Source organism: Corvus hawaiiensis, chromosome 1 (assembly GCF_020740725.1).
Source record: "Corvus hawaiiensis isolate bCorHaw1 chromosome 1, bCorHaw1.pri.cur, whole genome shotgun sequence".
NCBI lineage: Eukaryota > Metazoa > Chordata > Aves > Passeriformes > Corvidae > Corvus > Corvus hawaiiensis.
In genome coordinates this window covers 12997484-13058431 of record NC_063213.1, presented here as the reverse complement: position 1 = coordinate 13058431, position 60948 = coordinate 12997484, and the positions used below count along the sequence as shown (strand labels likewise).

The 60948-nt window shown below is 38.0% G+C and overlaps 1 long non-coding RNA gene across 1 annotated transcript; it reads left to right on the top strand.

Annotated features, from left to right (window-relative positions):
* The first annotated feature begins 291 nt into the window (after nt 1-291).
* Nucleotides 292-14486, top strand: LOC125335010. Its single transcript, XR_007207294.1, has 3 exons — nt 292-1565; nt 6679-6772; nt 12941-14486. It is a non-coding gene; the product is annotated as an uncharacterized LOC125335010 (long non-coding RNA).
* The last annotated feature ends 46462 nt before the right edge of the window (nt 14487-60948 follow it).

Below are 60948 nucleotides of genomic sequence, written 5' to 3'. Positions count from 1 at the left end.
TTCTTAATTGTGATTTAATGCAGAAATTGAACTAAGGTGTTTATATATCTATTAAGATAAGTGGAAATGCTATCAGGGCAGATTATTATTATTTTTTTCTTAGCATAAGAGACAAAATAATAGTACCATGGCAGTACTACAGTAGATACCTAGTTACAGTAGATATGGATGTGTTTATTTAGTATAGTTCTTTTAACATTTGTCTTGTATCTGCTCTTTCAATGAAATTTTAGTCATAAATCTAATAAACTTATAAATGATTTGTTGTAACAGCTTTTGTTACTTGATTTTTTAATAACACAATTACATATGCAACTGAAAATCTCAGGTCTCTAATTACTTGAGCTTCTTATGGGACAGTGTCATCAAACTGAAGAAGTGTTATGGGGTTTAGCTGTTGTGTGTGAGACATCTGAGCCCTCCTGGCTGCCAGAGCCACCCTGCCCTGGCTGCTTCCCTCTTCCTCTCTCTGGCCACATTACCTCTGCACCCCTGACCAGCTGCAGCTGCTTGGTAAATTGGACGGAGGAGTTGATCCTTTAGAGAAATAGGTGGTGTTAGCACTTGTGCAGCCTGGGGTGGTGTGGAGGTGGAAATAAATTCCAAGGAGGGGAAAAAAAAAAGTCATGGTTTAGTCCAAGCTGGCAACAAAGTATGATGCAGATGTTCAATTTTCACCCCATGGCCCCATTGGCATGAGGAGGAGAATCAGAAAAAAAGATAAAACCTGTGGGTTATGATGAGTAGTTTAATAACTGAAATAAAATGTAATAACAGCAACAACAATAATGAAAAGGAAGACAACAAAAATAGAGAAATAAAACTCAGGAGAGACACGTGATGCACAGTGCAACTTCTTACCACCCACTGACTAGAGCCCAGACTGTCCCGGAAGAGCAATCAGCCCCTCCCAGCCAACTCCTCTCAATTTATGTACTGCAAGATGTTCTATGGTATAGACTATACCTTTGGCCAGTTCAGATCAGCTGTCCTGGCCATGCTCCCTCCTGGCTTCCTGTTCCCTTCCTCACTGGCAGGGCAAGGGAAACTGAAAGGTCCTTGATTTAAAGTAAGCACTACGAGCAACAACTAAACCACTGCTTTGTTGTCAACATTCTTCTCATACTAAAACCAAACCCAAAGGACTAGGAAGAAAATTAACTCTATCCCAGCTGGAAACAGGACAAGAAGCAGGGTCTAATTTTTTTTAGATAACCATGTCATCTCAGTACTGTCAATCTGCAGCCTCAGAAGAGAAAAAATAATGGGCTCGTTGCATTTAAGGGGAGATAAATGGTTTCATTTGAGTAAACTAGGCATTGATGCTACAGTTGTAAGGAACAATTGTCTATATTTATGAAACAACTACAGTTCAGTCTTGCAAATCCTTTTTCAGTCACAAGGGTGACCGTTCTGCTAACAAAATGTCCTTATCTTTTTACTGAGGTGAAAAATATTATGATTGGGAGACAGATGGATTTTGCTGTGTGCTGTCCTGGGGAAAGATGTGACTGCTGATCGCCATCACCTTGGGGGAGGCTGGTACGATATCTGATCACCTGCTGGTAAAGCTTGAGAGATTCTTTCCTTCCTTAGCCTAAAGTTGTGTAGCTGATATTGCTGTGTCTCTGCAGGGGAATTGAATATGACACATGGCATGGCTGGGGACAAGTATGGCTCCAGCAATCTGTTTTGGAAGAGTCAGAAGGTTTTTTATAACACTTTTAAACAGAAGAGTGCTGTCGTGTATTTATTCAACACTTCAAATCTGCAAAATGATTCTCATATAACTTTCTCATGACGAATCTCGCTGCCTCTTGATGTTCTCTTTCAAAACTAACAGCTTTTTCCTCTTTCAGTGCCAAATTGTCCTGACCTCTAGGGTTTTCTGTAAATACCTCACTTAGGCTACAAAGAGCCAGAATATGAAATTAAAATAAATTTAAAAATTGCTTAACATTTTCTTTCTTATTTGTTTTCCTATCCTGTTTCTAAGCTACCTCCTTTAAATTTCTTTTCCTTTTAAGTAGTTCCTTTGTTATGAGCCCTGTCCAATTTAGAAAAGTCTAAAAAATATGCTGTTTTCTTATCCTACAGTTTCAACATGTTTTGATATAGATAGCTATGCAGCAAATCTGTCAGGTCTGAAAGACTGAGCAGAACCCCACCCTGTATTTACCAATATTATGAGTAGCCCACTTTCCTCTCTCCCTGTAGCAAGTGCCACTCACCATTAGTTGCTGGATAAAAGCTCTGAGGAGAGTTTCACTCTTTGGTATTTTCCAACTGTTTCATAACTAAGTGCATTTATTTCGTCTCTAGAAACCATAGTTGTCTCTGGAGTTTACCTCTATTTTCTTCTATAAAACCAGCTATAGTTTCATCTTGATTTATATTTGTTGAGTGAGAGATTCAGATCTGTCTGTCAGTTCAGTCAAACTCTTTCAAGACATCTACCATGTGAAAGGCTTTGATGGAAAAGAGTACATTTAAAAATGTTTTTTCACTATCATTTCATAGAGATTAATTTTCCTGGCTGGTATTACTTGTAGCCAGTGGTGCCTGGATCAGGAGTCATTTAGTTTTAAATGACTCCTGATATAAAGGTCTTTAGGACTCTTATACAAAAAGTATACTACTATTTCCTTGTCCTTTATTTCAACCAAAGGCTTGTAATGTACTTTTATTGTTTTGATTTTTTGTGACATTGATTTTGAAGGATTTATAATAATAGAAATAAAAATAAATATACAATATAAATAATATATAATTACAAAACAATATTTTATATAACATATAAAGAAAATATTATACTCATTCAGAACATGAAAAACTTATACCATAAATGTTTGTTCATACACATGTCCTTTCATGTGGCATATAGATATTTGACTCTATCTAACAATGGAGATGGTCTGTATGACTATATTTGATGTATGGTATTAAGTCACTGGTAGTTATAAACTTTATGCAATACTTTTTAACTTTCTTAAGTCTGTTTTCTTAATCTGTCTTCATGGTTTCAGAATGTGGGACAGAATTTAAGGTTGATTTTTACCTGGAAGAATGAATATCTCCATTGCCTAAGACAAAAGCAGCTAAATTTAATCTGTGAGGGTTTTGCAGGAATTTGGGATGCCAAAATACTGCAAGCATTCATAAATCGGGAAATTTCACTCAGTCATTTCCTCCTAGCCTCTGACTTTCCTAAAAGTGATTTTACGTGGAGCATGTTTAGATACTATGGTTTTGTAGGAAATTAATGTCAGGTAACAAATTGCTAGGAATGAATTATCAATGTGCTAACAGAATTGTTTAGATCCAGGTACTCCTCAGGCACTGCCAGCATAAACAGAGCTGAAACACTAATTCCTGAGTGTTGCCTGCTATTGCAGATTTAGTGTCCTGCTTTACATAGTTCGCACGGAAGGAGCTAGAAAAAGACAGTCTGGCAGCTGACTCCTTTGGGAATCCCTGCTAAAATGAAATGTATATTTCATTAGGCCATCCCAGGGAACAAAATTTTAAGTAAACATACATTTTAAGTGAGTAAGCATTTGTCTACTGGGAAGCTGTGTATGGAGCTTTATTTTTAGATATATATACTCCTCTTTCAGATTGGGGAATTACACACATAATCCACAAATAGAGAACATGCTAGTTAATTCTTAATATCTCTCTAAACACAGCCTTGCAAGCTAAATTAGTAAACGCTATAGCAAGGATTTTCTCCGCATAAGGCTCAATTTCGCTGCAGTCAATTCAAAGCTCTTCCGTCATAAGAGTGTTTCATTGATATATAAAATTTGCAATGGGTCTGGTTCAGTACTCCCAGAGAACACATTTTAACTGGAATTGCCTGCAGTGACTTGAAGGTAACAGGATATTTAGAACAGTCTTGAATATTTTTATGCATTTGTCTGACACTTTTTCTGTAGCCATAATTCAAATTGTGTACGTTGGTTTATCAGAGACTGGCCACAGCAGATTTTTAGTCTATCATGACTTTAAACATCTGTGGGGTACATATCCATACCTGAGATAGTTATTCAGGCTCTCCTTATTTCTGTTGAGAGAAATAGATACTTTTGTAGTGTATTCAGATGGTTTTAGATCTCTGCTTAGGATGAGACCTCTAGTCCTTGGACTGTGGACTAAAGGCACAGAGACAGGGATGGCTGCCTCAGATCTGCAAGCCTGTCTCTAGCTTGAAGTCACAGAAACTACCAATGCTGACTAGCAAGACTGTTTTTGTGTGAAATCCTGTAGTTACATCTTTAATATTAATAATTTTTTAGAATTCAGTTTTTTTAAATATGTTTATGTGGAAAAATTGGACCTGCATGATAAAGAAAGAAAATTTGATGAATTATTCAGTGCTTTTCTCTTTCTTCACTTCTGTAGTTCAACAGAGCTATAAATAAAGGCATTTATGTATGTAGGTATGTATGTATATATGTATATATGTATATTTGGAAAAAGTCTTTAGTACAAGGCAGAAACAGTGACTGTTGCTTTTTTGCACTGCAGTTCAAGCTTACTGCTATGATACCTTTTCTGAATGGATTGCATCAGTCTAAAAGAATAGATTGTCGATTATGCCAAAGAAAAAAAACAAAAATAAAGTAAAAAACAATGTCTTCTGATCTGGACCCTTCATTATTCTAAATTCTGTTGTATTTTTCAGAAAGCACTCAGATCTTACTGCTGTCTACCAAAAATAGCCACATTAAAATTAGCAGCACTCAAAGACAAGTTAGAGGGCCATTCCAAAGATTTTAGGGTACACAGCACACCCTGTAATCATAGAATCACATAATCATAGAATGGCTTGTGTTGGAAGGGACCTTAGAGATCATCCAGTTCCAATCCTCCTGCCATGGGCAGGGGCACCTTCCACTAGACCAGGCTGCTCAGAGCTCCATCCAACCTGGCTTTGAACACTTCCAAGGATGGGTATATATAAAACTGATTAGCCGGTCACAGTAGACTGATTCTTTGTTAATAAGACTTAACAATTGTACCTCTTTTTTACATATATATGAGCTCTTATTATCAATAAGAGGCATACGTGGTTTCAAATGTATTAATTCCCCTTTGTCCTTACTCTGTGAGTAGGAAAACAGGCCACTTGGGAATGAGATGCAGCATGGTTTGACAGGGCTACATTTAGTCCATCTTTCAACCAGGAAGAGTCACTGGGAAAACGTTCCTCTGCTGTGTGCCATGTATCTGTTGCGTGACCACACCACTGCCTCCTTTGTGAGGACTTGGTGTAACAGGTCCCTGAGCCATTTCATGAGGGATTGAAAGCAAAGCTGCGGAACTACAGGAAAAACACACAGAAGAGATAAAGACTTCATGGTGCCTTTTCTTCCCCTGTCCCATTTACTTTTTACATTGCTTATATCAATATCCAAAATTGCATCAATATTCAAGAAAGGATTAATCCCAAATTCAGCAAGCCACTATAAAATTGGAAGATCCTATATAAACTAGATGTCATTTTTTTTCTGTCTTGTGACAGGAGAAGGAAGTCAGTATTTAAAATGTGCGTAAATGGACCAAAGGTCAGTCTATGCAGTTAAAACTGGTTAAAACCCAGCCCCTGGCTCAGTGTAAGATTGGATGATGGACTGTTCATATTTGGGCATGCAAACATAGAAGCTGTGAAGGTAGAAGACTGATGGTACAGGACTGACTGAGCACAAGCAAGAGGAAAAAACCTGCTTCTTGTACAGTTCCTATTTTCCTGATACTTGGTTTATTTTTCATTTTTTCTTTCTTTCCCTTTGCAATATGCCAGCTGCAGCTTAATGGGATACTCAGGTGGACAAAGGATGCAGGTCATACAGTTCACTGGACTTAATAGTTTTCAGTTAAAAATGAAAGGAGATCACTATTGCACACATATTGCAATTTGCTATTGCAACTCTTTTACTGTTTACGGTTGTTGACATATTTTTCCAAGCACTTGTGTAATAGTGTATTAGAGACATGTGAAGGGTAGATATAGGTAAGCATAGACACATTAGTTCAGACCATTATGTATAGTGTAAAATTTGTATTGAAGTTGATGTATAAAATACACTTTCCGTATTCTAATCTATTTATTTTTTTTCCTGATACAGAAACTACCTAAATTTAGCATTTTTAACATTAGAGAACCCATGGAGGTCATGAGATATTAGATCTCCTTCCTTCCTTTGCAGTGTCCTTCATTTCTGGGCAACATGGCAGTAACATGAGATCTCAAGAGCCTTTATAAAATTTGTGCTTTAGCAAACAAAAAAAGATTATTAATTTTCTGATCAATGCTCTTAGAGATTATTTTTTTTTGCATTGATATTGTATTACAAATGATAGATTACAACTTAATAAAGGCATGTCTGCTAACTTCCAGCTGATGGTGTCAAAAATAACTTTCAGTGGCAGCATTCTGAATTGTTAATGGTACTATTGTTCTATGCTGAAATCCTTGACCTAAATATTTATGATTAATTCTGTTCTACAGTACACAACATTAGTGCCCTGCAATAGGACCATGTAAGCAAGAGTAACATGATTATTCACATGCTCCCAGAGACAGTGGTAATGCTGGGGAGTGGGAAGTCTGAGCCCTTGGATCCTGGAGGTTTCTCACTTGATCATTTTCTGTGTCTCATTCTCTCTCTGCAGATCAAACATTCCCTGAAGTGTGGTAGAAGGCAGGAAGAATGATGCTTGCTAATTTGAATTTCAGAAAGCACCTAAACTTCATTCTGATCTCCAGGTAAGCATCTGTGAACCACTTGGCTTTGACACTTGTTAAAACTTAATCACATTTTTTTTGGTGCCAAGCTACCTTATACAGACCAAAGAGAGAAGCATGCGTGAGCATGTGCTGGTGTTTGTGGGGGAGGGAATACTTATTTGTTTGTACAGATGATGTGAAGTGAAAAAAACATTACTCTGGAAAAGATGAGATCAGTTTATGAAAAAGGAGGAGAGATTACGTGACAAACTGAAAACCTTAAACTACAGGTGATCTGATACAGTTGCTCTATGCAAGATCTCAAGGAGGAAACATCTGGGAACACGTAAATTACTAATTTAGATCAGGCTTTATTTTCATGTATTCATTCTCTTCCTCTTTCCCCAAACTGCTTTTTAAAAATATCCTCAGGCATGTAATGGGCTATATCAAAGTTTGTTCTTAAACTGTAGCTGTCAAAAATAAAGGAGAAGTAAAACAATTAACATATTCTAAATGTCAGTGCTAGCTAGATAGGTTCTCTCTCTGAAGATCTGGATAGCTACAGAGAAGTTTGCAACATGTTATCTATACTGTGAAACTCAATATTAACCACCTAAAAGGTGTGTGTGTACAATGACCAGTGACTCAAAATGAAGACTTCTGCTTTAGATGCCTCATCATCACTGTTAGACTGAAGACTGCAAAATATTTTCTGTGCTTTCACGTACATTAGGGAAAGAGTTAGTTTCAGTCAGGACTGGGCTGCCTCTTTTGGGAGTATTTGAGCCATTGGGTTTTGCCAGCCTGGATGCTTGTGGGAGGTCTGTTGCATGATTTTATGCAAATATTGCATATGCCTGAAGTCCTGTGCGGAGATAACCACCCATGTTGGTGCTGATGCAAGAATGACTCACTGTCCACTTTAGATATCAGACTAAGATATGATTTGGTGCACCAAAACTTAGGAGCCTGTGTTCCTCATAGTCACCGGAAAGAGGTGGGCACCTCTGAACGATGACTTGTGCAAACTGTCAAGGAGGATGGTATGAATATATCTCATTGTGACTGCTAGCAGACTAAATGCATTGGACAAACAGTATGTCACTTTTGTGGTGTGTTTAGTAACAGCAAAGTCAGCTTGCCTGTTTCATGCTTGGTAAGAATGGCTTAATGAATGAAAGGGAAAAAATTCCCAGGCTTCCTGGCAGGGGTACTACATGGAGTGTTTGGCACAGTTGCAGTCAGCACTGTGCATGTGATTGGTGAAGTGGGAAAACAAACCATTAAATTCTGTGCCATCCAATCCAGGTGCTGGAGATCCTGTGTGACACTGAGGAATAGAGCAGAGGCATGTGATACTTTAAACATATTTTCCATCAAATGATTACATGCAGCAGCCCTGCTGCATCCTGTGTACTTTCTGGAACAGGATGGTATATGAGCACTTAACAGTTTTGAACAGTGTAAAATATTGTTAGCAGGCATAGTGACCATGTCTAGGATGTTCAAAAGCAAAGTGAGGAGGGTGCAAACAAAGATAGTTTGCTCTCCATATTCTTGGTTGACAGGAAAGAAAAATGTGCTTAAGCTGTAGCAGAGAAGACTCCAGTGAGACAAAAGCCTTTCTGAGCAGCACTGAAAGAGGCTGCATACAGGTTGTGAAATTGTTGTCCTCAAGAATCTCTAACTTGGGAAAATACATCTGTTGTGTCTGCCATGTGGGGCTGAGCACTGCTGAGCATGTGGTGAGGGCTGGCAGGGAGATGGTGGTATCAACAGCTGAGATTTGAGCTGCAGTGAACACCCAGGCCATACCCGGGAGATGGTTTGATAAAAAGTGCAGCTTTGGCTGGGTTTTTCTAAGGCTGACACCAAGACTCTATTTCTGTATCAGTGGTCTCAGCCTTCCCTGACATGCAGCCTTGCTTTATTAGCAGGGAGGAGTGAGGCTGATTCTGTCAGCAGAGCGAACCAGGAGTTGTGCTCACTGCCAGATATTCAGAGAGCCATCAGGAAGGGTTTGTTTACCAGAACACTTTTCTTCAGCAATTTTCCACCTTGGAATGGAGAGTGATACTTTTCACATTTGTTGTGAGCACTGTTTATAGCTGAGCAGCAAGAACTGAGTTTGCAGCAGAACTGACACAGTCAGCATGCAATGTTGATGCAATGTATGATTTCTCCCCAACCCCAGACATAATAGAACATAATCTGCAGTATACATTTTATCTATAAGCACAGTTAATCACAGTGATTAATTCTCATGATCTCTTGGCCTGTTAATAAGATGAAGAAATATTGCTTGACAGATAATGGATTGAGGAAGAACGTTTCTGAATCACTGTTTTACTTACTGTGGACACATCACTTTGCTTCTTTGTGCTTGGTGAAATCCCCAGGGATTATTCCATCTTTCTGAAAAAGCTGAATACAGATAGATTCAGGTCAGGATATTCTGGAGATAAGAATGTGATGCATACTGTGCAATATCACTGTCTTTTCATAATGGTTCCTAAATTTTTGAGAAGATGTTTGTTACTATTTTTCAATCTATCAATGCATACGTAGCATTTTCTGTTATTCTTAAAAAGCACAGGCTTGTTCTTAATGTAAAAACTGGACTTTAAGGAACTTATGGTGTAAATGTGTCTTGTCACTGGAGAAAGGCTGTGCTTGTGAACTGCAAACTGGCAGTGGATGGTGTGGAGCTACTTGGATGGAGCTTGGTAAAGATGTAATAACTCCCCTTTGATCTGCTGGATATGTGTCCAGTGTCCAAATAAAGGAGAATGCAGGCCTATTCCCTATCTCCATAGGTTACCAGTCACATCACATTGTGATCCATGGATCAAAACTGAGGCCAAGAAGGTAGGAAGACAGGTTAGACCCTCTCCTTCCTTTGCCCTGCTTATCCAGGTTTCTTTCTCCCCTGTGGCACATGGTGCCTGTACCCTGGTGGGCAGCAATGTTTTGACAGGGCACTATGCAGGGACAACAGGAGCAGGAGGAGGAAGAGGAAGCCCAGCAACCTTCTTGCAGCATACCATGCAAGCACTGACTGCAGCTCTGCCCTCAAGGATCTCATTCTTGCTGACAAGCCCTTATTTGTACAGGATGTTGTAATAGTGGTTTACATACAGGGTGATTGAGATTGTTGGTGTGATAGCTGGTCTTCAAGGCCCAGTGTCTTGTGGCTCTGTTGAAGGTGTCATCAAGACAAACTGCCCTGTCTGCCCACCCTCCCACACCTTGCAGCAGCCTCTGAGGGGCACTGAGAATCCCCAGTGAGGGGAGGCTGCACCTCTGGCTGTGTCTCAGGTGTGCCCTGTAGGAGCAAGGGCTGTACACAGGGCTGCACCCACCTTCAGGCTTGCAGACCCTCGGTAGCTGAGCTGGCCATGGTGGCATCTCCACAGTTTGCCTAATAAGGGGCCCTTGTCCTTATGAGCATCTCTGTGCCCTCTTATCCTTACTCCATGCACAGGCACAGCCTCTATTTGCAAGTTCAGACGATGTCAACACTTGGGAAACCATGAGGAGGGCTGACACTGTGGGGCCTGCACCTGGCTGTGACCCTGGTTTCCTCCTCTCTTTCCCAGCCATTTTCTGAGACCCTGTGTCTTGTGTAGGGTTGCATGGAAGGCTCATAACATCTACACAGTTTGGAAAAACGGGAGGATGAGTAATGGATGACTTACTGCACACCACAGACCCGGCGCCCCAGGATTTTCTCTGTGCTTACCCGTAGGAGGTACAGCTATGGATGCTGGGAATGACTCAAACACCTTTAGTGTGCAGGCACACAGGGTATTCTGGACACTCTCAGGAGCTTTCTGTCTGAGTGGTGTAGACACAAGGAACCCCTGAAATGTAAGAGTTCTGTTTTTATCTCAGTGGCAGAATACAAAATTCAAATCAAATCCAACTCTGTCCTTAAGCTGCTTCCAGACAGCAGACTAAACTTTCCTGACTCGAACAGGACACATGAGATAGAAGACCAAGTCTGAGTTTTCCAAACTGAAGCAGGATCTAGTCAGGAAAAACCCCAACATTGTAACAGGAAATAGGTACTTGACTAAGGGGGTGTGGTATGTATTTGTGAAGGCTTCAGACTGTGTGCAGGCTGTGTTTCAGCAGGAAGGCTCCAGGTATGCATATTTCATGTCAGCAGGCGTGTTCCTAAATCCATCTGCCCCCCTGTGCAAAGCCTGCAGTCTCAGCCTGAAGGTCCTCTGTACACACCTTACGTGTTGCAGGATGTATGTAGGGTTTGAGTGGAACGTTGTCCATGAATGGATAAAAACCAGACAAATTATGGAAAAGAAATTTTGAAAGGAAAGGGAATGGCCTTCTGGAGGATGAGGAAGACAAACAACACAGGGACAGTCCAACAGTGTGACAGATCCAGAGGGAGCTCTAAAGCTCCAACACAATTATTCCTGGACCTTGTCATCTCAGCTGCTTTGGCATGTCATCCAATAACTGAGAACAGGGAATAATGATCAGAACAGCAGTAGGTTTTGGTTTTGTATAGCTCACCATAAGCTTTCTCTTTCCTGTCCTGTGTATTTGTTTTTAAAAATAACTTTAAAACCTCTCTCAAACATTATTTTTGATGACATTGATTTTTGAGAATTCCTGCTGATGAAGTAAAGAAACTTTCTGAAATAATCTTTTCTCTTAGTGCTATATTTTATGAGGAGTCCCTAGTAACTCACTTTTATTAGAAAATATGTACATACATGGATTTGTTCTAAGTACAAGGATCCATAATGGGAAGTGTGATCTTGTGAACACTTTTTCTAGAATATAATTACAATTTTGAGTAAAGTTGTGTGAAAGACTTGTGAGTTTTATGAGTGCACAGCAACAGGGACAGGTAAAACATTGCTTTTAGCAGCAGCTGTTCTTTGCTATTCCCTGTTATTTTTTAAGACTAGGAAATGTGCTTTATGAAAGAGAAGGACTTTCAGATGTAGTGAGGGTAAGCTCAGCACATTGCCTTCTCACTGTTCTTGGACTTGGTCCTCCCCAGCTTTGTGTGCAGAATTTATCTTGGCCTCAGTCATACTTTTCCACCCAGATGGAGGTGGAAGGTCTGTTTAACAGTGCACGTGTGCTATTAAAGAACTATAGAGAGCTGGAAACGGAAGACATCACAGGCTTAATTAAACATTCATATGCCATTTCTCTCAGAAATATTAAGGTAAGAAATGACAAAGGCATAGAGGCTACAACAAAGTAGAGACTATTTGAATCTAGTTATGTCAGAGAGGATGGGGACCTCCTTTCCTCTTAATGGCCCAAGGTGTAATTTTCACTATTTCATCTGTCTGAGAAATTTAGAGGAGTGTCATCCAGACTGCTTAAAGGATTTACCTCTGAATGGTATGCTGATACATGTATCAAACCTATAGGTTAGTTGATAATCATGCTTGTATGATTTAAATACCATCCACAGTATTACATAACTAATGACCTAGTGAAAAGTTCAAGAGTGGGAAAGAGTGATAAGAATTGATATTTCTGAAATAATGGACATGGCAGACCTACAGGATAGAGAATATGATTTTATTTTATATACTTTTCATTATGAAGAAACAGAAAACTGTTGAGCATGCAGTAACCTTAGAAGCCAATGCAATATGGACTACTCACAAAGGCATTCACTTTCTGCAGATATAATTAATAATACAACTAATTTTTTGGATCAATTAAATATTTGGACAGAAAGCAGTGGTCTGCTGTGAAAAATCTGTGAGAAACCTGTATATGTCCAGTTTCCATTCCTCTACTGTAGTCATTAGCACACTGACTAGTTGAAGAGATTGATTCCTTGTTTAAGGCATTCATTTTACTTTCACTTTTCGTATTCAGCTTACAGTATAATGTTCTTAATAGAGATAGATATTTAGTACCACAGTGTATACAATACAGCAAGGGTAGAAAGTTGCATACTGTTTGATAATAATACTTTTTGTGCCATATTTATGAGATCCACTAAATCAAAAGTATGCTCCGAAAGAGGATTAATACTGAAAACCAGTCCTCACTGTTGTTTGGTTTATTCCTCCTTAAAATTTCCAGCAATCAGGAAAACTCCCTGTAGGTCTATTACTCATTGCTTATTTGGCCTTTCACACTGTATTATTTCTCTCACCTCTAACCTAATTCTCCCTTATTGCAATCTTTTCTATTTTTCAGAGATTATGGAAAACAATTAATTGCCTGCTTTCACAAAAAATGTCTCTGAAAATTGGAGAACTGCTGTCAAGCCTCCTCCTAGTCTTTCCTCTCCTGGATTCAGCTTTGCAAGCTCAGTTCTTGCAGTCTTATGCTAGAAAACTTTTTTTAAAGTTCATACTTATTTTGGATTTTGGGACTTTCTCCAGCTGGTTGATGTATTGTATTGACATGTGATAACCTGCAGTGGTCACAGGGATCCAGGTAAAGAATTACCAGCTCTGAGTAGAAAGAAAGGAACGTTTTGTGTGTTTAACATAAAATGTACTAATTTTATCTAACCCAGCATGATTGCTTCTTAGCCAGTTGTACAGTTTTATTGTTTGTTTGTGATCCATTCTAATTGCCAGATTCTTTTTTGCACTGTGTTTGTCTGATTAGTCATTCTCCCTTTTATATTTGTGCAGGTAATTTTACTTGTACAGGAACATGTGAATTCACTTAATTGCTTAGCTGGATTCAGATTTCTGCTGTGCACCAAGATCATTTAAAATATACATTCTGCACTCTGATGGGTTTGAAGTCTTTTTAGCTTAGTGTAATTTTCAAACGCAAAAAGCATCTTAATCACCTACCAGTTCAACAGTGAACATGTCATGCAGATTCTTGCAGAACCTGACCTGATGCATCTTCCTCATTTAAAAATGAATCACTAATAACTATTGGTAACTAATTCTGTGAATAGGATTTCCCAAATAACTACCTACCTCAAATCTGCTTGTCTATGCAAGTGTCCTGTGAGATGTCAAAAGCCAAAATCCAGATGCATGACAGTGTTTTTTCTCTTCTGTCCATAAATCTTGTTATCTACTGTAGACAGAAAGAAATTTGCTCTTACACGATTTATTTATTAGAAATTCTTTTGTCTCTTACACCATGTTTATATTCAAAATTCTTACAAATAGACCTTTTCATTATTTGTTCTGATATTTTTCTGGTAATTGAAGTTAAGCTCTTCTCCTTTTTGACATTTTAAAAGTAAGTGTTTGCCCTTTCTAGTCTTCTGGAATTCTTGTCCCTCAAGTTGTTAAATACAATTGTTAATGGCTAATAAAATGTTTTCAGTGTTCTCAGAACTGAATTACATCAGACCTAGCCAACCTGAAAACAACTACATTATCTACGTAGATTCTACCCTTATTTTTTCTTTTTTTTTTGCCTGATTTTCACTCTTCTATTTATGATTTTAATGGGGTTGGCTATGACATTAAAACTGATCTTTTAAGCAAAGGCTAAAGCCAAAAGATCATTGAACACTTTCAAGATAAAGTAATAATGCTGTAAGTATGATAGCCTAAGAGTATAAGCAAGGAAAGGTAGTGGAGAAAAAGCAATCTCTCCCATTAAACCAATTGATGTAGCTGGAAAATAGACAAGCATCTGCCTCTGTAATGGGGTTTGTGTTCCTGAAGACTTTTTTGTTTTTTTACTACTAAATTAGTCAGTTTAATAAAAGGTATAACTTTGCTCCCCTGCTCCTGAATCAACACTTTAGCCTATTTGCCAGTAATTAACTGTATTTTGTTGTTAACTATTATTTTAATTTTTTCTCTTCTTAATAAAGCACTTAAAAGTGTCTTCTTATTATGTTTTTTTCCCTTTAAAATTCTTTCACAGACATGCTCCTGACCCCATAGGAATATTTCTCCTGTAAGTTTCTGCCATCCTTTTATACTGGCCTTTAGTAATTTGTGCTATGTCCATAGTTAATTTGATCATGCATCTTTTTATGTGTCTTTCCTGGATATTGGATCATCGAGGAATGCATGATCAGGCCAGACCAACGTCCTAGAACACAGTGTACATTTCCTTTAGACAGAGATAATAGGGGTTGTACAGCTGCTATACCTAGTGTAGGAGGATCTCAACTAAAGCAAAAGGGAAGAAGGCAAGAAGTGCTTGCAGTTTAAAAAGTAAATGAGACATGAGGGCTGATATCGTGTAATGAGAAATAAGAAGCCTGCTGATGGTTTATCTTTTAATGTATTTACTTTTGGTTCCCTGTAAAGTAATACTAAAACAATAGAGAAAAATATTTCTGAGTACCTGGAGTTGTCTATAGGCAACTTACTGATTCCATAGGTTGTTTTTGGTTTTCTTTCACTTCTATATAAAACATGAAGGACTAAAAAAATTGGCCTCAACATGTTAATAGCATTAAATACATATGTGGACTTTGAGACATACATGCAGATGACACAGATTTTTTTTGTCTATAGAATTATGAATTTTGTGATCATGGGGAAAAAAAAGTGTGTTACAACAATGGATCATTTGATAGCTGTGTGTTGTAAAATCCTCCTCTATGCACAAGTTGAAATATGTTTAGTTAAAGGTTCCATAAATGCAGAGTTAGATGGCCTCATAACCAAGTGAAGAGAACAGCATTTGGAGACAGAATTCTTCTGAGCAGCTGTCAAGGTTCATTGCTGAAATGGATGTATTCAGCTGTATGTGAGAGATAGAGAGCTGCATTTCAAAGTAACATTTTATTACACACTTGCTTTCCCAAGGGCATCTGAACACAGGTATTTTGGGCTAGTTTCAAACCCTCATTTCATTTTTATCAGGGCTAATTGTGATGATATTCTAAATACTCATATATAATGCAGAAGCCTGCTGAAGCCTCAACTCTCCACAAAGTATTTTGTAAAAAAGATGATACATATCTGTACATCTGAATATGGAATTTTAAATGTGCATGTAAGCATAGAATCGATAGAAATTCTCTTAAAGCCAGTGAAATATAGGAATCAAAGTGCAAAGTCTGTTTAAACAGTTATAATTATTTATGAAACCTTGGAGACATGTTACCAGTGATCTCTCTGTTCATTGTGTTGGTCTCTCTTGCTACCTCTCCAAACCTGGCCATCTTTCCTTACTTTTATAGGTGAATGGAGAAAGAGACAAAGGGTTGTATTTCCATTAGTTTGTGTGTCTGGCTCTGCTCCTCCTTTCCTGTTTCTCTTTCCAAGTTTAGCCTCAATTTCTTTTCTTGTGCTCAGTCAGTGATGATTTCTTGGAGAAGCATTGGGCATCAAGATTGCACATTATACATATAAAGGATTATATAAAGTTTAATACACTTAAATGTTTATTGTAACACACTAAACCAATGTATTCCTTGAGCTGAGGCTCAGGATAGAATGATGTGTAACTGCTTGGAAAATGTTAACATGCTCACTGGGCTTTACAATGTAATTTCTCATGAGATTGGCTCTAAAGAAGAGTCATACTTTGCCCATAACTTAACTTGTTCATCCTTGACTTCACACTTGATAAACAAGAAATAAAATATATATTAGGAACAAGAGCATTTTTCAATCTACTGCAAACATAGATCACTAAATCATAAATCAGCCAACTATGTTTTTCTCCTCCTGCTTCCTCTCCAAGCTCAATTAAGACTCAACATGTTTTTCTTCTCCCTAGTTTCCTTTTATCTGTTCTCCTTCTCATGTTTCCATGTCCTTCCCCCCATACTCTTTATCTGATGAGGCTAGTGCTGTGAGATAATGAGGTAATTCCTGGTAGTGTTGGAAGTCCAAGACACCTGGATGATATATTTTTTTTCTATCCCAGACTGGGTCAGATAAGACCTTGGATATTTCAGTGCTATATGTTCAGGTTAAGTCAGTCCTTATGGGACCCAATAAAATTTCTGTGTACTGAAAAATATGCAAATGTCCATCTTCGGATATGGTGGTTTTGCTCTGGAAAACTTGATTTACATGAGTGGCTAGGAAATAGCCTAGATGTGTAATGAACTGAAGTGTTTTACCTTTGTTTTCATCCCATCCAACACTTTATAGATGTCTAACCCCTGGCTCTCTTCCCTTGGCATGGATCCAGTTCTGATTTGGCACTGACTTGCTCTCCATATGCAGTGGATGCTCCCAATCTAGTGAATTTTTAAACACAACTGCTTTGCATACACTGTGTAAATGAAATATTAACCCTTCTCATCCTTGCAACTAAATGTTACCCCCCAAAAACTACGCAAAAAATACCATTTCAAAGACTACTTTTTTCGACAGAGCCTAATCGAAATTAGTTCTCAAAGTAGTTTCCATATTTTTAATTTTATGTAGTCATTAGAATTGCATGATTATTCCTTAAAAATTGGATTAATTTAGATTCAATAAAGCAATTATAACCAGCAAAGGGATTAACAATTAAGAGACCTCCAAAAAGGCTAATTACAGGGCCAGTAATTTAGCTGACTGTGTGATGATTCAACTCAGATTCCTATTTCTTAAGCTTTTGTGTACTCACTCTTCTCCCTGGTGCTTTAATAGCAAGCTTGCATGCAAACACTTGCTTCTCTGTGACTGAGGCCTGTGCTGCTTTGGGCCAAAATTGATTGCTGAAGTTACGTGACTGAAGTGCCTCAGGTTAAAAAAAAAAAAAATCACTAAAAGTCAAACATCCAGTAGACAGCTATGTAAAGTGTGCAGCCTGACAGTCACTAATGCTCACAGGATGGAAGAAGTTCTGCAAATAAGGTCAATAGAATTAACACTCACCCCTTAAATATCAAAGATGTACTGCTGACAACATTTGGGGGTGATCCTAATTGCAAACCACCTGCTACATGAGCATATGTGGTCAGATGCTTTTTCTTCCTTACAGTAACAGCTCTTCAGGTGATATTATGAGCTCACTCAGTCATATTTCACACCATTTAAGAGCATGGATGGCCACGACTGTGTAAAGTCCTGTCTCCTTTATTGTTCAGATCTCTCTGCTGACATTAACCCTCACTGCTCCACAGGAGCTGTATCTGTTTATTCCAGTTGAGGTCACACACATTTATGCAGCCAATCAATAAACATGGACACAATGATAATATTTGTTTGCTGATTAAATAAGTAGTTTAAATTTGTTTAAAGTAAGCCAAGATAGATACTGCCACTCTCATTTCTGTAAAACAGTGAGGTTTAGGTTCTGACATGTTGAAATCAAGGAAGTTTTCACTTAACCTCGGGGGGGAGCTTTGGGTCAGAACCACAGTCCAACTGTTGGGAACTACAGTTTATTTCTAGCCTTTTGTAGAATGTATTCCAGAAGTATTTTCCCTTATTTAGACCCTAATTCTGTTTGTCTTCTCATATTTTCTCTTTGAAGAAAAAAAAGCCAAACAAGAGAAAGCAGAATTACAAATGTCTCTGAAGGGGATGTCACACAATCATTCAGTCATCATTTATTAGCTCAGCAGTACAAAAACTGACTAATGTCTCACTTTTTCAGTTTTCATTGTCCTTTCCCCACCCTAGACCTTGCTATCAGCCCCAGCAAGTAACTAGTATTAAAGACCTCCTCTTGCTTTTCAAAAATGGAAGAAAAAAATTAGCTTTTTATTTTTTTTTCTGATTGTCCCAGTTTAGTCCCTGAGTCTCAATGGGGTCGTGCAATCTGAAATTTGACCTTATCAAATTGGGTTTGAAGAATGAAATAACAGCAGAAAACCCTTTTTTCACATTTTTGTTCATATGCTTTGTGGCTTGCAATCCTACAGTATCCGAGAGTTCAATTAGGCAGTGTGTGATTGGCAGGTTCCTGAGTTAAATAGCTGGGATGGGATCATATACTTAAAATAGCTTTAAAAGAAAACCTGTAGACAGACAATCAGTCAGACAATCTTTTCAGGCGCTTGGAAAGCCCCTACTTTCCTAAGCACTTGCCCTGTAAACGATCTGGAAGTCTTGCACATAAAGTAGTTTAATATAAAAGATTGCTTGGAGGCAGTTAACATGCAAACATATCCCTTGATGTAATATCTAGGAGGCATTTTTTGAAGTTGTTTTTTTCAGAAGCATTGTTGTTGCTCATTATGAGTGTGACATCACTTCCCCTGACCTAGTGATATGTGTACTCCCTGTGCTCTGACTTTTAACCTTTTTAAGATCAAAGCTTCAGTTCTGAATTCAAGCCCACCTTTCCTTTTGCTCTGTTCATTTCCAATATCTAGAGGAAAAATTTATCAACAAAGCAAGGGGAAAAGAAAGGCCAAAAAAAATGTCCTGTCTTTCCCTGCTGCTAGATTCTACAATTTGTTGGACAAAATTTCCCTACTTTTGTGCTGCTACATTGGGTTAGAAATTTCAATTCTGAAGACTATGTATGGCAGGAAAAATAGGAAAGAATGTCTTGCTTTTCTGTTCTTGAAACAGTGTCACTGCATAGTGTAAAATTGTCTATTTTTATTCATACAAATTTACAAAAATTAATCTTTTACATGGAGAATTTTAAGAGTAAAGAATAACTTCTGATGTTCCCACTCTTTTAAAAAAGCTGGAAAGTATAAACACTCTTTTCCCTTTGTATAGCAGCTCACAAGTTGGAGTTTTTGACCAGCATGCAGAAAACCTCAGTTTAGTTCCTGAATTCTGTGAATTTAACTCCCGCTTTGTTCCCTTTCAAGAGTGCCCTGTTAATCCTCTAGGCACTCTCTAGCTCTTCCTTTAAAGCTTACAAAAAACTTACAAAATACCCTCCAGAACCCACTGAGGAGGGTTGTCTGTTTTTCACACCAGTCCAGGTGTCACTTGGGAGGAGTGGGTGAACCTGTAGGTTCACCCTTGTGGGTGCTCCTATGGAGCCGAGAAGGATGGCTTGGAATCATCGACAGCAGAAAGGGATAAATTTGACCAGAGTGAGTCCAATTTATCCAGTGAGTACTCTGTATACAATACAGTATTTTATATATGATGCCATGGAGTGATCCTCATGAAAAGCATTTTTTTACTCCTGATATGGAGCTTGTGAAATCTCAGAGAAGGTTGGGATTTAGTGGTTGCATCTCCTTGCTCTGAGCATTTCCTACCAGCTAGCTCCAAGCAGATCCTCTTCAGAGTGCTGGTTTTGTGATGATTTCATGCTGTCAGAGAGGAAGCAGACACCAGAAGATCAGAACACAGAGATACGGGGTTTTTTTTGTAAATCAGGGATGAAGTCACATATTAAACACTGCCAACAGTTTTGATATTCCCTCTGAAAAAACCATATAAACCAGCAAGAATATTTAGGCAAAAGAGCAAGAAGTATGGCAATAAATATGAAGCAGATCTCTATGTGAACATATACTAAATGGATTAAGACCTTTTATTTCAGAGCAGAGACATTCAATTCAAGACAGTAGGAATGTGAGAGAGGGCTAGAAAATCACAGAGACGAGGAGGGGGAATAATTTTCTACCATTTTTTACAATACAAGAGCTGAAAATCACCATGTAGCAAGAAGCTGGCAAATAAATACATGGATGCTTTTGACACAAAGTGTTATGGAGACCAAATATATGAGTGGATTTTGAGTTTTTTAAGCATATATATGTGTGCACACACAGACACACACACAGACACCCAAGAGGACCAGGAATATAGGATGAGTCTTTATAGTCTTTATTTTATATGTCTTTATACTTCTCAATTTTTAGTTTAATATGATATTATGATATTAACAGCTTCAAGCCTATGACAACTTTCTGTATGGTATAGAATGAGTTAGGAAGATCCCAGACATTACCAGGAGAACTACAGCAGCTTATGAAATATAACAGGCAAAACTTCCCAGAAAATCAATACAAGTTTCCCTACTCTTCCTTTTTCAATGAACCCACTCTTAAGATAGTACTAATTTCCAGTAGACTTGCAGGAAAATAAGCATGTGGCTTCTTCTGTAACCTGAAGACTGGCATAATCTTAATGAGAAATTATTCCAATTTTGTTAGAGGGTTACTTCCGGAGCCCTTAGTGAATGGGAAGTTCTCACCTGTCAACACAACAATGTGCAGTTTCAGGGAGGTTAGAGAATAAATATTACACTCTTCCTTAACAGAAAGGGATGAAACACAGGTAATAAGGAAGCAGGGAGGTGGGGCAGTAGTGCAGGGTATGATCTGCAACAAGGAGGAGATTCAAAACTAGTATTAAGAAGTGATGAACAGAATAATTGTCTGGAGACCAAGCGAGGTACGTTTAATGTAATGAAGGAAGTCACTGAAACTTGATGGCTTGGAAATCAAGACTGTCAAAAAAACCCCCTCAGTAAAACAAAACACACTACAAAAGCATCCCCTTCAAACTCTCCCTGTGAAGGAGTGAAATAGCTTCCAAAGCTTTTGCTTTACTTATCTCACCCAGCAAACCTGAGTAATCTCCATTTAAATAATATCATTATAATTTGTCGTTGTGGGAATAAGTCAAGCTTAAGGTTAGAGACTGGACCCCTGTTGTTATCTTCTAGCAAGTTCCATTCCAAGGCAAAGGGTGAGGAGTTCCATAGCAAATACTAACACCTTGATAGCCAATTTATCAGCATTGCTATAACGTCAACTTTTCTACTGAAAGCTTTGTTCCATAATCATTTACAAGATTTTCATAGTTCTCATGTCCCTACTATGAGGCAAAGTTCTGGTTGTATCTTGCTTTTATATGTGCTGAAGGTTAAGTACATTTCAGCTGTATAATCTGCAGGTAGGGCAGGAAGTTTTGTGGTGCGCCATATTATGGACAGGTACTGTATACAATAGGTTCTGAAATTTCTGACTGTGTTTTAAAGCTTGAATGAATTCTGTAAAACATAAGGTCATTTCTGAACTCCCTAGAAACCTGAGCAGGGCTAGAGCAAAAGTCAGCTGTAGAGCAGGTGATCCGAAATGGCAGAGACCTCTGGATGAAAAGGATGCTCAGAGCTGTCAGTGAGGGAGGAAGAAGAAAAGCTTTCATGGGGCAGGTCAGAGGACTGGTTCACTGGGAGAGGAGTGAGATCACTGGGTGCCTTGGTGCAAATCTCACTTTTGTTCAGATACAGATACATGTTTATACTCATCTTCAGTTACCGTTCTTCAATAAGTGAGTGGTTAAAACTCAGGAGCATAGCCAGCCCCTGAGAAACATTATTGCTGAAACTCAGTTCACAGTCTATGTGTCTGCCTTTTGCTCATTCTTGTCTCATTAGAGCCGCTTGATTCCCCACCAGGCTGAATGGAACAGGAATCGGAGAACAGATTATTTTATGTGGAAAACTATTGCACAGTAGACCATACAGCTACACTTTCATACTTTCACACAAGTCTATCCCCAGCTCTCATGATTTTACAAAGGTTCCCCTATGTTCCTCTCCCAAATGATGTAAAGCAAAGTTTTGAGAGAAGAAAAGACCATTTAACAGAAGACTTTCCTTGCAGTGAGGGTTGGCCAGTGCTTTAGTGGAGGCAATTTAATTTCTTCTGGACTGGCTGCGTGCTGACTGATGCAAGCCCCTGCTTTGTGCTCTCCTGTGGCTGCTGACCTCCCCAGCACTGGGCTGCTGCTGCTCCTGCGTGGCCGCGTGGAGCTGCCGTCTGCATTTAGGAACATTCAGCAGAGATGAAGAGCTGCCATGCAGGACTGCTGGGGAAAGAAGTGACTTTTTCTTAGTGCTTTTTTCGAAAGAGGTAGCACTGCTGGGCTTCTTCCATTGTACACACTAGAGCACGTAGCAACTGCTCAGGCTACTGATCAAATGAAGAAATGCTGTCAGCGCCTTGAAGTCAGAACTATTAAAAGAGATACATATGGTAGGAGAATACAAGCCCAGCCATGCACATCTCAACAAGTCAGAGGGAGGCTCTTCCAACTCCATAGACTTTTTGAATTAATTTAACTTTTAGACATCAAAAGGTAGACAAAAAATATAAACAGCCAGAATATATGAAAAAAGTAATTGAATTATAAGAATGCATCATATTACAGTATTTCAATCACATTCCTGCCACACAGGGAGCCAGTCAGAAAATTCCCTATGTTTTATAACCCATTATGCATATTTTGAACTTCAAACTATTCTATGAAACAACAGGTATCCTGAAAAATGTTCCAAAAATGAGATCAGGAAGTGAGCTTATTTAGTGGGCTTTGGAGCTCAGCAATGGGAAGAGGTTTGTTGGTATTGCTGCACCTCAGGTCAAATTTTTAGGAGTGTCAAAAATGGTTCCAGGATGTGTATTATTTGTCTACAATTTTTATGTGATTTTTGTCCATTGCCTCTCTTCTGTCCTACAGTCTCCATGTACATATTCCCAGCAGTTTTTGGACCACATTACACAAATCAGCTCCTTTTCCATTGTACCTGCTGCTATTTCTCAGCTCCACTGAAGCTTGCTGTCCTCTTGTTGGGCTTTTACTTCTCTTGTCTATCATCTCCCAGATCTCAGCCACTGGGATATGCAGACATCTGGGTTGCTACCATTTTATCTGTACTATGGAGTGATCTCACATCACACCTTTTCCTCAGCCATCAACTGTATTTTGGGGGACTAGTTTATATTAAAAATTCTCTCGTCTTTTGCTGGTCCCTATAGGCCACTACCATAATGAAATTCCTTCCTGTCAATTTACTATAAACATTTTTAATTTGCTATGATAATCTGTTGCCTTGTAGCTCCTGCTATCTAAAAGGAAAAGCATTTTCAGCTCCTTGTCACACATAAAAACCTGTTTTCTTTTCTATCTATAATTTTTGCTATCAACAAATTAAATAACTTTACTATTCAAGTTGGTACATCACTCAGGGATATATTTTGCATGAAAGACACAAATCAGAATTCATTTACAAAGTCCAATATTCTCATCTTGAGGTTGGACTCTTTCAGAGACAGTAACATACACCAAAGCCTCTCATGTTATCTTGTTTCTATGGAAACAGTGATGCAGAACAGTTATGGGTGGAGATCTGTGACATACGAAAGCACAGTATAAAACTGATATACTCCACAGCCTGCATTTTTATTCATCCTTAGTGCTATATAATAGCATAGCATAATAGTTGTGATAGTTATCTTGCTCCTGTGTATGGGTAAGTAATATCATGTAGAAGAGGAAATAATAAAAAAAGGAAAGTTTGAGACTGAACAGGGAATAAGGAATCAGACCTTCTGCCACTGATTTATTGTATGTCTTTGGAAAATACTTTTGAGCAAATCAGTGTCTCAGTTCCCCAGCTGTAACATGCCCTCTTTTTCATTCTCCTCTTGTTTTCTTTATTTAGGTAACAAAGCTTTTAATGTAAAAATGCTTCCCACTGTGGTTTTAGAGTGCATGGCACAATTTTGGGAAGGGTTTAGTTAGGCAACAGCAGTACAGAAAAAAGACATATCTACTGTAATAGAGCTATAAAAAGACTTTGGGCTGGTAGAAGAAAAGCCTAGTCTTTAAACAAAATTTTTTACATAGTAGATGGCATTTATTCTAGGGAGCTGGAATGGTCAATGGAATAAATATTTATGCCCTGCAGACGTAACTAAGAGGAAGAGAAGGTGATAATCCAACATGATATGTAACCACAAAAAATAACACTGCATTCTGAAGAGAAGTTTGTTGCAGGAAAACTCATTTGTCTCATGGCAGAACATCATTTTCCCCTACACAATTTGCCATGCTTCTCTCTGTAGACCATTCTTATTTCACTACCACAACTGACTTTTAACATGGCAATGATGTTTCTACTTTTTTGTGTTGCAAGCACAGATTTTGTCAATTGAAGCCTCCTGTTGGAGCTGGTTGCTGAATGTCCTTTTTACTAAGTAAAGTAAATGAAAGTGTTTGTTTATTAGTATTACTTTTTAGTCTTTCTCATATATTTTGTATTTCTAATGAAGTCCCTAGCTAGCAGATATAGAAAATATTTTTAGTAAGCGAGATTAATAGAAAGAATATCCCCTCAATGAATGATTATGTTTACTGTTTACACATTTGTATTGTAATGCCTGGAAAGCGTAACCACAGGCCAAGCTGCATTTTGCTAGATGCAAGAGACCAGCTACTGTGTTCCAGTGATTCAAACTTAGAAATTACAATATCAAAGCAGGGTGGAATGGAACAGAAAAAGGGCATTTGAACTTCAGCCTCTCACTTGTCTTGCTACTGTTAGTTTACCTGACATGTGTGCCAGATTTGTGTTTTCCATGCTGATAAGCCTTCATCTCCAATTTCTGGCAGCAATTCTGAAATGACAGTCTTTGAAATACTTAGTTGCTTTGGCAATTTCATAGTCTGCTATGGCAACATAGTCATTCATAGTCTGCTATGGCAACTATGAATGAACTGATGACTGATGGTTAAGAGGATTGTTGCCTACATAAAGGTGCTTTGTTACCTTGAATTCAGGGGATACCTTACTATCTATACTAATTTCTTTATTTAGACTGCTTGTTCTCATGGTGTAGAGTGTTCCCCAACTAGCAGATTGTTGGCCAAGCCCAGATTCTTCATTCCTGGAAGAGAGTCTGAGGTCTTCCTGTCCTCACATCCCCCGTTCCATTTCCTCTTCTGGTGAAACTTATGTTTTAAAAATATGTAAAATTTTCTGACAATCAATGTAAAAATGGGCAGCTGTGTTGTTTTGTTTTAAGTGGCTGTCCTACCTGTTAATTATTATGACTATTTGTCTCAATACCAGCATCCAAAATTCTTGGAGGAAGTCCAGCTCAGCCTTCTAAGTATCAGAAATCTATAGATTTCTGATGTAACACACAAGAATAAATCCTAAATGAGAGACACTGATAAGGTCAGTGTGGTGAGGCTTGGATGAAGGTGTGATATGAAGAAGTAATTTTAGTTAAGAAAAGTTCTCATGTTTGGGGTATGGGATCAGTCTATTACTGAAAGTCTGCTGCTGCCCTGCACACCTACAAACTGTCCTTTGCACTGTGCCTTAGATGTAGATAAATATTAATTTCTAAATTTCATACTGTAGCTTATTTGTCACAGGAGAAGGAATTGGCACACTGGAGTGCTGTACATGATCTGTCATATAAATTACTTCACTAAGTGAAGGACAATATATTCTTCTCTTACAAATTTGTTTTGTTACCCATGGTCAGGGAACCTAATTCTCCAAGAATAACAGGCAGTATTATATATCTTCTGAAGTTTGTAACAAAAGTTAGTTCATACAGGTGGTCCTAGCCCTTCCACACTGTCCCAAATCCTTTGTCTTGGTCTGCCACACAGCAGTGGGTCTTCATCTTCTCTAATTTCTGGTATTTTAATGTTAGACATCTAGATTGAGCTTCATTACACTTGCCTAGACACCTATGATAGGATGACATGTGCTTTCTTTTGAACTATCTTAGTTTCAGAGTCTGTGTTTTTAAGTGGATGAGATGAATTCCCACATCATTCTCCATTACAAAAATATTTATGTTCTATGCTTGCTTTGTATGTATATTTACAGGTATCTGAAGTGTAAGGGAAACCAAATGAAACATATTCTTTGATCATTCTGCTAAAATTTGTTAAATGATACCCTGGGATAATGCAGAGACATGATTCTGATATTGTTAGAAATTATTTTTAAATACAAAATCTTGGATGGATATGGTTTTGCTTAATGGCTCGTATTATGATCCTGAAAAAGGCCATGAACTCTAGGCAATTCTACTGTCCTGAAAGTAAGTAAAATATAATGCCTGGAGAGATAGGAGAATGTCTTGATTTAGAAAATGCTGAGAGGCAGGGATTGCTGTGTTTATGCACTATGTGTTCAGCACGTGACATACTTGCTGATGTTTTAATATGAAACCTCACCATATACTCTTCATTTTCTCTCTTCTTTATTGCTGGGAGATAAATTTCCAATAAAAGGTTAGGGAATGCATTTTTGCTACTGAGCTCCCAACTGCTGTGTTAGTAATACAATCTGCTTGGCATTGATTCTGCTTTCAGCTGCAGTAATTGTAATTGAAAGAAAAATAGAGTAACTATGGTGGATTCAGAACAAAATTGCCATGACTGTGCTCCTGCGTCAGGGCCTACTCTGCAAGCAGTCAAGCTCTGTCTCAGTTTCAAAGTATCCGCCCTGCAAGAGGTGAGCTGGTCTGTTAGGTGGTGGATGATTTCCTGCACTTGATCCATCTTCACGAGTAAGAGCTTGGACCAACACCACTTTGCAGAGGAGTCGCTGACTCTTCCTCTCCAGAGAGCTGTGGAGCTTGAGCAGAGCAAGTCTCTCAGCAGAGCATTAAGAGACTGACTGCTGTAACAGTCTTGGATTGAGTCTCAAGAGTCAGAGGAGACATATGCTGAATGTTTCTGCAGGACGTTTCAGTTGGACTCAGGAAATGCCATATTTATGCATTTATGTGCTTTCCCCATCCTCTTGTTTTAGCTTAAGGCCAAAGACATCTGTCCATCCTATCTCCCAAAAGTGTTGTCTTATTTTAGAGTGGCAAAATGCAAAAAACTGTTGAGATAAAATAGCACATAATTAATTTAGCCACCTGAATGATAACATAAACATCATAATTGTTCCTTTAGAACATGATAAAAGTTATGACAGGCTTGGAGAGGGGGAGGATGACAATAGAGTAATGAGTAACCTGTATTTGAATCTAAGCCTCTGTGAGAGATCAGGCTGATGCCAGTATTTGAGAACAGTTTGTTTCACCAAGCCTGTGGTAAAGGGCAACCCAAGATCCATGCAGTTCTAGATTTCAAGTGCAACTGCAGAGATGACTCTTTGGGGCAGGCCAAGAATGAACCCCAGCGTTTTGAGACTTAGCTAACTTCACTAATAACTGCTCCAGAGGAAGGCTGGACTGACAGTGCTGCTGTGCTGATTTTCCCATGCTGAGCACTCACCTCATTTTTCTTTCAGGTAATAGATGTAATGCCTTTTGAGCTTTTGCAAATCCATAGCACTTCATTACCAGACTAGGGCTTTGGTGATTAATTTGTTGCGGCAATGAGGTGCTGCCTGAAAAAGGACTTCTGAGGAACAAAGCAGCCCAAGCAAGCAGCACTTGACTGTGGAAGTTTTCTTTTGTCTCTGTGGTATTCTATCCATGTAGCTGGTCTGACAGGAAATTAAGAGAAATCCAGTGATAAACATGAAAGACAGAAAAACTAACAGTCTTGAAAATAAATAAGTGACTGTTCTTTATAGCATCTTGAAAACTTTGGGACCTATGTTTTTATGGACATAAACAGATTCTTAAGACTTGAAATTTTAGCTCAGTGAGTTGGGAGAGGTGAGTCTTACATAGTGGTACTTTCAATGTCTCTTCAAAGAGCATTGCTTTACCTTGTCATATTGTCTTTGCGATTCCTGTACACAAAATTATGTCAATTTTGAGGCAATAAAACTTTGCAAGGCACTAAGATCAGTAATATTCAGATCATCATACAATAGCTATAGCTCAGCAAAGTACAGAGGAAATGAAAAGCTGAGGTGGCTCCTGGACACTGACTTGTGCAAATGGATTGTGTTAAATTCCTTTGTTGAAGTAGGAAACAATATGGAACAATAAGAGTTTTGGCTACTAAAGAGATTATAACTATTTCTGAATTTACAAAAAATTATTCTGTTTCTTTAGGATACAGAAAATTTCACGTGTTTCACAGTGTGTCTGAGAGCAGCAACAAAGAAAGGACCAATTTAACTAAGAGGGAATTTATGTTTTATTTCAGTAGAGTTGTAAAACAAATTTCACTGACCTTATACAAGAGCAGTCTTTGAAGGGAAAACTTTGTTCTTCTCCCTCCCTGTGCTAACCTCTTGAAGAAGCCATTAAATATTCATCCCAGCGGTTATTTTTTTTCCAGTTTAGACTGTTTTGCCTTCTTGCAGGTGAGCATTCTAGTACCAAGAGTAAACTTTTTATTGTTTGTGTGTATGGCACTTCCACTGAATAGTAATGAATGGAGACCACTGAATGGCAAGCTAAAATTTATTCTGGATCCCAGATTCCTGGGCCTTCAATTATTCTTTACTGTAATCATGTCCTGCAGTAATTTTCATGCTATGGCTTCATTTGTGTGCCACAGAAGCTGTGACTCAAAAGACCCCTGTTACTACCAAACAAAATTATAATCAGGCAATAAATAGAAAAGATGTGTTGCAGACCTGCTTTAAAATGTAGATTTTCATGTACGGCTGTGTGCCTTGGTTTCCCCTGGATCTGGGGATTTACCAGCATGGGGTGAGAAAAACCTGGTGTAATCTAAAATCAAATGTAAAGAAAGAGAAAAACTTCTTACGAGGTTCTCAGTCAACCTTTTAAGTCTTAATATGTAAGTTAATACTTAAAGGCTTTCATGTACCAAACATTGAATATTTCTTAGTTGATGTTGAGTGATCATACAGAGAATTGGACCAAAACTCTAGTCTGTACATCACCTGGCATATTTACTGATTATGATCTCTTTCAGACAGTAAGCAGAAATATTCTCCCTGTGATGATGGTAAATGGACTTTGGAAAGGATTCTCCATTATAAAAGAAAAACATTCATTTTTTTATTATGTCACTTCTCAGGTAATGAATACTGAGAAACAGGGTCTACTCTTCGGAAGGGTGGCTTTATGTCCTTATTTTAGACTTATAGAGCCAAAGATAGAAGGAAAAGAGTCACATCACCATAACAGTTCAAATTTTGTGTTATAAAAGCCAGCCCCTATCTCTGTTGATAGCTTCTACAAGTACCTAGCAAATCAGGCCAAATGTACTCCCTCTTCATGAGAGAGTCCTGCAGAAGATGACCCCAAACCTAGAGCAGCGAGGTGGTTCCATATTTCTGAAGAAAAGGAAGGTATTGTATCCTCTTTTGGACACTGGTGGAAGTCCAAGAACACTTATGCTTCAGTGTTTTTAAAGAAAAGGCAAAAGAAAAGGTGAGACTGTCTTTCTGCTAACTTTTTTTCCAAGGAGAGGTGATGGCAGAACACCACAAACACCTTTGAGGAGCGTCTCAAAATCATAGTGAGGGTGCGAACAACACAGACATGCCTTATAATAGAGCCACTCCTGAGATTTATCATAAATGCTGGATGTGACCTAAGTCTTTCATAATGTGGGCTGCATCTCAATACAGATCATGCCCCCTCCCATCCATGGACACATAGCCTTCTTCCTTTCCTCCCAGAGATCAAATAGTGTCTGTATGGCAAGCTCAGCAGTTCTTGGCATGGAAAAGCACTGTGTAATAAATAAGTAATAAATTAATATTTAATTAAAGCTTCTTTTAATGAAAGTTAGCACCTGAAAGGAGGTGGAGAGACAGACCTATGTGACCAGGAAGCTCTCTATAGAACTGCAGCAGCTACTTTGCAGAGGCTTATGTAAAAAGAAGAAGCTTACATTATAAAAAAGAGCTATTCTATCTCTTACCAGATTTACATGGTCAATGCAGGACTAACACTACTTGGAATGTAATTATGTGGTCTGAAATCCTTGTGTGATAGTGCAGACTGCAGTCCTGTGGTCCACTGGCCAAAGGTGCAACTCTGAAATGACTATTTGACTTCACTCTTTCTTAGAACTAGTGTGCAGTTTTTGTTAAATACAGGTCAGGAGATCATTATATGAATGATTGCCTGTTGGGACTGTTCCTGACTTTTCTTTAGGCAGATTTTTTTTTTTGCTACAGTTGGTTTCTGTCTATTTATGTTTCTGTAACATAAAGGCAGGTATGCTAAGGTAAGGGCAGCTGCAAGCTGTTCAGTTTTTCGTGACTACTCTCTGGTTTCTGAAAAGTTACTGGAACAAAAATCAGCTATGTAAAGGTTGTATGCTCCTTGCTTATTATTATCTAGTTTTTTATCAGGTATTCAGTGGATGGAAGAAGTATGTAGATTTTTGGTAGGAAATATGAAGGTATAACTGGTTAAATTAATTCACGATCTTCCTTTCTGCTGATTTGCCTTGCTCCGTGCAGAGAGGGAGTTTAGTGCACTAATAATGGTTATACTTTTGAATAGGTGATTGAAAGAATATATCCAAGTGACTGAAAGTTCACCTTTGCACATTCAACCCAGTTCAGCCCATGTATTAATATTCCTTGCATTTTCTTGTGCATCTCCTCAGAGAGCAGATTAAAATTAAAATTCTGCCAAGGTTAGGTAGCAGAAAGGATTAGTGAGCTAGGTCTTCACCTCTAGAGAGAAAGGTGACATGAAAATGATTGGACTGGACACATCCTTATTCTGGAAACTATTTGTATGGATAAAAAATTCTCCATGCAACTGACAGCTTGTGCTGAAGAGATATCCAGGACCAAAACAGCAAAAAGGCTGAAGGTCAGGATGGAAGTACAGCACACTGAGAGGGTTATACAGACTTTGTGTGTTTATCTCAAGCTATTAGCATTTCATTTTCAAGATCAACTCTTCACTGGAAAAACTTTAAAAATTATTGCGCCCAATCCTCCCATATAAACATCTTTTCAAAAGCTCTGAAGTAGGAAAAAACCCCCAAACCCAAATCCAAAACATTGGCCAATGAAATAAAAATGTCCCCTTTCTCATATCTCATGAATTCTTTGTAATTGAAAGGCTAAATGTAATATCTCATTTTTGAGGAAGAACTTCAATGGGATTTTCTCTTAAAAGAGGAGAGAACTATCTGAGCAATAAAAAATGAGCACTGCACTACTCAATTTCATGCCTGTGTCAGTTTTAGGAATTGAACATTTGGCCTAAATTGTAAGGATGAAGATAACTATTGTAAGTACAGAAAGGGGACCAGTGAATGTAATTGAAGGAATGTCCTTGACTGCATAACTCACCTTGCAAATCTTTCACAATAACCAGCAGAAAAGTAGCTTTCAGAACTTGCCCTTGCTTTTTGTTGCCATATTGTTATTGTATGGAAAAACCGGGGCATTCACACACGTTATATACACAGTCCATTGAATGTGTGTCTACATAAATATATAAAAATGATACACAAACATAGCTCCAGATCATCATCATCACCCTTAAATACAGTATCTCCCCTGTTTGATTGCTATTAGCAGGAAAACCCTACCAAGAGTGCAGTAATCTGTGCTTCTGAAAAATGTAAATGTCAATTTTTGGTCTTTAAAAATTATTAAGCCTAGTAAAAGATAGCAATTTCCAGTGTTTGCTTGCTTGGTAAGATGCAGGAGAGTGAGCATTACTCCTGAGAGCTGCCATTGGTTAGCTGGAGGGAAAATGGATATCAATTATACATAATCTAAGAAGCCTCTGCATAATAATCAGGCCCAGTAGGGGCTTTGGGGCAGCTTCGTTATTCTCTTGTAAACACAAGAGCCCAGATAGACATGTCAGTCAGGAGTAGCGGCTGCAATTCTTCCTTTTTAACACCTTCACATTCTATTGCTTCAATATGCAAACAAGGCTGTTTAGCTGAGGGTTGAGGCTGTGCTAATGAGCTCCCTGCACTAACCCTGAAGTAAAAAGGTTCTGTTTCACAGCTGCTCAGAGACTAGCTCCTCTGGGCATGCTCAGGTATTGGAAAATAATTCCTTTTAAACAGAGAAATGCCAATCAGGATTTCTTGCATTCTCTTCTCTTTTCTCAGCATGCTAATGCAATTACCTCCTAACTTGTGAACTTTTTATGGTGGTGGAAAAGTGTTTTGTCTTTGAATTATGTATTTTTGTCACCAAAAAGAAGAGAGGACTTGGAAAATTTAGCAGATGTAAAAATCATATCCTCCTTTTTTTCCTGGAGGACCGTAACTAAGGGTAATTTTCACATTTCCTTCCTAAAGGTGGATGGTCCTCTTATCCCCCTCACCTCCATGCATTTCTCCACTTCCAGCATCATTTCCATTTCCTTTTAGCTGGTCCATGTAATAGTGACAGAGCAGGCTCCTAGGGCAATGCTGCCAACTTCATTCCTGCTTGTCACTGAAAAGGCCAACTCCTGTTGGTTTAGGACCTTGACTCTGTCCTAAAGCTAGGTTTCAGGGCATTGCTGAACTTAAGCAACTGCATAATTGCCTTGGTAAAGAGGAGCAGACCCCATGATAATCCTTTACGGATGAGCCAACATTTACGACTCATGGCACAAAACATGACGATCTCTTGAATATCCAATTATTCTTATGAATAAAGTAGTTTTCTGTCTGGGAACAGTCAGAAATCCCTGCTGGGTTAATTTAGTATCTGATAGAAACCATTTGGGTTTTCTGTTTAAAATAGGGCAGTGTATGATATCTGATGCAACTCTGTGAGATGCTCCCTGTCTTCCTTCATTCATCCACTCACTCTTCCTCAGGACTGTGCCTTCTAGCAACATGACACCTGAGAGAAGACCTATAGGCAGAGCCACAAAAATTCCTGTCAAGTGGAAGTTACAACTATCTCAAACCATAACATGCTCCTATGAGGAGAGACAGCACATTTGTAATATTTAGCAGTCAAATATTGTGATCTACTTTTTTACCCTTTGTTTTCGGTTGGATTTCTAATGGCTGTCTCCATGTGTAACAATCCACATTACTGAGTCACTGGGAAAGTCTTGGCTTTGTAATGTTTCAACACTTAAATTATTTATTATGTTAGCTTTATGGCATATTAAAACCCTGGTTAGACAGGTAGAGCCAACTCCCTTCTGCCTTGCTGAAGCTCATTAAATGGCCATCATAACTGGACAGACTTACTTGTGGTATATCCAAATAATTTTGTCATTAGGATTCAAATCCAAGGCAAATGGCCTACCTAGAAATCCCACTTATTTGACTGTGACTGGCAAATGATTAAAGTATGCTGCAAGGAGTTACTTACGGCATATTGGTGAAAATTTACAAGTAAAATTAAGAAACTGAAGTAAGATGAGACTTTGTTTGTTTCAGAGTGTTTTTAAATTATACCATCCCATTCTAGTACTAGTATCCTCAGACAGCAGAAAATTCATTTATTCGTCCTTTTTTAAGGTATTGAAAAAATAACAATTGCCAGTGGTTACATTTAACTGTAGTTTAGAATTCAAATTTTGCAGCTCAGAGAATAAGTGATTGAAAAAAATATCTGCTTTCCATTCAGGTCACCCTTCCAACTGTCAGTTTACAACTCTTCAGTTCACTTTGCATGGTCTAAATGATGAGCTTTTAAACACTGTTATTATGTAATTATTCTATTACCTTATAGCTCCTGCTAAGGAAGAATGTTGATGTAATTAACCCACTTTTCTGGGACTTGGAGGACCCCCCCCTTCTGAAAAGTGTCGGTGTCAATTTAGACAAGTCACTTGACACAAAAGTTTTACAAAACACATTTAGGGATTTAGATACTTTTGCAAAAACTCTCTTTTTATGGTTCTTCCTTTTTATGCAGTCATTATCCCTTACAGCTGGCTTACAGGTGTCACAAGGGTCTGTGAGTCAGAGGAATGCCCAGCTCCAGCAAGTGTGGAAAGGTTTGACACTGAAAACATAATTTTTCTTTCCTTCATTCCGTATTTTGCTTTGTCTAATTATACTTCAAGCAATTAGGGCTAGAATGCTTTATGCTCTGACTATGTGGTAAAAAAGTCCCTGAGGAGTAAAAATACCATTCCAACTACTAATTTTCTGCCATCTGTACTACCAAGGACACCAATACACAATAGTTTGCTTCCCACAGAAATGAGATTAATCTCATATAAATATATTAAAAAAGCGATGAAATCCTTTCACAGCATTCATAAACAATTTACCATTGACATTTTTGGTCCTACAAGAGATAACAACAGGGTTATGACACCAAACTGAGCAAAAGCCCATTAAAAATAGCAAGTGAATTGTAGTTTATGATTAGGGGAATTGTGCAGTGGTTCTATATTTGGTTTTGATAGCTAAAAGAAGGAAAGATTAAGTCATGCAAAGGTGCACCTGTAATACCAACTCATTCATTGTCACCACAGAATCAATACTTATTACCTCATTCTATTAAAAAACATCTTGCACTGTGGTTCAAGGAAATGATTTTAAACCAACTGACTTAAGAGTCCCCAAACCCAGATAGTTTATATCAGTTCACCGCATAATTTCCTAATTCACTAGGATTTTGTAGAAGGTTTGAAAGGTCTCATCATACAAACTGCTTGTTTGAAAGGTTAAACAAAAAAAATAAAGGTTGATAGTGTACACTTAATCACTCTTGGGATACTTTTCCCTTCTTTTTAATCACTTTTAAAAACCTTTTTGTGTTTATTCCTTTGACTTTATGCATGTAGGTGTCACACAGTATAGGCAATTATGACTAGCTGGATACTGATTTTTGATATTTAATTTATTCTTGTGTGTATAAATATTTTTCCAAAAATTGTGCACAATTATTGCTATAGAAAATACCCTGCTTCCAATGCAGCTGGGCTATTGCAGGCAAGGCATTTAAACTAGGGGGTCAAGGAGCCTGCTGAGAAACAGCAGAGTCTGTTTTACAATTATGGGCTGTGGGACTGACGCTTAACTTGATACAACTTTGACTCAGAGGGCACAGATTGTCACAAGTCAGGGCTATCAGACATGGTCTGACTTGGGAGGTGGGTGTATATATAAGAAGAGGATATTTTTCTTTTCTCTTAAATATACCTGAAATAATTGATTCTGTTTGGTCACACAAAGGACTGTCCACCCTGGCTTTGGAAATTGGATGGACCTGTGTTGTGCATTTGAAAACAAAATATTCTGATGGTGGAATCATCCACTTTCCCTAGGAAAATAAGCAGAAGTCCCATCAGTAAGACTGCAACAAGGAAAACAGAATAGTGAAATAGAGTTTGAGGCAAATCCTGTGGCTTCCTGCAGTTGGTGTGGGGATGGACACGGACTTGGCCACGATACACTCCAGTGTGAATCGCCATTTCATAGGTGGGAGGCAGACAGTGCCGTCCTTTAGCCTTTCCCTGGGATCCTGGTGAGTCTAACTTTGTTATAATACATATGTTAAGATCACTTATTTATTAATATTGTTTTCCTTCCATTGAAAGGAAAGCAATTTGGTTTCTAATTAGCTTCATTAAATATTTTTAGTGTGTTAATGTTTTCAAATTAAGCACTGACTCCATAAAATCATTCCAGGTACTGTTTTTGCTGCAGGACATTAATTCTATTTTTTAAAGTATTAATACAGATAAAGGAACTTTGTTCTTTGTCTGTCTACCAAAGTGCCTGAAGTGAACTTCTTTCCCTCTACTCCTGCTAAATTACTAATTAGCCCAATGTACCTCAGAGATGACAGCCTTTGAGATTGGCAAAACTTGGGTTTTGAACAAAAGTTTTTAAGATGGTAGTTGGTGCTCTTGATGACAGATTTGAGGAGAAAATGGTATTCCTTTTTTTTTTTCCTAAGCAATATCACAGAGCGAAGCAGTTGATTAACACTGACACAGTGTAATCAAAATTGTGCAATAGTCTAATAGGAAAACATTGTTTATCTTCTCATGGGGAAGTGTTATTGACATGTGCTCTTTCAACTCCTACTGGAAAGTTTTAGGTTCAGAATGGAGCTGTCGCTGTTGGTGCCAAACCTGGGACAGGTGAAGCTCTTTTGGAAATGTACACCCCACCACTTTGGCCCCTTCCGTGCACAGAGAGGAGAAACAGGAAAGCCGGGACTGAAGCAGTTGGATTGGACTTAATAGTATTGGAGTGCTGGAGCTCAGCCTGTCTATCCTGGGGTAGATTTGCTGAGGAATTAAAGCTATGGTTCACAGTGCACACCTTAAAAGCAGAAATGCTTATTCATACATTTGAAAAGGTGAAAGGTGGGAATATTAGAAATAAACTTTCCTACTTCCTTTGTGCTTAATTTCAAAAGTATTGTGGAGACTGAGCTGATATTAAGGGTATTTGAATGTGCAGATACAGACTGTGAGATACACTTGTGATGTAAGTTGCTCACTAGAGTGCAGTGATTACAGCATTATTAGCCATGGAGAAGGTGGCATAGAGGCAATTAGGGATAACATACTCCTTTAAAAAAGTTTCAGGTGCTGAATACTTACTAACATGATAGAGTGACACCAAAGAGCTGTGAACTAAAGAGCCAGACAAACTAATCAGACTTATGAGCATTAATGTACACAGTATCTCTTTAAGCATGTACTTTTCTTTGGGCTGAAAACATTAATGCAATATTTCATAACTTCACAATAGAATTTCAATTGGTACTTAAAATTGGGAATAGCAAATAGCTACACAGCAACAAAACAACAAAAGCAACACAGCAACAAAAGAGCAAGTTGTTGTTGTTGGCTTTTATTGAGACAAATGTTACAATATATTTGCCTACAAGATTTTTTTCCTGAATTTTATTTTTCTTCATGCATAGTAATTCCTGACAAAGTAAAAAAACCCAAAACCTTACATAAATTTAGAATGTAAAGTATTTTGTACAGTGATGACTGAATATTTACATATTGAAACATAGAACACCAGGAACACATAGAAACAGACAATAATAGGTACTGGTACTCTCCCTCTGTCACATATAAGGAACTCTAACCAAGAAATTGAGCAATTCATTTAATACTATTTGGTAAGTCATCATATGTATTGAAGAAGGGCTGAAAGCCAAGGGAGGAAATTCTGTCTGAATATCAGAGATCTGTCAGTGATTTCAGCCTTTACCTGTAAAGACTATTGCACAGTTGTATTTTTATATGGTCTGTCTTCTTCTGGCAGTCTTCCTTGTTTAGCTTAGTTTTTTTCAATTATTTCCTTAGTAAGCCCAGGGAATTGGGAAGGAAAGATAGTAGACACTAAGGAAACTGTTTACTCTGTGAGCACAGGCTGTATTTCAGATATCAAAACCTTCTCCTTGCATGCACTCACCATTGTTCTGAACACACTGAGGAAGGAAACAATAGCTGTGTTGGAGAGTGCTTGAAGCCCTCCATGAACCTGAATTTTCACACATAGAACAATAACTTGTATTCCCCAATGGCTGTACTCACTTTAGAAAAAATGTTGCTTTTGGGCAATATAACAGGTATCCCTTTGGTATTGATGTCTTTTGTGACTAATTTATTTAAATAAGAAAACTGAAGGCCTTTCCTTAGTGGTCCTTTCATACTAGTGCTTTTAAAAATGGGGACATGCTGAGTTACAGAGCTCTCTCAGCTTTTATTATTCAAAATTATTTTATTTTTGCTGATCTGCCTCCAGAACTGCTCCTAGACACTAGGAGACCTTATATTAACATCTTCCAGGGCCTCCAAGGGAATGTCTTGAGAATTCTTTTAATTTTTTGCAATTCTTACTCCCCCTCCTTCCTTGCTTTGCCTGCTTTCAAGCCAGTGACAGGTTGCATCACAAAGTCAGATTGTTCTGTATCTCTCCTGGGGATTAATGGTGGAAAAGAAAATAAACAGAAGATGGTGGTTTTTCATATTATTTCACAATTCTCATCCACATTGGAATTATTTTTTATTATCTTTTCAGTGGTTTGACTGCATATAGAAAGAAAATGATAGGGAAGCAATGAGAAGTGGGAAAAGAGAAAGGCCATGGCTGCAGCTTCCTGAGACCCTATAAACTGCAGAATGTTCTCCTAGACACTCATTCCTATCTACCTCCTAAAATCCCATTGTTTTGGTTCAGAGGCTTCCAACAGAAATATCACTGCTTCTCTGAGGTCCTTCCTAGCAGAATCCAGTTTACTGACAGTGGAAAATTAAATTTGCCTGCAAGGCTGGATTGCTTTTAGCTAAGTCTAGGTTGTCTCTAAAATCATTGTCGCAGTCAGAAAACTTGTATGAGGTCCCAAAATGGTCCAAGACTAGGTCTGAAGATCCAGGATACGATCCAAGACAGCTGTATCTTCAATATTCCTCTTACCCAGTGCCATGAGCTATTCAGGACTGACAATTCTGCAATTAACTAGGTTCGAAATTGAAAAGAAATTTGGGATTTTGTTTCTTACAAATTTCTTCGAGTAGATTACTGACATTAGATCATTCAAGTGAGATAATTTGAACTCTCCAGCCTTCATTTTACCTTTCAAAATTATACCCTATAGAGGCTTAATTTTTCTATGCATAGGCATTTGGATACAGCATAAGAGGGGAAACATTTACCTCCATGTGTCAGAAGGGAGGGCGTTGGAAAATTGATAAACTGTGGAATTGAATTGAGAATCACATTTTCACTCTATATAGTGGGTGACTGCAGTGAGGGGATGGAAGAACATTCTCCAGACCACCCTACAGACAAGGGGCACCAGGGCTCAGTGATAATGGCTTTTTATCTCTGATGCTCCCCAAAATTTGCTAGACTCACCAAGACAATACTTTCCACCTGCAGGGAGTCAGCCTGTTTGCTGAGACAGAATATCTAGCATGAGTTTTTCAGGGAACTTCTTCTTTTGTTTGGTGCTGTACACTGAGATCCTGGACAGAAGGATAAAATAGGGTGCCAGGTTGTCTAAACTCAAATGGTTTTGAAAAAGCCAGCCACATACTTTATACAAACTGAGCTGTTTCCTCAAAGCAGCAGTGGACCTGGAGTGATGCCTTTTCCTGGTCTTAAAATCAAGAATCAAACATGGTCAGATGGGAAAAAGGGATTTTACCTTGGTATTTATTTTAAGGATCCCAAGGTGCACCACATCCAGGTGGAGTGCACCTCAATGCACACCGCAATGCACACCCTCAAAAGATCTGGTATAATATTATAGGTTTTACTAATTAGCATATCTATCAAAGATTCCCCAATGAGAGGCTCGAGTGAGCCCCCCTCCCCAAGGAGCCTTCTCCTGGATGGTTCTATCTTAGTTTATAAAATGTATTCTGTAGAGGACCTTGGTGTCTGGGGCATTCTGATCCCTAACTACAAAGCTTCTAAGATGTTTAGTCTCTTAGCTAGACAAATAAGTCTAAGAATGTAGGCAAAAACCCACTGAGAATACAAAAGTTATAAAAGGTATATAAAAGGGGTATAAAAGAAAAGGCAAAAAATCATCATGGCATCAGGAGAACATGACTGTCTGAGATCATAGGAAAACCAGGTAAGTGGAAGAAAAAAAGTGAGACCTCTCTGCTTGTGGTTGAGCTTATTTGAAAATTAAAATCTATTTATAAATTGTGCTGTTTCTGTTAAAGTAGACACAGAGATTTTGTAAACACAGCTTTTTCAACGATGCAGAAAGTATTTAGATCTTTTGTATATAGAATATCAGTCACTTCATAAATCCTTTTCACAGATTCATGTAATTTTTCACACCTGACACTCACTTCTTCAGCCAGTGAGAAAAAAACTCTTGAAAATAGAGGAGCTATGTTGGGAGGGTGAAGGTAGCCTTGTTTTTACTGATACTTTTGTTAAGGACAGCCTGTTCCTGGCAGGACCCTTTCATTCCCTTACTCTTGTGTTTCCTATACAAAGGTCAAGTGTAATAACAGAACACAGTGAGAAGTCTTAGGAGGCTCAAAAGGCTTAGAAGAAGTTAAAAACATGGTGACTGGGCTACTGCATCCAAATGGGAGATCTGGGTTAGGCAAAGACTGTGTCTGAATGAAGTGTTTTCCTCCAAACAGAAAACGTTGCTCTTGTGAGGTAGAGCTCCTACAGTCCCTGAAACAGAAGATGCTAAAAAGTTTGTAGTGTGCTTAAATGATCCCTGAAAAAGAACCAGGAGAGGAGTTACCTTCCAGTAACTCAGAACTTCAGTAACTCCAGCAGTGATGAGAATTTTTACCTGGGTCTCCAACTACTCAGAGAAGTAGTCTGGAGTAGTCTACAGCACTCTCGTGAGGGCATGCTCTGCTGAGGACTGTCAAAAAAACAGATCTCAAATCCCAGAAGTAAAGGCAAGAACAGTAGTTTGGAGATTATAGGATGTGCCCTAGTGACTAAGTTAGTGGATAAACCAGTGAAGCTTATCTAGAAGCATATTAATGGACATAATCCTTCATTTCTTTGGTCTTTCGTGACAAGTGCCTTTAGGTGTTTCATGCTGTCTGCAAGGGAACATCATATACAAATGGAAAATGATGTATTTTTCTCTTGGTTTTGGTATGGAAAAGAATTGAAAGTATTTTTAATTCCACATTTTTTTTTTTTTTTTCTTTCTGTTCTGTTGTTTCCATGTGGATTTGGGTGGGAAGGGGAAAGAATGGGTTCAGCAGTCAAATGTAGGATTTAACTGTGTACAGAGCCATACTCTCAACTCACATAAGCCCTTTTGAAATACCATGCTTTGTCCTTACTAAAAGGAAAAGCTGTTCCTTCATGTGTTAGTTAACAAAGGTTAAGTAAAGCATATTACAATCTGAATTATAGAGGGCTGTTGCAGCTTGCTTAAGTGTTAGCAGGTCAAAGAGAACACTGTGTCCTTGAAAAAGTTTTAGTTTGACCTGCTAACAAATGTTAATACATCTGTCTTGTTCAATGTGTTTTTGTGTGTGAATGTGCATGTATTTAAGGACTAGAAAAGAAATGTTTTATGTCAATTCAGAATTCAGCAAGTGTCATTTAAATGGGAAGCAATAAATCACTGAGTACCAGAGTATACTACACTTTCCCATAGAAGATGTAATATTTTACTGAAGGCTTTGTAGACAATATTTCTGCAAATATTTTTCATTTTTTGAGCATTTCTATACATAAATCCATTAGAAGCTAGACAACCCTATAAATTAGTGAATGGCTGGCTTTATAAAAGTGTTGATAACAAGTGGTAATTTTTGATTCAGGGCAAGTTAGCAATTAAAAGACAGCCCAATAAATTTTTAAGTTGTTAGCAACTATTCAAACTGAGTCTTATTGTCTTAAAACTTTTCATTATTTTTATCAAAGAGAGTAGGAAAAAGTATTTTGTTAGCTTCTTGTGAGCAAATATTTTTCTGTTACCCTGTGAGTGTATGTTACTATTGCACTAGCAGTGTTCACTGACCAAGCTGAACTACACGCACTGAAAAGACTAGGAAGGAAGCAAATCCTTCATTATACAACTCACAACTTTCAAGGACGAGACAGGCACAACTGGTAGGTCCACTGCAACCAGAGGAAGCATAAAGAAACTGCAAGACAATGGAAAGCTGTATGTGTGGCTGCAATCTCAGGCCACTGGCTGCCTAGAGACTGTCAGGGACTTGAAATATGAAAATGTGTGTGAATTTAAGATGTTGGCAACATTTTGCTAGTCCTTGTGAGCAAGCAGGAGTGGTCTGTTGAACGAAAAGGTGAGGAGTTCATGCCTGATGAGATAAAAAGTGGGAGTGCTGGAGATACACACAGAAAGGAGCAAGGTGTTGAAAGCAAATAGTCCAGGAAATGGTTGCAAGGCCAGGTGCATGAGGAACATCTTTAGCAGTTATAATGAGATGACATTAATGAGTGTTCTAGCAGTATCCGAATATTGCAACTTTGCTCTATGATGTCTTTTCCATACCAAATTCATCACCTCTCAATGCCCTTTTCTCCAGAGGTGCCTTCTTTAAAATGCAGAGGAAAATAAAGGTCCTCTGAAAGAGAGAAATACATTGCTCAGGACATCACAGAAGGCAATCACTGCATACCACCAGAACATACAGCTCTGGTGTAGGAGGGAAAGGGAAAATAAAAGGATTGCAGCTGTAAACTGAACAACTCTTTTTGAGGCACCCTGCAGTTTTGGTTTGGTTTTGTATTGTTTTTTACTTTGTCCCTCTTATTTTAAAAAACATAAAGCTTTTAATCTTGTTATTAGGAGGCAGAATATCTGACTGTATTGTCTGCAAATTCTTACTTGCATAGATTTTTAAGTAAAAAAAGTCTGTTTGTTAAAGCATGTGATATTTTCCACTTAAGAGATGAAAAGTCACAACTGTGCTGTGATGTTTTATTTAACTATAAAAAATAGCAAGCTATCAGCACAAACCAATTAAATAATACTTCTTGTCTCCAGATTAGGCTACACACAGCTTTATATTCACACTTTGGTAAAAAAATCAGCCTTTACTCAATATAATCAGACTGAATATTCCAGAAAGATTATCCTTCCACTGTTGCTGGAAGCACAACAACAAAATTTGTTAAAAAAACCCAACAAACCAACAGTTCCACACATGAGACATTTTTGAAGCCTGTAACGCATCAGCACAAGATGTCTATAGATTTTAACAGTCCACAAAACATCAAATACATACAAGCGACCACTTATTATGACTGAAATGTGGGGCATGGTGGCAACCACTTCAGCTATTCTTAAATCCTTTTACTGATACTGAACCCATCATGCTCACAAGAATCCTTTCCAAACAGGTGAATTGTCTAGCAGATCATCAATGTCCAGGGCCTGTTTAATTTTGTAAGATTTGTCTCTAGGTAAATAGCAATAGCAAGCTGTTCAATAGGACTCAGTTCTGTAGTAGGCATTTACAATGGGCCCTATTTTCAGCAGGAATGAGACCAGATGGCCTTTTAAGGTTATTTTTGAAATTATTTGTTCTATAATTCTGTATTGCCATGTAAATTTTTTTAAAAACAGCAGCACCATCCTGCCATTAGCACTCAAAATGAACCACCATAATGTCATTGTAGGAAGACACCTCTGGTGTATTTTTCTGAGTTAATCTTCACAGGCAGGAAAAAAATATTCAAGGTATTCCAGAATAGCAATTTAATCTTGCAGCAGGTTAAAAATCAGGTATAGCATGTCCTTAATATATTAACATATGTGTACATTAGTATCATGGAGTTAAAACTACAACATGACCAGGGAAGGATGCTTTACGTGTTAATCCAAAAGCCTGTTCACAAGTGTGAAAGCAGAAAACTGAGCTGTATAAAGGTCTGGCAAAGCTATACCCAGTGGTGCTCAAAATAACTTCCACTGGAAAGACTATTGTCCCTCAGTGAAACTAAAACCAATATTGGACTTGAAATACTCCTGATTGGGTGGGAATCTGAAAGACAAAGACAAGAATCAGAGAGCACAGAGTGGTAATGAGTAACTGATGGTTGGTTTTCCAGAGAAATAGTTTTTTCCTGGTTGTAAATTGTACTGAACTTTTAATATATGGGTATTTGTGGTTCTTCTTATTGAACTGTGTCTACATGACATCATGGAAGGATTAATTTAGCATCTCCCACAACCCAGATCTGACAGACAGTAAGTACTTTTCTCCTTTACTCAGAAATCTTCTCATAATGTTTCTGATATGGTGAAGAAGGAGTTATAAAAATTTTATTGCCTTGTATCCCAGTAATTCAGGCTTGAAGAGTCATGTAATTTGAGAAACTCTCCTGGCAAGGAAGTATGATGTTTTTGTTGTTGGGTTTTTTGATATTTTTAACAGACATTTTTTAAAAAGAATATTATATAAGGATTAAAAAAAAGAAGAAAGGTGACAAAAGTGTTTATGTTACCATTTATATTGAATTTACAATGTTTGCTTGTAGTTAAAATCATCTTCTCTGAAGACAAAAATTTACAGAGAATAAATAGAACATAGAATTGTTGATTGCTTGCATCATCTCATAAATTCTTACATGAATTAATACTTTTGTATTAGGTTTATGTAGTACAGTAAAATGCATTATTTAGATAGTTAGCCAATCTAAACCTAATAGTGAAATACTTTGAAATCGGTTCCAACTAATCATGTTAAGAACTAAATATCTTAAGAAATACCTTATGTCGCAGTACATTCATGCTCATGGAAAAATGCATTAAAAATATATTTTAGTTAATCAAATTTGGTTTTTTTTGTCTTGATTTTGTGTCTTTCTTTTATGGTATAGAGTATTTTATAATTTGTTAAATAGAAAGTATATAAAAAATCATTTAGCATTCTTACAGTGTTGGCATGGTTTGATATAACTGAACCATATTTGCTTGGATATTTTGCTGAAACAAAATGCTACCAAATGAACATAATTCTGAGGAAGTCCAGTAGTATTTTCTGAGGACGTCAGTATTCTTAGACATCTTTTAAGAAGTTAACCAGTAAATTGCTTATCTAGGAGCCCTTATTTATGAAACTTTTTTAATGTTTAAAGGGACTTAAATATTTTGTGTTCATACACATTAACATCAGTAAGAATGAAATATTTGAAAGAAAAGATAAAGCTCAGGGGTTTTAATCAATATGGCTTTCTCAAATGAGAGTACTTTTGAATTTTTCTGGCATCGTATCATTTTGTTTCATAAACTGTTTCTCTTTTGGGAGATCTACACCCTTATTCTTAGCAAAAGTAAATCCGTATTGTCCAACTGACTTCTGTGAAATTGTATCCTTGCAAGCCAAGCATGAACCTGGTCCATCTCTTCCATTAAAATTAATGGAAGAAAGATGTGTCCAAATGACCTAGAATACTTTGAATCTGTATTTTCTTCAATTGTGTCAAAACAATGCTTTTAATAGTATATATCTTTTTATACACTGTATGTGTGAGTGCATATTAAATGTGCTGAATAGCTTAAATGTAAACTGTGATTGATTATTCCCATATGAGCCCAATCTAATTCTAATCCATTGGTTAGGATATAATAAAAGACTGTTTTCATCAAGGACTTGGCATCCCCTTGAAAACTGGATTTCAATATGACAGCAAAAATGAACACAATACAAATAAATCAAGTTAATCAAGCTTATCCAGAAGTCATAGCTCATATGAGCCTAGGACTCCACAGTCTTAAAAAACAAAAAATAGAGTATTAACATCTGGTGTTAATTAATAATGTGAAACAAACAAACAAAAATGTTCTTGAAATATTTTTTTCCCTACTATTTACTGTTTTTACATTTCACAAGATGCAAATAAAAGGACACAGTTTTTCATTAGCAGTTGTCAGCTGCAGCTTGCAGGGAAAGCTGGCTCCTTTGCAAGTAGCGAGCCCCAAACAAAGGTGGTATAAAAGCATCGGCAGAGGCAAAGGATGAGAGAGGGGTCTTTGTGTAGGTTCCAGCTGGATTATGGCCATTGGAAGATCCAGGGACAAAGACCAGGAAAAAGGGGAGAGGACAGCATTTTATATGGAGGTGGAACAAAGGGAAACAACCAATGGGGATCGACTGAGGAGGAGGAGACAGCAGAGGAATATCCAATAGGGATAACTTAATGGAGGGAATTTCATGAGTAGACCAATGGGGCGTCAAAGAAGGGAGAACTTACCAGAACTAATACATAAGCAACTAGGGGAAATACATAAACATGAACTTATACATAAAACTGGGTGGACAACTCCTGAACCAATAAACTTAAAACATGTAAACCAAGAACCACTAGGAACATGGGAACTCGCTGTAACCAAGGGGTGCGAATCAGACGTCTGTGTTCTGGAGGCGTGTCCACCAGTCCTCTGAATGCTCTGCTGCAGTGGCCACTGCCACCTGCACTGCAACAATTAGCTTTTTAAATCTGGAACCTACAAGCTGTACTTGTATTAAGTAGTCCTTTACTCCATGGGTGGCCTATGAGTAAGGCTGCCAGACTATGTCTTGTATCTCTGGGCATTTCTGGGGAATCTTCTTTTTTCTTAATCCTAGTCAGAGAAATTAGAAGACAGCATGATATATGTCTACTCACATGAATTTTCTAAAAGGTCTAAAAAATATGTTTTCCCTCTTCTAGGCTCTACTGATGTGCTAGAGAAAATGGAGTGTTACTTATCTAGTTATTTGAAAAATATGTGGACTGAGATGACCCTTTATCATGTAAAATCCAGCAGATGTTGAACGAGATAAGATGATTTTACCAATTTTGCTGCAGATAATATTGGCTTACGTGACAAAAATTAAGGGAATTGTGATGTTACAAAAGAATTTGTTAGCTTTCATGTTTTAGAAGTTCATAAATGGGGTCTAGACTCTTGCATATGTCTCTTCTTCCTATCCTGAGTTGTCAGACTTCTGGCAGAGTGTGTTGTGGTTTATGTCGCTACAGATATTCCCGTTGTCTCGCAAGAATGCATTTGTGTATTGCTTTGGATGACTCTTAGACTAAATTCATTCCCTTTGTGTTTGTAAAATCAATTGCTCTTCATTTGATGTGAAGCTGCTTTCTGGTGGGGCTGGCTGGCTGGATTGCTGGCTGGATAAGTCTGGGAAGTTATCTGCTAACCTAAATATTGATCTTTCTTTCAGACTTTATCACCCACAAATTTTGATATGCCCATAGTTACAAGACTCCCTTAATTTCTCTGGAAGCCAAACAGAATTGCTCCCATGTGGAGCAATTTCTGGACTAATGCTTCTTCTGGAATCCGTAGCCCTTTCTGCGCAGCGTTAATGAAGTGAGATCCAAGAGAAGCATGAATTTGTGTTCTAAATGATGGCTCTGATTAGCATGCAAGAACATTTAAATGAAAAATACTGATTAAAGCATACATATTTTCCACTGAAAGCTTCTTTATTTTATATTCATGCTTCAGAGAACAGAACTCTCAGTATGGAGTACTTGCATAATGTGAATGCTGGAACGTGTGCAAAATGTGAATGCTGGAACATTTTTACCACTATCACAAGAAGCTGGTCTGAGTCTGTCCACCTTCTACACCTGGGAGTGATCTCTTGGAGCATTCCCTGGATTTGTACACTGTGCATTACATTTTCTATAGTTAAATTTAATTTTGTAGTATTTGCAAATCATGTAGGCCTCAAGAAAGCTCTGTGTTGCTGGGGTTTGGATCCAGCTAGAATGTATTGATACACATATGACTTTGTGGGGACAGGTCTTTCTGAAAGAAACACAAGCTGCAGAAGGGTTTGGAGGCAGCATGAAGATACCAGTCTGTGAGCATACGACAATTTATAATGTACCTGCATTTTAATATCTTAATGAAAAGAATCCTGCATGCTTAAAAGTGGGGTGTTCACAATGGCTGATTTAGCCTTTTTTTGGTCTGAAACTGTCCCTGTGCTTGGTAGCAAGAGAGGGTCCAGCAGAGGGTATTTCACAGCAAGAGATATTGCATAAGGAAGTTAAGCCCTGAGGCCAAAGACAGCCTTTATAAATACCCTCCACTAAAACATTCATATTTTTACTCAAATTTGTTGTATAAAAACCTGCATTCATCTGCTTTAGGAGCTGATTAGACACCTTGTACAAGCCAGAATTATGTACCCAATTAAAATGTTTGTTTCTAAGAGATGGTACATTATAACCTCTTGGGAAAATCCAGGAGTCTGCCATGTATTGCATAATTAAGAAAACACAAAAATTATCAAATGAAAAACCAGACTAAAAGAATGTCATAATTTTTGAATGCTGTTATTTTTTTAAATTAAAAGTGTTGAACAAGTGTTAGGACTTTTTATTTCTCAGAAATCATTTTTAATTCAAAGGAAGTCAATTTTTGGGGTCTAAATAACTTGTCATCTATGTAACAATGCATTTTCATTTCTGTTTTGACTGTAGTTTTAGCTGAAAAAATCTGGGAAGCTGAAACATTTTGTCTAGCACTGATATAGCTGAATCTGTCAGGAATGGACTGGCACTTGTCACTTTTCTAGTCTCCAGGCAATTTGGAACTTTGTAATTTGTAATTTACATGTAACATAAACAATTATATCCCTCTGTTTTAAGGAATTTCCAGGGACCCTACATCCCTGCATTGCACTGAGATTTGTGTGCAATGACTACTAACCTCTCTCAGTCACTCAGGCCATCACTTTCTTGGAAAGAAGAAACCTGAACTTCTGGTCCTTATTCCCAACAGTGTGGGTGACTTTGCAGTCTAATCTTTTGTCACCCCACCGCAAGTCATGGAGGGAGAACTTGTGGACAGCTGCGGGCTTGGGAACCACGAGATATTGTTCCATCCTAGCTGCCACTCTTTGCAGAAGCAGCAACAGCAAACTCCTGTCAGCAGCAGTAGTTCTGAGTGGGATAGTTTATTTAGTTAGTGGTATATATTTATTTTCTTGAGTACAGTTTTTAATTTTGAGCACAATTGAATACTGGCCTCACTTATAATATGTGTGCTCTTTCCCATCCTCCTGTATTGTTGTTAGGGAGCTTCCTGGCTACATGTGCTTTTCCAAATTTGTCTCCTAAATTAGATATTACTGCATAAAAGGTAGCATGCAGGAGCATTCTTTGGATTTGTAGCATTTTCTTGGGGCACTTGGATCTGCAGAGCATCAGTCTTCATTCTTGATTTTTTTTCTGAATTTCAGAGCATACATGAAATTTGCAGGGAAATCAGTCCTATTTTGTTGATACATTGGGGGACAGAGTTTTCACCAGTTATTTTCATACAAAATAGAGGTTAACCAGATATTTTGTACATGAAAGTTTTGCAAATGCTTTCCACATTTATTTAGCCATATGTTGAAAATTCTAAAAACAAAATATCTTTGAGCACAAACCAAATGTGAAATCTGACATCTCTAAAACTTCAGACTTCAGGGCTGAGAAATATCAGTGATTTTTTTTCCATCTCTTTTACATAATTTTTAATTCTGTGTTTGCACTCAAATTGAAATAGAAAAGGAAAACTGAGTATCTATATCTTATATACTTCCCAAAGAGGAATGTCAATGTATATTTTGGCTATCTCAGTATATAACGTTATTACAGTATCAAAGTTTTGCCTTATTTTAGAGGAGAGTCAGATGGCATATTTTTAAACACCTGTGAAACCACCCTCAGTAGCAAATACATCCATTTCATAATATTTCCATACAACTTAATGAAGCTGTAAGTACATGTGAAAGGTATCATGAGATCTTTAAATACAGCAAGTATATTCTGCATTTTAGAAAAGTGAGAGTCTAATATGAGAAGTCCACATGTATATTTTACCTTCTAAAAGAGGTAAAGAAATATTTGAAGGTATATGAAATGTTTACTCAACTAGACACATCAAGATAATAATAAAAATGCAAGGGAAATTTGTGATATAAATCAACAGTGCCTATAGTGTTTTAGTGCTGCCAGTGTGTTTCAGCTTAATTTCTCTAAGCAAACACTAAGAATTTGTGAGGAGTATTTTTTAGTAATTCAGACAAATACTTGTTTAAATAGAGTTGATATTCTTTTTTTTTCACTAAGAAACTAGGTTAAGGGAAAAGTAAAAAGTATTTTCCAAATACATAAAAGCATATTATACATATTATTACTTTAAAATATATTTTAAATTTAAAGAAAAGTTTAAACCATTAAGCATTTCTCACTCAACTTTTGAGTAACAGGACCAAATGGTAGGAACTAAATTGCAAGAGAAAGGTTTTTCTCATATCTTATTTTCTGAAAAGAAATCAATGGAACTATGCAAATTTTCAATATTTTCAGGAATCTTATGTGAATTTCTTCCCAGAAGAATGACCAATGTAGCAGTGACAGCTAACATGACACAAGTGCTGGGTGACATTCTGACAATGGGAAAGTCAATGGGATAATTGTCCAAATTTCCTTCATATGTTCAAGCTTCAGTTCTAATCCTATTTAAGTCAGTCTTGCCTCTCTAAAAGTCCTTTCACGTTGATGTTTTCCATGACTAGTGAGTCTGTTTTGAATTTTCATAAAGCATTATAAGGGCTACTTATGTTATGACAGTGTGGGAAATATATGCTCCTTTTGATACAATTTCAAAATAAATGTTCAAATGAATAAAAAATATGGCTGATGCCAGCTTCAAAATTGGCTTATTTCATTGTTCTTGCAGAAGAAAATAAAGTAGATCAAGCTGAAATTAACTTATTCCATATTAAATATACTAATGTGGGAACAAATTAATATTGCATGGAGATTTAGGTGATTTACCAAAGGTCACTTGGGAATCTGTAAGAGAGATAGGAAATTAATTTAACTCCTGAGCTGTTAAGTACTAAATTGGTCTTTGGACCACTTAGTCTTGACTTCAGGTTTCTCATTCAAAGATTATACACCCAGATTGAAATTAGCTCAGTTTTATCATGATGTTAATGTGTCCAGAGAGAATCTTCTACTACTCTCCACCATGAATTAAGTAACACAAACATTAATAAATTAAAATAAATGGAAATTTTTCATATGTTTCTATGTCAGTGAGTTTTGGGAATGCAAAATAGTTTCAGTGGAATTATATAAGTGCAGACCATGGACCATTAACTTTTGGAATTTCCTGACCTGTGTGGTTGATTGAGCAACCTCAATGCTACATTTGACTCTAGACTTTGCATTTGACTGTGTATATATTTTATATACTTTCACATGTTTTAATACAACCCATGTGGGATATTTTCATTTCTGAAATAGCTGGAAGGCATGACGTTTTTTCAGCGGGGGAAAGTTCATAGAGAACGTATAGAATGTGTATCTAGATTGCCCAAGCATATTTGACTGAAATATTCAGCAGCACAGTGTCTTAAAGGATTTAATTTTGGCATTCACTTTGCATGTAAGACATGTCTGGTTTTTCATCATATAAAAGAAAAAAAAGTCTTTGTCAACCACAAGTTTTAAACTTTAGCTCTGGTGCTACTGCATGCTTTGTGTGGGGCCTCCTAGGTAAGGGCAGAGTTAGGCCAAAGTCAGTGGGGTTTGTGTGACCCACCAATGAGCACAGGTTAAATATCCCACTCTGCCTCTTCAGTGTGTAAGCTGGTTCTGGTCTCTACCTCATTACCTTGCCAGTCTAGCTGTATAGATGCATGCCTGCTGTTCTGGTGGTCTCAGGTCAAACTTAAGATAAGGAGGCATTGTGTTTGTGAGTGCACAGACATATTTAGCTGTGTCGGCCTTAGGTCAAGCCTTCGAAATAATGTGTTGGAGGTAGAAATAAATAAAGTTACCCTTAAATGGTTCAAAAATCACAAAGGGGACACTAAAGTAACCCAAACACACACTCTAGAGGCTGTAAGACCAGTGCCTAAACAGAAAACATAGCTCAGCTTTCACCTCTCTTCTAGCAGTTCCATCCTCCTATACTAGCACTGACAGTTTTTGTGACAACCAGGAGTCAACGTTACCTTTGGAGATCTGACCCTCAACTCTTCTTTTAACTATACTTTCCTTATGTTTATTCATTTGATGAAATGCTTTGACATGTGCTGTTTTTCAGTGACCACTTGGGAAAAAGTAACTAAGAAACTAGGTTAAGGGAAAAGTAAAAGGTATTTTCCAAATATTTAATTTTTGATTTAATTTTTTTTTTAATGCTGCAAACTTATCATCTTGGCTCTGCTGAGAACTGTTTTAGCACTTTATTTACCTCTCAAGTGTTAGGTATTTGAGTCTACAAAGTGTACAAAGACTGCATAAAAAAAGCATCTTATTTATTATAACAGCTTAAGCCACCGATTTACCAAGTACAGCCTCCATAGCAGTTATAACAGAGGAATGTGACCCCTTTCACTCTCTGCTCTTTCTGCATCTGTAAAATGCATTATGCTTAGCAAAATATGACATATTGGTGAGCAATTTAAATCATAAGCATGAGACCTGATTGCATCTAAATTGTATAATCTAAACAAAAAAAGCAAAGAAAGCAAGCCTTACAGCATGTCAGTCAGGGAATAAAAAAACTTCATTGTTGGCGTGGAATGAAAGAGCCTTGGAAGATGAATCAAGCCACTGGACATACACGGTTTTGCCAGCTTCATCCAACAAATAAATCAGCAGTGTCTTGTTGGATCAGCATCCAGTCAGGGTGGAACAGAAAGGAAAAAGAGCTTTTGACGAATGCTAAGGACATGGACTATAAGACATTCCTTAGCAGCTTTAAACAACTTAGCCTAAGGCTCAGTAGCACTTTGGCCATAGCAGCTAAAAGAACTCTGGGCTAATTACTGAATATTTACTTTATTTCTTCATGTTTCTATTTCACAGCCTTTTGTTCCCCATGTTGTGCTCTGTACCTGCACTACTGGGACTATATTAACTAGAAAGATAACTACGCGACCTGCAGTGTAGATGTCTGTGGGAAGAGATGGGATGGAGTTGATGGGATGGGCTGTAGGACCTGCCTGCAGAGGCACATGGCGGCACAAAGGAGCACATGGAGGCACACAGAGGCTTGTCTCCACCAGACCCTGAGGGGAGAAGTTGTCACACGGCAGTCCCCTACAGAGAGGAGCCTGCCGGGAGCTGACAGACGGGTGACCAGTGAGTGACCACCCCATAGAAAGACATTTGAAAGGTGTGTTGCTGATGTGGCGACACAGGATAAGTCACATAGTGAGAATTACCATGTAAGGAAATGCTGTGCCTTGGAAAAGTGTATAAAACCAGCTCATTTCTTTGAATAAATGATTCAGATTCCCTGCCAGTCTGGGTCCATGCCTCAAACGCTACAGATGTCCCTCAGTACCATGAAGGAGGGGCTTATGCCATTCACTTAGGAATGGGAAAAGCACCTGGTCCTTGTGCTGTATAAGGACTGGTATACAACTGGCCTGCTCCAGGAGGTGCCCCTGTTGCAGTGAATTAGCAGTTGAGAGATAGAAGGGTTTTCATTCCTTTTTTGCCCAGACCCAGCTTGATTCAGTGTTGCAAAAGAATAACATAATGGCTTGGACTGTGCAATGCTAATAAATAGATTTCCCTTGAGAAAGTTGCTTTGAGAATTTTTAATCTCACCAAAAAGGAGGATGATTTTTTCACTCACTTGTAGTCCAAAATGAAGAATCTTCTGGCATCCTCAGGTGAATGTCTGTGAGCAGCTTGGCTAGCATGAGCTCCAGGAGGCTGGGGAAGTGCAGAGAAAAGAAACCTTTAGGGAAGAATTTAGAACTGTTACTTTACCACTACCTGTCTCTGATTTCTATAGATGCTGGCATAATTAGGTGGTTAGGAGAGATGTTTCATTGTAATGTACTCCAGAAAACTGCTCTTAATAAGAAAAAAAGTTCTAGCAGTTTCTTTTTGCAAAGCAAAGTTCTTCAAGGAAGAAACATATTCTACCCTGGGAAAATTACTTAGGGAAGGATTCAGCAAAAATATGTTTTGCTCACAGCAAAATTTGTAAACCTGGAGTAGATGAGAATAATATATTTCTGTGCCTTTTGAAACTGGCAAAAAGCCAGGTTTTTCTGCCTGACTTTATTTTAACATTTATGCAGTTGTATAGAGTGTAGTTACGTTTATCTCGGGAGAGGTGCACTACTGGCATGAAGTTTCATGAAAGTGGGTAAGACTACAGAATGAAGTACATCATGGATCGAATCTTTCCGGCTCTAATTTATTTCACTTAGGTAAGCTAAGTGCCATTTCAGTGCCCTAGAGTGGAGATTAAAGCAGAACGTTTCAGCATGGCTGAAATGTGATGTTATGAGAGACTTTTTGACTCTGTTAATTACTTTGAAAGTGCTAAAAAAAATTTAGTGGCATAAGGATTTCAAACCAAGGCAAAATATGTATTTATGTATAACCTTACCTGAAGTTTGTTTTAAGGGAAGAAAGTCCTTCAATAAAATTAATTAGGAAACTGCCATATCTTAAAAATCAAAGTTAGATTTTTCATACAAAAATTAAGGAATTAATGCATTAATTTCTCCTTGCCAACATTAAAGAAGCAATGAAAATGAAGATTGGTAGTATTCCATGGAAAATGGAGATTGAATGTATGAATATTTAGTTTTTTTCTCTTCAGTGATCTAAAAAAAATGCAATGTAAGTAATTCTTGAGTATTTATTTTTAAATGGCTAAGTTTAAAGGAAGGTCAGTGTATCAAGTACACATTAACACGTTGTAGCTCCTCTGAATTTGCTGCATTTCACTGAAAGGTAAGTGGAGTTGAGTGGAATCTGTTTTAACCTTTGTGCTCTAAAGCTATTTTGAAGAACTGTGCAGTTGTGCAGTGCCACCTGTTTGAGCTACTAGATAATCAAATTATTCGATATTTAATATCAAAGAGAAGTGACATCTAAAGCCTGATGAAATTACTCTAAAATTTTGACACTAAGCTACATCTGTACGCTTGGGAAATCCTGTAATGTGTCTGTTGCTGTGCTGTGTGAATTCCAGCTTCTAATTAGCTCCTGCATCCCCCATGTACATACCCATGCCTGTCCAAGGGGGAATGTGAGACCCAGTGTGGGACTTAAAGAAGCTGCGAGTTGCCTAAGGTAGCCCTTAGAAAATGCTGACGGCAGACACATGGGCAGAGCATCTATATGTCAGCTGGCTTCTGCCTGCTACAGTGTGGTCAGTGCTGGTGGGGCTGGGAGGGAGTGGGAGCTGTGTCAGCAGGGATGGAACCCAGGATCTTGGGACAAGGAGGTGGGTGGCAGTGCAAAGCTTCCCTGGGCGTTTGCCATGAGCGTCCGGCCTCGTGCAGCGTCAGTGCGGCCGATCCGCAGGCTGCTGTTCCACAGAGGGGCTCGGCACACAAGTGGAGGGTTGGGCATGTGTTTGGTACGTGAAGTCCATGGAATGTTTCTCAAGTGAGCAGGATATATTGCCGGGATAACTGCTCATGGGCTGCTCTCTGATTTTTTGTTGCTGCATCTGTTTCTCAAATAGTTAACCACAGTGAATAGTAGCACAAATGTCTGCAAAATTTCTGTCAAAAATTCCAGTAACCCAGTGTTTTGACAGTTGCAGCTTATAATATATAAACATAACAATTTCAGAGCAGATCATCGTTTGGAGTAAGAATATTTCTGACTGTTATTTTTATACTGTACATTCAGGGACATTTATAATGCTGATAAAAGTTTGGGAGTCACAGCAACTAACCTAAGTAATTGTATTTAACTAATTAATTTTTTGAGAAAAAAAAGGTTTAGATTTTAGGTGCAAAAGCTTATTTTTGTTCCTCACTCAAACCAGATTCAGAAATGATGCAGTATTTGCTCTCCCATCCCTCTAAATTTTTTTGCACACAGCTGAGATTGGAAAAATAATTTGTGCTATATGTCTATCTCAGAAATCATAGATGTAGAATTAGGTAATTTAGAATTTTTTTTCATAGCCACGTAAAGTAGTGAACTGAAACACCAAAATAATATCTCATAGCTAACAATAATAGCAATTTTTCACAATGTGCTAATTAGCTACCAAAAGTCTTTCAGAATCTGTGGAGATTTTTGTGATGTCCTTGCCAGATTGTAATTTTATCTATCCCCATCCCTCTGGTGAATTTAAGGACTCCTTCTCAATATGAAAGACCCTCTTCTCTTGCCCATCCATGTCTAAGCACTGCCACCATCCTCCACCTGTAAGGGGACAGAGGTTTTTGAAGTTTTATCTGATTTAAAACAAGGACCAGATTGACGTTACAGTTTTCTGCTGAATGCCCTAATAACACTGGTGTGGAATAAAAATTCATAACTACCTCTGTGTTTACTGTACAAAGTCTGGATCTGATAGGTGTGATCAAAGACTGAGGATCTGGGTTAGACGTGTTAGCTGAGCAAAACCCAGGACTTAGCTGCAAACTGTGTATACTCAGAGCTTGATGTTGCAAGGACTGATGTAGTTTTCAGTGCGCTTGCAGATTGAAGGTGCTGAAGCACTGCGTTATCCACCTTGTTGACAGTTTAGTAAATAGGTGCCTGATTCCTATTTTGAACTTTCAGACTTCATAGATTCAATAGTTACTTATTTTTCAGGGTAATACATTTCTCAGGGTAATTTCTCAGGGTAATACATTGTGTTGTATATATGAGATGTAGCCCATATGGGTGTTTCTCTTCTTAAGTTAAAGCCTGTCACAGCTGCCCCTATTTCTGCCTAAAAGCTTAATTTGTTTTTTAGTTGCCAAAAATAATAATATGCTCCTTAAATCAAGAGTTTCAGCTGCTTCATATGTCTGTTGACTTTTTGAAACAACCAGCTTTGCCTAGACAATTTCTGCCTACATGCACGCTTTTCAACATGAGGGTATATAGTAAGCTGAAAATATGAAATCATAGAGTAAGAATTTTAATGGGTTCCATTGACATGAGATTCTAAATAATAATTTATTTTTCTATGCTTATTGAGGGGTCATCTATTGTGGTGGTCAGCAGCTGGCCTGAAGGCCTCACAATAATTAATCCCATTTTATAACTCCCTCTTTTATAACTGAAATAACAAAGACATAACTGAAATTACATAAGTACCCTGACTGGTGGGTTGTGTAATCCAACCAGTGTGGGCTGTTGGAGAGCAGGCCCAGGCCCATGGGGACGCAAGCAGCTCTTGGCTGGTTGGCCGGGTGGCCACTGGCTCAGCCCATCGGGATCGACCGCGCGGACCTTCAGATCTGTGTAAGGGGAAGAAGACTCAATAAAAAGGGGCTGTTGTGCATGAACCCAGTGAGTCTTGTGCTTGTCTGTCTCCGAAACTGTGATAGTCATCCATGTGCATTCATTCAGTTTTGAAAAGCTAACACATTAAAGTGAAAAGTAAGCATCAGCTCACTAGTTACAGAGTAGTCTGTGTTTTTTGGTCTAGAAATGAAAGAGCCAAGGAGAAGTGTACGTAGTGCCTCTGCTCAATAGTCTGAATAAAATATCCCCTTTATTTCTTACACTCAAGTCTTGTGTCCCCTGCAAGAAATGCCAAAGGAAGTCCTTTTGTTTGGCATATGCCTTATTATGAGTGTCCAGAGGCTGTATCAGTGAAAAAGCATGAATTGATAGTATTTTACAGACTGGTTCAGGCAACAGAATTAAACAGGTCAGCCATGCTCAAACCAAGGACGCTTTCACCCTCCAGCTACTTTCAAACACAAAACAGTTGTGCAGGTATTTCTTGAATCAAATGGCTGGAGCCATTTTGCATTGTGAAAAGGGTATAAATAGCAGCTGCTAGTTTAGGAACATTATTTGCAGCTTAGAGAACTGACATCCCTGGTTTTTGATCCCCTAATTAGACAGAATTTGAAAAAGTTGTGTTTAATTTGCAATTGACTTTAAAATCACAGAGTGTGTATTTCAGAATGACATTAAACAGCTTTTTAATAACCTTCAGAGCTTAGTGTTCCTAAATTGGTCCCCAGTGGTAACTTTGGAAGTGAGATAGATCATAGAAGTTCACAGGGCACAGCTTAGTCACTGCTTTATTCTGCTTTGAGAAATCCTCAGGCTGAGGCATGTGGGCAGCCCAGGACCCTGCTCCCTGTGGGTTAGAGGAGCACAGGAGACTGGTCACATGCAAGGGAGATCTTTTATGCAGGATGACTTGGAGAAAATAGCTGAAAATCATGTATTAACAGGAGATGTTTCATTATGGAACACTGTTCCAGAGTGAAAAGAGTGGTAGGAAAGGGTGGTAGCAAACTGTCATAGCTGTTTACCCACAACTTGAAAAGCAAATCACATAAAGAATGAAATATGGCACCAATGTCTAAAATTAATTCCAGAGAGTTTTGAGTAATTGTTTGGTTTTTGTACTAGGAAATCTGATGTAAACAATAATAAAACTGAGAATGAGTACACACACCAATTCAGTGTGAAGGAATTCACAGCTTTTGAAAAATTATATATCTCCATATATCTCCCCATAAATCCATTTGTGTTCTTTGAAGCAGTAAAGGATCATGTGGATAGGGTTGCCCTGGTTGACATTGTGTACAAAGATTAAAAAATCCTAACTTTTTCAGCAGTCCTTACCAAAGCTTTTAAATGAAATAAAGCTATCTTGGGATGAAAATTATGAAGAAAGTTAAGAAGAAGTGTAAATGGTAATTTTTTTAGAATGGCATGGGATTAGTGTTTGAATGTTTCAGAAATTTGTTCCAGAACTTGTGCCACTTTAGGTATTACTATATAGCGTGGGGAAGGGATGAAGTATGACTTGACAAGGACTGACAATGATAGAAAATTTTTCAGAGTCAAAAAAAAATAGATAGAGTCTAAAAATGTGCAGGATTATCTGGTAATAGTAAATGGCTAGGCAGACAAAATTCGTGTTGATAGATGCAAAGTAATGTACGTGGGGAATATACCATTTAATTATATAGGCAGTATGGTGGTCTTTTAGTTAGACTCAAGAAGTCCCTAAACTGCTGACTGTCAGAAGCTGGGAGGTTTAGCAGGGAATATCATGGTGTGCCTGCCCTATATTTTACATGTTGTCCCTAAACATCTGCTGCTGGCCACTGTCAGAAAGGCCAGGAACTGAGCTAGATGAACCTTTAGTCTGACTTAGTGCAGCTGTTCTTATATTCTGGGCAGTGCAAGGGAAAGAAAGGAAATACGACTTTTAAATTTTTTTAAAAGTTGAGGTTGCAGCTAAAATTGAATGGAATTTCATAAGACAAGATGAAATCACTTTTTCTAGTTCAAGGGCTTTCTCCGCTGAATTTCTAAGGTCTGCAGCAAAGGCTTCTACTGCAAAGGTATCTCAGGAAAAGGTCATAATCTTTCATAATTGAAGAGAAACCTAAATATTAGGGTTGCTTCTATTATATAATGCTGTTTATAATGCTTCAGCTATTACTTCTCATAACAGTTAAGACTGACTTTTTTTTTTTTCCCTCATGAAGGTAAACCTGTATTGACTGCACATGAAACAAGAGCTGTAAGAGCTGAATTGGTAGAGCTGTTATAGAGCTGGGAAGATGATAATGTATAGAAATGTGCTCACCAGCTATTTCAGACATCACCATGAGACTGTGCACTACTGCCCAGAAACTTTACTGGGCTCTTTCTCTATATGCTGTGGACTTGAAATATAACAAACCTCTTGATCTTAAAGGGCTTCTTTGAATTTCTATACTCTTGATTATGCTGCTCTCTATGACATGGAGCAGGGTGATGGATAAAGGCTCGGAAATGCATAGTCTGCCTTTGAGGTTCTTTTACTGAACTCTATTCAGTTAGGTAGAATGATAAAACTTCAAGGTCTTAACTGCCTGATAATTTGCTATGAAATCCATCTTCCAAATGACGATTGCATCTCTATTTAATCAAGGGAATAGCCTTCTTTCAGATAAATCTAAACTGCAAAAAATGCTTATACAAGTGTCCATAGTTCACAAAAAGGACTTTTTTTTCTCTAAATCCTATAAAATATATAAGTGGAGTGATTTTGTTCTTTATAGTTGCAGTGAAATCCAAAAGACTGAAGAATTAATTCTGTCAGTTGGATAAAGTTGTTTTTTTTTGTGTTTTTTTTTTTTTTTTCCCCCTAGAACTTCTTGTTTTGCAGGGAAACTCAATTAGCAGAGTATGCATAATTGTGGGCATGGCATGTATTTCTTCCTTGGTGGGTCTCACTGATGGCAGCATCAGATAAAAGGATTTATCAAGAACTGTGCCATGGCAATGCAGATCTTACTTACCTGGAGAAAGCCTTCTGTCGTCTTGACAGCTTTGTAAGACTGTCAGCCAGGGGCGAAGAATCCTAACTTGTATTCTAATTTGGTTGAAACTTGAAGGCATGGGAGAGTGCAGCTATTACCTCTAGCCAAACAGAAATGAGTTGATAGCTATGTTGATAGCTTGAATGAATAAGCAACTTTTAAAGAAAGAGTGTTAACATAAGACTCAAATAACCATTCCCACTGCCACCCTCTACAAAGCTGTAACTCCCCTTCTCACAGGAGTGTTGTCTTTGTGTGGAGTTGTGTGTGCTTGCAAGGCAACTCTGTCATCTACTTACCTTCTCCTAATAGTCTTACATTATATATATTCTGAAATCCTTTAGAAACCTGTGCAGCACGAAATTGCAAAGATCAGCACACTGCCTCTCACTCTCGGATGAACACTGGACTGGGAATGAGGCATTGGCTAGCTGATTGTCCATATGTTTAGCCCTAAATTTCTCTGCTTGGCTGCCATTTTAAAAGTTCACTGCACTGGTTTCTGTGACATTTGTCTCCTACTTACTGGGAAAGAACCAACAACTTTGTTTGTGCAGCGTTAGTAACTTGGTCTGTATTTGAATCAGCTGTCACAGGAAAGTGGAGTTAGCTGCATAAATGTATGTGTGCATAGTGGGGGAGGGATTCCTCATCTACTGTAAGAAAATAATAAAAATTTAAAGGAATCTTTGGACGTATTTTGACTGTGCTGGTGGCACATGCTTGGCATATGAAATACTGGACACTTATGCTAGTGCATGTTCCTAATTACAATCTCCTTATCATAAACAATTACTGTTAAATGCAGTGGATGGGGAAGGGGGAGGAGGAAGAAATCCAGGTAGGATTGTTTGGAGCTGCATGAGTCTGTATTTGCCTCAGGCTTAGTTAGCTGTCAAGAAAACCCCTGGAGCACCCAGAATTCACAGGCCTTACAGCTGATCGTAATCAATAAAGGCAAATGCTGAAGCCAGGGAAAGTGGGCAAACACATGTTGTCCTCTTGACCATTGCAGGTTAGAACTGTGAGCAGCTGAGTAACTGTGGAGAGGTGTGAGGGTCAGAGACACACTGTCTTTAGGCATCTGTAAGTGGTG